This window comes from Carcharodon carcharias, chromosome 9, assembly GCF_017639515.1.
Source record: "Carcharodon carcharias isolate sCarCar2 chromosome 9, sCarCar2.pri, whole genome shotgun sequence".
In the NCBI taxonomy this organism is placed as follows: domain Eukaryota; kingdom Metazoa; phylum Chordata; class Chondrichthyes; order Lamniformes; family Lamnidae; genus Carcharodon; species Carcharodon carcharias.
This window is the reverse complement of record NC_054475.1, coordinates 4,895,636-4,967,724: the sequence shown is the minus strand read 5'-3', so window position 1 is coordinate 4,967,724 and position 72,089 is coordinate 4,895,636. Positions and strand designations below refer to the sequence as shown.

At 45.5% G+C, this 72,089-nt stretch overlaps 1 protein-coding gene across 2 annotated transcripts; it reads right to left on the bottom strand.

Moving 5' to 3' along the window:
* Positions 1–14,682: 14,682 nt before the first annotated feature.
* On the bottom strand, positions 14,683–67,268 carry LOC121281753 (ras-related protein Rab-7b-like). 2 transcript variants are annotated; one of them, XM_041194699.1, is made up of 6 exons: positions 67,033–67,263; positions 50,966–51,027; positions 44,572–44,698; positions 41,304–41,519; positions 29,906–30,031; positions 14,683–15,034 (listed from the first exon to the last, which is right to left on the bottom strand). In XM_041194699.1, the coding sequence occupies exons 2-6, from the start codon at positions 51,016–51,018 to the stop codon at positions 15,023–15,025; spliced, it is 534 nt and encodes a 177-aa protein (XP_041050633.1). In that variant the 5' UTR covers positions 51,019–51,027; positions 67,033–67,263; the 3' UTR covers positions 14,683–15,022. The 2 variants fall into 2 exon arrangements, with proteins under 2 accessions (XP_041050633.1, XP_041050632.1); XM_041194698.1 differs by lacking the exon at positions 14,683–15,034 and adding an exon at positions 21,298–21,459 and having other exon boundaries at positions 67,033–67,268.
* Between the last annotated feature and the right edge of the window lie 4,821 nt (positions 67,269–72,089).

Genomic DNA, 72,089 nt, shown 5'->3' with positions numbered 1-72,089 from the left:
GGGATGGGCTGTGTAAAATACTGGCCATGGTTACAAGGTGAAATAACTATTGCAGGTTACATTACATTTCAAAAAGATGGAGAGAATGGAAAAGCAGAAGTAGCCATGATAGTAAAGGAAAACATAAGGACAGTAGAAAGGATCTTGGCTCAGAAAGCCAGAAAGTAGAATCAGTGTGGGTGGAGATTAGGAATAGCAAGGGGCAAAGAAAGCTGGTGGGACTAGTTTATAGGCCCCCTAACGGTATTTATACCATTGGGCAGAGCATTAAGCATGAAATAATTGGGGCTTGTAACAAAAACAATGTAATTATTGTGGGGGGCTTTAATCTTCATAGACAACCAATCAAACTGGCAAAGGTGATCTGGAAGATAAGTTTGTAGAATGCTTCAGTAATAGTTCCCTGGAACAACTAGGGATAAAACTATTTTAGATCTAGTATTGTGCAATGAGGCAGAGTTGATTAATAATCTTGTAGTAAAAGATTCACTGGGACAAATTGATCATAATACAATTGAATTCCATATTACGTTTGAAAGTGGCATTCTCCAGTCCTGAAAAAGAATCTTAAACCTCAAATCAGTTACGTAGGTATGAGGGGAGAACTGGCTGAGGTTGATTGGGTAAATTGTCTAAAAACTTAGGCTGAATTTTACGGCACTCCTGCTGGGGTATTTGAAGGCTGGGGGGCTCGTAGAATAAAAAGAATGGCATGCTCACTGCCAATGAGCGTAAATTACGTGGACAGGATTCCCTCTGGAATCCTGCCCGCCGTGACATGGTCATGACTTTACACTGGGGTGGGCAGGGCCTCTGGTGGGAAGCCCACCCTCGCCCCATTTAAGGCCCTTAAGTGGCCATCAGAAGCCCCCTTCTGACTGGGGGGGCGCTCTCCCCTTAGAGCCCGGTGACGTCTGGACCTCCCTCTCCCCCGACCATTCCCACCCACCTTCGGCCTGTCTCCTATATTAGGGTGGGTGGATAAGGCACCAGACAGCCTGCCCACCCTTGGGTCTATCGAAGCGCTTAAGTGGTCAATTAGTTGCCACTTAAGGGCTTCATTCCTCCCCTGTCACTATAATACTTGTGGCAGGGGAAGATGGAAGCTGGAAGGATGCAAATTGTCCATATATTAAGAATAAGGAGCTCACTATATATGAAAGTACAAACTTATTTTCCATCACCCTGTGATATGGTACATTAGCACAGAACACTGCTTTACTGCTGCCAGTCAGGAACATTGAGGGCAATTTTAACCTAACTTGCCTTTCAGTAAGATGATTGGTTGCCACACTTCTACTCAAGCCAATAAGACTAATACTGGGTGTGGTGTAACACTAGCGTTCCATCATATCCTGTGGATTTCCTGCCTAATGGGAGTCAGATTAAAATAATCCCAGTGATGCATTGTGCAAACTTCAAAGTTACTGGTAATCAGAAATATATTAGTGCCAAAGTTTGCATTACTGTCAAAAAATACAGTGTAAAATTGATCCAATTTGGGACCTTCTTGTGTTATAATAGAAAAAGATGGAACTATTAAATTGTCCTGCCAATTAAAAAAAAATGTTGACATCCACATACAGGATCATAAGTATTTCTCTATTCACACACAATCATTTGATTTGTGTTTTCCCATCATCCACATGTTGCACTCACATCAATCCAACTTTCTAAAGAGGAACAGATTAATTCTGGACACCAATGGATCTTGAAGTCACTAAATCTGTGGGTCGATTGCTTCACTTTAAGTATCTGTTTTGATAGATGTTGGCCTGATAAAAGGGTGTGTTGACTGTAAACCTATTTCAAGCTCAGCATGTTTAAAGGTTGGGGCCATCTTATACTGAAATATAGCCACAAATTTTATCAATTAAGATAAGTAATCTTAACCGTTCTTGGCAATTCAAAACCACCAATTTAAGCATCATAGTATGATCTTGAAAAGTCTTTGATTATTAAAACTATATTCCAATTGTTTGCTTTCTTGTGTGAGGCTCTCTGTATTCAATTGAAAACGGAATCCTGGGGAGTGCTGTTCTCTTGGGTTCCACCCTTGTTGCCATGTACCTGATTCATTGGAAGTGAATGCGTGTGGAAGAAATTGGACTTGTTCATCCACCTTTTTCCTGCTTCAGGGGATCTGTTCTGTATTATCTCTGCTCTCTTGGGAATGACAGCAATGGAAGTCAGGGACTTGTTTGTAAAGCGTCTCTGAATCTGTTACTAATCTGTTTGTCCACAGGGCTTGAAAAATCTTAATTGGAAAAAAAAGTCATCAAAGCAATTCATGATTGCTGGGAAACAACTTATTAAAAATGATAATAATTTGGTGCTGGTTTCAAAGCTTAGGGTTTTCATTTTCTTTTATGTGACAGTCTCTTATATTGTTTTTGTGGTCTGCCAAGAAAATACTATCACTGATCTTAATCAAACTGACACCAAAGTTGGAGAGTTAAATAATAGTAAAACTATTGATGAAAAACACAAAAATAATATAACGCAAGTCATTTTGAAATGACGTTGATAGTGATACTTTAACACTTGAGGCTTTGTCAACTGTGGGAAAGGCTCCATAGGCTACTACTCAAAACAAGTTAGTTTAATCACACACTCATGGTTGCCCATTTGCCAATTGTCACTGACTGACTTTTCTTTATTGTTATATTAATATTACACCAGTGTCAAAATGTCTGGCACCATTCTTTGTGGCAGATACCCAGACAGTTCCATCTTTGGCTAAAGTTTCTCACCGTTATGGATGAACTATGAACGTCACATTCCTTAAATCGTTGCTTCTTCAGCTTCTCCTTGAAGCATTTCCTCTGAGCCCCCATAACCCTTTCTCCTAGTAACTGGCTGCCGAGTATGGTGTTTGCCTGATGCGTAGACACAGCATAGCTCGCCAGAGTTGCATTTGTATAATCATTACTTCTGTGCTGACCATGTTAATGAACACTTTACTGCTTGTTTCCCTCTATTGTCACTTAGTTTTCTTGAGATGTCATAATACTTTGGTGACGCCTTCCTGACTGCTCCACTTGTCAATGTTAAAGAGTTCAGTGTTCTTATTGTATAAAGCAAGCACGACAGCACTGCTTACCTGGAGCTTTGTTTTAACCTCAGACGGTGTTGGTCCTAAGGACAGATGGTTGCATGCAGTGTCGTCTCTTTCACCTGATTGAATACACTGTTTAACAATGTAGAACTATCCATGGCACTTAGCATTGTGTTCTGTATGATGATCTCGGGTTTATCCTAAGGCTGACCTGAGGTAAAATGTTACATAGTTTTGGTCTTAGTTAATTTTGGTCAATGAGTGACACAAGACGAACTCAGTAAATTGATTTATGAAAGACTGCACATTCTGAGTGAATATAGTACACTCAACAAAAAATAGCAGCTTAACCTGCTGAGATTGAAAATTCTGCCATTGGAAAGGAATTGTCTGAAACTATCTTCACTCACATCAATAACAACTTGCATTTATAAAGTGCCTTTAATATTCTATGGTTAAGAAGGAAAGCATTAGGACAGATGAACAAAGTCTTAGTCAAAGAGGTGGGTTTTAAGGATGACCCAGGAAGAGGAGTAGAAGGTGAAATGACAGAGAGATGTAGGAGGGTAATCCCAGATCATGATGCCTAGCCAGTTGAAGGCAGAGCTGCCAGTAGTGGACAAATAGAGAACACAGTCAGAAGAACTGCAAGTCTGGGGGGTGGTGAGGAAGGGTTTTATTGGTGGAGGACATTTTCGAAACAGGAGGCCAAGAGGGGGATTTAAATGTTGTCTAGAATTGCTGGGATAAGCAGAAAAGGTTGGAATGAGTATGCTTCACACCACCATCCATTACCGTCAATAATTTCCATACCCATCATGCCATTGTGGAGTTGCTTGATTATATTATTATAAAGAATTTACAGCACAGAAACAGACCATTTGGCCCACCTGCTCTATGCCAGCATTTATACTTCACACAAACATTCTCCCCACCACCCCCCCACCCCACCCCCAACCCCACTCTTCATCTTATCCTGTTGTATATCCTTCTATTCCTTTTTCCATAATGTGCTTATCTAGCTTCCCCTTAAATGTATCTACACCATTCACCTGAATAAACATTGTAGTAGAGAGTTTCACATTCTGACCCCTCTTTAGATAAAATAGCCCAAAGTACATAAAATAGACACAATGCTTCATAGGCTCAGGATTTTGTTACTGAATTTTCTTAATTTGGAAAAATGAGTGGGAAACTGGGAAATACAGTTATGATATTTTGGAGAGGTCCAAGGTTGTTCAGTATCTTCTCTGTTCAAAGACCCCCTGACGACATCCATGTAAAGGGACACTTAATATTCCAGATTCTTCTTCTGAACTGGCCTTGCTGATACCATTTGCAAGTGGTGAAAATTGCACTGCAATTTAGATTTGAAATCATCTGTAAAGTTTACAACAGTCACTCGTATATAATTTAGACTGAGCACATTCCTCCCAGTGATGGAAGAAACCTCAGTTGGATTTTTTTTTAATCTTTTTTTTTTGTTTTTTAACATGGCGACGATGAACAAGGCTTTGCGATTCCTTGGAATGGATTTGTTCTCAGTTCAGCTACAGCAGCTTTGATGCAAACAACATTCCACTGTGCTTATCCAGTCCTGCGGGTATCAGGTGGAGCCCTTGTGGATTATTGCTTTTCATTTCCATTTATTGCATAAGAACACAAAAATTAGGAGCAAGAGTAGACCATTCGGCCCCTCCAACCTGCTCTGCCATTGGATAAGATCTTCTGATTGTGGCCTGAACTCCACTTCCCTGTCCGCCGATCTCAGTCCTGAAAGCATCAATTGTCCCCAGCGTCTGCAGCCTTCTGGGGGGAAATACTTTGTGCACTCTCCTGAGAAAGGTTAAACCAACAATACAAGTAACTTGCAGAGGGCATGGCTGCTTGGGAAACAGAATGGATGAGATGGAATTTACAACTTGACTCGAAATCTTCTGTGCGGGATGATGCTGTTCTATTTTTAGGCCTCCTCTCCTAGTGCGTCTTGTTCCTATTCTGTGTAGGACACCTTGCACTAAGATAGCATTCTGCCCAGTAACTGGGGTGAGAACACAGGAAACTAGCGAAGCTGGACCTAGTAGACTTAGACAAAATGACAAATAGGAGCCATGTTAGTGAGAAATATGGAACCGGGAAAATAAGTCCTCCCCGCTTTATTTTAGGCATGGCTACATGTGATAAGACAGTGAATAGGAAATCAGAACCATTGCTAGGGAAACTGCTCTACTATTGCGGAATGAATAAAATATGTTGCCCAACCAGAGCCTCTAAATGCTCAAGAGCTGCACCCTAGATATTTACAGAACACAGTGTAACAAGTAGCTATCACTCATAGTATTAGAACAGTGAAAGACGATTGCCTTTAGTCAATTTGTATTAATGAAAGATTTTCACTGATAACTATTTCCAGTAGTATTTGGAACTATTTTGAGTGTTTTACCAGAAACAGTGAAAAGAATCTTCCTGCTACGTTTACAATGTTGCTGACGTTTGATCAGATAGTTATCCCCTGATATTCTTGAATGGTATAAGTAGGGGTTAATTTGGAAGTTGTGTTTCACAATCTATTTTTTCCAATAGTTTTATGGGAGTTAGAGAGTTTGGGTCAGTTGTAGGCTAAATGATCAAGATTGATTGTTCTCATTAAACATCAAACCCATTGTCACGCCATCTCATCCTATTACAGGAGCAGCCTTGTGGTAATGTTACTGGACTAGTAATCCAGAGGCCTGGCCTAATGTTCCAGAGACATAGGCCTGAATTTCACCCTGCCCCGCCGGCTAGTTTTTGGGGGGTGGGGTGGTGGGTGGGGGTGGGGGGGGTGGGCAGCAGCTATGAAATTGAAGGAACCGGACTCCCTCTGGGTTCCAGTCCAGCCCCAACATCATAGTAATTATTGGCCACTTAAGGGCCATTTCCTGCCCAGCCACAATTCTTAGGCTGGCGGGAGGAATTACCTGGCATGGGGGAGGCCTGAAAATGAACAGGGTTATATCTCGGGTGGGAAGGGGGGAGGGGTGCCTTCTGACTGGGCCCACCTCCCCCTGTCCCCCTTTAAGGCCTCCAGTGGCCGCTGGAACTCTCTCCCCTGCCCAGCTTCTCCTCCAACACCCTGATCGCCTACATTGCACTCACCCCGTCCTTAGGCCTTCTCTACCCTCCCCGTCCTGGGCTCCCTTAAACTTACCTTGACATCCATTCTTGGAACTTAGGCTCAGGCTAATCTTCCTGAAGTTCCTCTTCTGTCCACTGCGGCTCCAGGGATGAGAGAGCTGCAGGTCCTATCTAAGGCGGGACTTCCTCCCGAGTGAGGGGCAGAAGTCCTACCTGCAGCCAAGTGACACTCATTCGAGAGGGAAATGGCTGCGGGACAGTCAGAGTCAGTGGGGATGTGTTCCTCGCTAACATTTTGGATGGCGGGCAGGGAAACCCCACCTATATAGGTCATTGGTTCAAATGCCACCACAGCATCTGTTGGATGTTAAGTTCAATTAATTAATAAATCTGGAGTAAATGGTGACCATGAAACTAACTGATTGTTGTAAAAACTCTATCTGCTTCTCTAATGTCCTTAAGGGAAGTGAATCTGCTGTCCTGAACTGCTCTGGCCTACATGTGACTCTAGATCCACAGCAATGTGGTTGACTCTTAACTTGCAAACTACTAAAGAAAAGTTGAATAATAATAAAACCTGATGGGCTACCAGCATTGACTTAGGTACCAGAAACAACTGCACACCCAGTCCACTCTTCAAAGTCCTTCTCTGAGGATATATGTCACAGACTAATCAAGTGTCAGCCTGACATAATCAAACTCACTGAATCAAACTGTACAGCCAATATCTGAGATTCCTCCATCACCTTCCCTGGGCATGCCCAATCCCATCAGCAGGACAGATCCACCAAAGTTGGCAGCAGAGTGGTATATTGTCGTGAGGGAGTCACCCTAGGAGTTCTCAAAATTTACAAAATTGAAGTGTCATGGAACCAGGTCAAACATGGATATGAAAACCACTTGCTGACTATTACCTATCACCCTTGCTTGGCTGATGAATTAGTACTACTCCACGTTGAACACCACTTGGAAAAAACGTTGAGGGTAAAAAGGATGCAGATTGTGATTGGGGACTTCAATATCACCAGGAGTGGCTCAGTAGCACCAAAACCAAACAAGCTGACTGAGTCTATCAGATTAGGCCTGTGGCCGTTGGTAAGAGAACCAACAAGAGAACCAACTGACCTACTTGACCTCATCCTCATCAATCTACCAGTCACAGATATATATGTCCTTGACAGTATTAATAAGACTGACCCACACCCCTCCCTAATCTTCGAGGACATGCACCTTGCCAATACAATATTGACAGCTCAGCTCTGTTTAGCTTCATTGAGACCTCCTGTTTGGGACAGGAAGCTCATTTATCCTATTTAAATGAGATCCTGCTGTCAAAATGGAGGCAACCTCTTCAACCCGGTGCATTCTCCCTACCAACTGCTAGAAGGTTAAAAATTACCCCATCATTCTTGTGGTGTATTTCATGTTTGTAATGATGGTTTGCTCGATTCAATCATGTTACTACTTTTGCATAAACCTGTGGGAGTGATCAACCTTATATCATAAGACCACAAGACATAGGAGCAGAAGTAGGCCAATTGGCCCATCGAGTCTGCTCTGCCATTCAATGAGATCATGACTGACCTGATAATCCTCAACTCCATTTTCCTGCCTTTTCCCCACAAGCCTTGATTCCCTTACTGATTAAAAATCTTTCTATCTCAGCCTTGAATATAACCAAAGATCCAGCCTCTACAGCCCTCTCTAGTAAAGAATCCCACAGGTTAACCACCCTATGAAAGAAGAAATTCCTCCCCATCTCTGTTTTAAATATGTAGCCCCTTACTCTGAGATTATGCCCTCTGGTCCTAAACTGTCCCACAAGGGGAAACAACCTCTCAGCATATACCATGTTAAGCCCCCTAAGGATCTCATATGTTCCAATAGGTCACCTCTCATTCTTCTAAACTCCAATGAGTACAGACCTTCTTAATAATTTGTGCTTAGTCAGGCCACGCTAAAGCTTTACGTGACTATGATCACACTTACACTAGGTTGTTCTGTATGAATAGTTTTACAATAAATAATGACTCATCTAGTAAAGCACAGAAGTTTTCTTAAGGTTGACGTGAAGTAAGATCCTGTTCCATTAACAAGTATTGTGTGTATATGTTGTGATAATTATTGCTGCTGCAGTGGGAGCTTCGAATCAGATTTTACTTTAGAAGCAAAGTTGGCAAAGGAGCTCAGGAGAGAACTGCAAACATGTGCCATACAAAATGACGAGGAAGTGCTGATTGAGGTAATGACCAATCATGCTTTCTGACTAAACGCAAAGGAAAAGCTTGCTGTTGAGTTCTTCGGTCTTTCTTTGATTGTCCACGTGTTGATGTTGGAGGTCTCCAAGCTGTGGGGTTTGGACTGAGCTTCTTGGTGAAGTGCTTACAATTTAATTCTCTTCTTCATTTCACAGGAATGGCAGCTGTCTTCAGATATGACCAAGTTGGATGAAGTACTACGTTTATGGCACCCCAAACTCTGAGAAGTGGATCGTGCAACTTGCAAATATTATTTTTCAAAGTCTACAAAGTTGTATTGGCAAATATTGCATTCCTGCCAGTGTACAACAAAAAAACCCCCCAACAAGTACAGTATGGTGGAAAAAATTTGAGTGCTTATTTGTAGAATCCTGTGATTAAAGAGTGCTCCATGCTTCCGTCCTTTTCTGTTGTTTCATCCATTTCTTTAAAGCCTACAGGACACAGAATAGTTGAGTGGAAATTTGCCAAGGACATGGTTTCAAAGGATTATTAATCAAGAGCAAAGGTTGGAATTTTAACCCTTCACCTTCTTGCTGACAAAACATTTCTAATTGCAGTAAACAACGGGATATTTGTCTACAAAATAACAGATGAAAAGAAATGACAAACACAAAGGAGGAAATGAATACTAAGGACAGTGCGGGCCTATGAATAATTGGAATTTCTGCATAATTAGGAATGAGAAGATCGACAGCAATCTTTGCGTTTTTTTGCAATCGTTTTAGGTTTTGTGCTCATCCTCTCCCCAAGTGGAAACTAAGAAGTGGATGATTTGATTTGCACGACGCAGAAAATAAACCCATCTGCTGATGGAATGTTCTGGAGCCGAAATATTCATTGACAAGATTTGTGTTTGAGCCCTGAAATCAATTAATAATATATTCCTGTGAATACCATTTTTACACAATTCTTAACCCGATGTTTTATTTAAGCTATGTAAAAAATGCCTCAGACAGCAGTGTGATGCGACATGTTGTATCGAACTCTCAACGTTTGGAATTTCTACTTGTCTAACCGTGTATAAGTCAATTATAACCAATTGATCTTGTGGAGTTAAGAGGGGATTCTGAGCATCACTGCGGAGTTATGGCAAGGCAAGACTACTGCTCCACCCTCTATATCTGTCAGAGCTCTGGCCTATTTTCCTGTATTGAGTTCCTTTAAGTGTGCATGACATGCTATTGGTTGAATTTCCAATGCCAAGAGACAGTTCACTATTGCCAAAGAGCAAACTCTGATGGTGCAGCATCAGGTACACCACAGCAGCACCACAAGATGCATGGATGGTCCTCAAAGGGGTAGAAGTGCCCTGAAGACTTGAAAGAAAACTCTCATTGAAGACCTCCGCTGAGATCGAGGTCTTCAATGGGGTAAGTATCTGGGCTGACTGAAGGGAGAGGTGTCTGCTACCAGGCCCTCTCCCTCCATTTGGGGAACTCTATGTCCTTCCTTCTACTTTTTGGGGTCTATCACTGCCTTTCATATGGTAGTCCCAGGAAGTGGCAGTAAATGGCACAGAAAGATGTAAAATAGGCCAGAAGCCCCAAGCCCTGATCTTCACCCCCAATCCATCCCCTGTCCCAGTATTTGTGTGGAGGCAGTGAACATGTGGGCAGTGTTGGTCCTGGTGGGTGGTTGGGGAGGGAAGTCCTGGGAAGGTGGTGAGAATGATCGCCTCAGTTTCTGACATTATCGAACTGGTTTGTCCAACCAGACTCTTCCTATGTAGATACCGACCTCCAATTGACACGTGTTGCCTACAAATGAAGTATATCTTGGAGATAAGAACTGGGGAAGGAATATGTCAAATTAATTGTGGTTCATTGTTTTACAGTTATCTTGGGAAAATCTGATCACCAAAACGCTGGTGAAAATTGTAGAAAACTGTGCAATAAAAATGTAGATTGACAATTATTCATTCAGTAAAAAGCCATTCATAGTGGATAATACCTAATATAATATAATAGCTCAGCTTCTACTCCTCCTCGCCTTTGACCTACCCCATGGGAAAGTCATTGCTGGACAAAACATGTTGAGTCCGTCCCAGCACTTTACTTTCTAATTAAAGTTGAACCTGAACACGCTTCTAAAGTACACAAAAAGAAGGAGAGACTCAAAGCTTCGGGATGTGGCCAACAGCAACCGGCCTGCAGTGGTCCTGAGAATGCAGTGATTTGCTGCAGATAGTTCCTGTGGCCTTAAAAGAATAGGCAAGTGACACTGAGCAGTAACTCTGCTGGGAGTGAGGCAGGAACCCCACTTACCTGAAATTACGGCAGTAGAGTAGGAGCAACTCCGAAGAAAGCTGGAGCCTTTGTTTCCATTTACGGAATAATGCTTCTGCTATTGTATACCACAGTGTGTCCTCCACTTTAATGTGTTCAGGGTAACTGTCAGTTTATAATATACCTGTTAACGCTCTTACTTCCTTGGTCTTCCCTTTCCCACCAACACTTCCCCCCCCCCCACCAACCCCACACAGCCTACAGATTTTTAATAGCCCACCAAGCATAGTCACCATTCCTTTAATTATATTGCCTCTCCTCCCATTTGTTTGACTCTTGGCAATATCCTGCGTTGCAGAATTTGGCCTTTTACTTGCAGTGCTCAGTTAAAAAAGCAACTGGGAGAGAAATTGATGAGCGTGCAGTAAATTAATCTTTGCTATGTTAAATTGCATCATGCTTTGGGATAATTATTATGTGTGTAATAACACTAAGACTGAAGTTCCCCTCATCGTGATGCCTTTGCTCTTGTGAAATCAGTATCAGGATAGATAATGTAAATATTTAATAAGATGTAGAGTGTTACAAAAGGTTAATTATAGCAATTCCTGCATATCTGAGAACTCAGCAATAATGAGGCTACATCCTAAACTTTCACCAGTTGCTGATTGTAATCAATGTTTACTATAATTTAGGAAATTGGATGGTACCGTGAATAAGATTGTTCGCCCTTCCTCTCTGGGAACTGCTTTAGCCCAATCTCCTCTGTAAGAAGCTTACAGGTTTGGATAGGCTCAATCCAGTTCTTAATGGCCATGGACTGGCTGAACCAAACTGTCCTTAATTGAGTACGATTGGGCAAACTCACTTAGAATGGCTTCAGGATGGCTGTGAGCAGGAATATACCACACGGTTACAGTAGGGAGGGTGGGGGACGGGGAGGGGCGCTTTCCTGAAGTTAGGGCTGAGGAACCTTGTTAAAAGAGTGTCAAGGAAAATAAGGGGAAACAGGCATTTATGTAGCTTCTTTCATAATCTCAGGTTACGCCAAAACCTTTCACAGTCAATGAAGTACTTTTGAAATGTAATCACTGTTGCAATGTAGGAAAAGCAATTTTACACACAGCAAATTCCCACAAAACAACAAAGTGATAATGAGCAGATAAGATGTTTTGATTGAGGGATAAATATTGGCCAGGGCACTGGGGGTTAATGTCCCTATTCTTCTTTGAAATAGAGGCCATGGGATCTTTTACTTCCATCTTAGTGAGCTAATGCCACATCTGAAAAACAGCACCTCAGCCAGTGCAGCACTCTGTCGGCACTGCAGCGGAGGAAAGGAGCTTCGCCCTCCAACATGGAGTGACCTGCTTGAAGCTGACACAGGTTACCTGGAACGGGGAAGTGTTCCATTCACCATCAGTAAGATGTCACCCCTTGAAAAGTGCAAGACCCCCCAAAAAAAGAAGCATTATATATATTAATATCAAGATCATGAGGGGTGTGGGCCAAGTAGGTTGGGAGAAGCTGTTCCTGTTGGCAGAAGCGTTGAGAACCAGAGGTAACAGATTTAAGGGGGATGGCATTAGAAGCAATGGCACAATGAGGAAAAGCTTTTTTTGCGCATCGGGTGCTTAGGATCTGGAATGCACTGCCTGAGGGCAGATTCAATCATGACCTTCAAAAGAGAATTGAACATGAGCTAAAGAGAAGATTTTCAGGGCTATAGGGAAAAATTGGGGGTGGGGGGGCAGTGGAACTAGGTTAGTTGTTCTTGCAGGGAACCAACACAGGGATGATGGGCTGACTGACCTCCTTCTGTTTTGTGATTATATGATTGCTCCTTCAGTTTAATTGAATCATATGCTGTGGAGGAATTAAACACTTTACTTTTTCACTCAAATGGGACAACTTTATCCTTTGCTCCTGAAGGTGTGCTGGTCTAATTTTCCACATTGACATTTTTTTGTTTAGTTCCCTAAATCCATAGATGGCAAATGGTGGTTGAATTTGATTCAAGGGTCTGTGTTTGATAGAACTTATCTCAGCTGACAGGTGTTCATTTGCTTTTTATAAAGCAGGAGAGGGGCATGGGAAGAGGGGGGTGGAAGCAAAATAGCCAGGAGATAAGCTATAACTGTATCAACAGAAGCAATTTGAACAGATGGCCAGACTTCTGTTTTTCCCCAGGTGGCTTTATTATGAATGCTTGGCTGAACTCCAAGAATGGGTAATGGGCACAGCCCTGTAGGGAATATTGTAATCTCTTCCAGGGGATCAACATGTTCATGGTCTTGTAATGATTTTGACATTTCTTTAAAGAGTTTTTCAATATTTATATGTTTATTACACCAAGGTTAAGAGGTGTGAAGTAGACTAAGGCCGGGATTTTATGTGCCTGCCAGTGTCAGGCGTGTTCAGTGCCACGAGCTGACAATGTGGCGAGAAGTCCAAAAAATCAGTTTCACGATATAGTGAAACCAGTTTACAATTGTCTGCTCCACCCACCGATGGCAGCCTACGTTTCCCGCCATTGGATGTTGGAAGTCTCATTGTAATACATCAGCATATCATTATAAGGCCAGCCTGCCAGACTCATGCCCCCCGTACCGCCGCCCCCCCCCCCCCCCCACCACCCCCCCATCCCGCACCCCCCACCACCGGCTGGATTGTCCGCCCACGCCAGCAGGAAAACACACTGATGTGTTTCAAAACAGCACATAAGTGACATGCACGTAGCGCACTGCACTTTGCTCGGGACTTCAAGGTTTGTTTGCCGACCTTGCTTCGGTCAGCACTCGCAGTCATCAGCACCAGGCTTCACAGACAGCACCGCATCACCTTTAGGAGGCCTCACGGGTAGGTGTCTACCTACCAGATCAGCCATACATGGGAGGCTTTTTAATGGCTGTAGGGAAAGGTCTTGCTTAGGGAAGGGGGAGGAGTGGCCCAGGCAAGGGAAGAGGCTGCAGGATGAGAGCCAAACTGGGGATGGAGGTTATCCCAGGGTGTGTGAGGGGGCACATTATGATCTGTGCAAGTGGCTGCAAGATGTTGAGGCGTCTCCAGAAGAGATGAGGCCAGGTGGACATGTGAGGGTGTGTGTGAGAATGGGGTGGTAATGTCCCTTGAGCTGGCATTGAGTGAGATGCCAGTGAATGTGTGACGAGCTCGGGTGTGTGAGTTTAGAGCGATGAGGTGGTTGCCATGCCCAGGCTGCATGGCTGAGCTCATTCATCCTCTATCTGCATTGGATGACCAACCTCTTATGCGCAGCATTGGCACTGACCACCACTGCCACTGCCTGCCATGCTGGATTGGTGATGCTACTGCCCATCCTGCAGCCAGAGCGGGGGTAGAGGACAACACGGCAGGTCTCCAGAATGTCCAAATGGCATTCCAGTGATGTGTAATTTATCCTGGGGCCTGCAGTGTTTTTGCCTCTCGTGGACATCTTCCCTGCAGTAGCTGTGGGCTGGAAACACTGAGATGTGTGCGCATGGCTAGACTTTAAATACGGTGCCTGGCGTCATGAAGCAGTGAGGTGATGGCAGCCGGCGGGTGAATGAGAGCCTGCCCGCCATGGAAATGGCGTTTTTTTCGGGAATGCATAAATAATGTGGCAGGTTTTGGATGATACTGCGTGAAAACCCTCCCATCTCGGCCGACGGGTAGAACATCGTTTTACCTGCCCGCTACTACACTTAGTGCAAATCTGGGACGATTCCGCCCTGAGGTTTTTTTGTCGTTGATACTATGAATGGGTATGTATGGTTGTCACGTTTATGTGGTTGTTAGATTCAGCTGAGTCAGAGAGATGTCCAGGGCTGTTCCTGCACATGGGGTCTCAGAGAGCTGGTCGTTGGTCTTCACAGGGCTTTCACTTCTCAGTCAGAGGACAACTTTTGATTGGTGCTAAACAAAAAATCACAGTTTATTATTCATTCCTATTCAGTTAAAGAACATTGCAAAGAACAGAGACTTGAATCTTTGATTAGGAATAATGAAGGACACATGGGCACTTAGTCCACTGTGGGTTTTATTCGGGGCCTGATCAGCTGGAATCTCCTCTACAGCTCCTTCTTCACTTTGAAAATTGCAGCATTCCATTCAATACAGACCATTATTTTTTTTGAAACACATTGAATTCAAATGACACAATGGCTTCAGATATACGTTAATTGAGAAAGGAATGTTCTTGCCCATTTAGTTTCCAAGAGATTCTTCTTTGCAAGTTGCTGCTTGTGGGAGACCTGAGACATCTGTGAACTGGACAAGCAACTGTGTGTCTCCTGAACCCATCACATTGAAGGATTATGAAATGAAAGTTGCAGACTCTGAACCAGCAAGCGGAAGTTGCATTAATTAAGTGACTGTAAAATCAAGTATGGAAAGCAAAATAAACAGAGGGAATGAAAGATTGGATTAAAACAGAAAGATAGAAGAGACAAAAAGAAAACATTATAAAAATAACCTTTTTGCAACCGTAATTAAGCTGAAGCAATGAGCCTCCACATTTGTAAAAGTTAATTTTTAAGGCCAGAGAGAGGTTGTTTGGGAGTAGTTAAGACCTAGGCAGAAATGATGGAGGCCTAACTTTCTGTGTTGAACTTAAATTGCATTTGCTGTGCAGGTACAGGAACTTCACACCATTCCATGTGTTTGAATGATGACTGAGACAGTGAGACAGTGCCTTTTGGCACAGCAACTTCCAGATTTTTGTGTCTGACAGCTCTTGCTTTCTGTGTGATTTGTGCTTTAATATTCATCTTCACATGTTACCTTAGCGTGAAAATCTGGGCTATTAGTATTGCTGAAAGCATAGCCTCATTTATATAAAATTTCTTGCAAGTGTTAACCTATTTAACAAGCGTTAACCAAAACAACACTTTGCAACAACAAGTTGTATTTGTTTGGTGTCTTTAATTTAGTAAAATATCTCAGAGGGCTAAGTAAATGTCAGTTATAAACTTAGTGGGATTTAATGTACTTTGGTAACACACATTTGTTTAAAATTTCTGTGCTTAATATTTTAACCAGTTTCTTGGGAAGTGTTAATAATAACATTAAACTAACACGCAGAAGAACTTTATGCAAGTGAATTAACCATTAATAAAACAGAAAATGCTGGAAACATTCAGCAGACCAGGCATCACCTGCGGAGAGTGAAAAAGAGTTCTTTCTATGTCAGCAGGAGGATCAGTTGGTATCTCTCTGTCAGAGGTTGTGGCTTCATGTCCTGCTACAGAGACTTGAGCCACATGAATCTAGAGTGACAATTTACTGCGGTATTGTGGGAGTGCTATGCTGTTGGAGGTGCCATTTTTCTGATGAATTGTTAAATCAAAGCCTGGGTCTGCTCTCTTAAGTGTATGTAAAAGACCCCATGATATTTTGAAGAAAAATGTGTTGAAATGATTTCCTCTAACCGGCATTAAGCATTGCATTTCTTGTGGCACCTGAGGGCACAGCCTCAGAGTAAAGGGAAGACCTTTTAGAACAGAGATGATGAGGAGAAACTTCTTTAGCCAGAGAGTGGTGAATGTATGGAATTCAGGGGAGTTATTTTCTGGTGTCTGGCCAATATATATCCTTTAATCAACATCACAAAAGAAACTGGATTACCTGGTCATTATCACATTGCTGCTGCTCATGGGAGCTTGTTGTGCCTGAATAGGTTGGTATATTTCCTACATTACAGCACCGAGTATATTTCAAAAGGGTTTAATTGGCTGCACAGCACTTTGGGATGCCCAGAGGTCATGAATGGTGCCATCTAAATGCAGTTCTTTCTTTCCGCTTAGATGCTGCGTGTTCCCACTTTTTTTTTTACTTCAAGTTTGCAGCATCCACAGTATTTTGCTTTTGAAGTGGCCGGTGCATTGCCATAAGACCATAAGACATAGGAGCAGAAATTAGGCCATTCGGCCCATCGAGTCTGCCCTGCCATTCAATCATGGCTGATACGTTTCTCAATCCCATTCTCCTACCTTCTCCCCATAAGCTTTGATCCCCTTACCAATCAAGAACCTATCTATCTCGGTCTTAAATACACTCAATGACCTGGCCTCTACAGCCTTCTGTGGCAATGAATTCCATAGATTCTCTGGCTAAAGAAGTTTCTCCTCATCTCTGTTCTAAAAGGTCTTCCCTTTACTCTGAGGCTGTGCCGTCGGGTGCCACAAGAAACACAATGTTTAATGCCGGTTAGAAGCAATCATTTCAACACATTTTATTTGTTAATAGGATAAACGATGAAACAATTGTTACAATAAATTTTGCATGTTTTGGAATTTTTACTTTGTCAATTCTTGACTTTGGAAAATTAAAATCAAGTTAATCTGTGGTTAATTGAGATAGGCAGTGCTTTCCTTGTCCGTGACCAGCGTTTCATTTTTCACACTACATTACTGTGCCTGCACAGCCAAAGCAAACGCTGCATGCTTAGGGCATGCCGCATGTACCTTGATTTTCTGGAGAACTGAATATTTAGCTGAAATAATGACTGTGACAACAGTCATCATTATGTGGTATTGTTTAGGCAGCAACTTATCTTGTTTAAGTCAATTTAGGAGGAGCATAAGTCTCATGAACTGGACTATTATTCATTTATTTGCGAAAAAATATTTATAGTCAATAAATACAAATGAATATCAGAGTTCCTCAGTGTATCGGTCACCTATCTTTAAGCTGCCTGAGATTATGCAGTGGCTGGGTGCTACTCTGGTAAATGATCTGGGAAGAAAGTGATTGGCATAATACAATTGATACAATAGGCTTTTACAGAAAATCAGTTAATCCAAATTAAAAAACCAATCAGAATCAGGGACGGGAGGATAATTTTCACATTCACTGCTTGGACGATAACACTGAACAAATGGAGAATAAATCCCCTGCCACTTATTGAACCTGCCTCAATTCTTCAGCGAAATGAAAATCGGCCGGTTCTACGCTGGTTGATCCACTCTACCAATTGACCACTTATGTGATGAAGGTGAAAATAAACCTTGCCGTTCAACAGAAAAGCTGCAATTTCAGCCGATGTCCTCTCCCACATAAGGGAACAGGAGGAACCTTGCAAGGTACTGAGGAACCATCAATAATTATTTTAATCACAAGGTTAGCTTCAACTTGCTTCAGCTTGCACCAGTCATTTGTATGTAAACAATAATGTGTTTGGGAAGCGTTGCTCAATCTCAACCCCTGAAATACACGGTAACCTTTCTGAAAAGTATTGACAATCCTAGATGGTCACTTTTCCTTTTAGTTTTGTTCTCCTTATATCCTGTGTAAACTTATGGATGAAGATGAATTAGGTATGAAAAGCATCCATGTGATAATATTACATAAGGTAGCTTACGTTACAGCAACAACTTATGTTTTTATAGTGCCTTTCAGGTAATAAAACATCACAATGCGCTTTACAGGAGCATTATAAAACAACACAGAGCCACATTAGGAGGAATTAGCTCAGATGACCAAAAGCCTGATCATAAATATAGGTTTAAGGAGTGACTTAAAGGAGGAAAGCAAGATAGAGAGGCAGAGAGGTGTAGAGAGGGCATTCCAGAGTTTAGGGACTAAACAACTAATGTTTGAGGAATTAAAATCGGGGATGCCCATGAGGCCAGAGTTAGAGGAGTGTAGAAACCTCCAAGGGTTGTGGGGCTGGAGGAGGTTACAGAGATAGGAAGAGGTGAGGACATGGAGGGTTTTGAAATCAAGGATGTGAGTTTTGAAATCAAGACAGTGCTTGGCCAGGAGTCAATGTAGATCAGCAAACACGGAGGAGACAGGTGAATGGGACTTGTGCAAGTTAGGACACAAGTTTACAGAGGGTAGAATGTGGGACACCTGCCAGGAGTGGGTTGGAGGTAATGAAGACATGAGTGGGAGTTTCAGCAGCAGGTGAGTTGAGACAGGAGTGAAGTTGGAGCAAAGCAAAGACTTTGAAAAGTATTCATGCCTTGTCCAGCAACACCATGGAAGCTCTTCAACTTATGGTATTTACATTTGGTCTTGGAGCTGCTGGTGACTTTGATCTTTGATCAGTGGAAACGGTACACTTACAATGTTATATCAAGTAATGGGCCAGAGCTTCCGTGGAGTGGCGATAACCATTTGATTGCTATTCCATTCCTGGTTACTTACACTGAAATGTGGCCATACTTTTCTCGCTTGACCTTCCAGGCTGGATGAGAATAATGGAGTGCACGAGGTTCCAGAGGCCTGTGGTTGAGGGCAGCAGAATCGGGGGAGAGGAAGCTCCCATTTTTTACAGAACTAGCTGCCATAAAGCAGGTAAGTTTAAAGGTCCAGTCCTTTAAGGAAGCCAGGGAGAAGGTAAGTGTGTAAGGTAAGTGAGTAGGATGGTAGGGAGTGGCGGGGGGGAATATGGTCGGATGGGGATTGGGTGGTCACTGGGGGGATTTCAGGTGGTCAGTAGGAAGGGCTCGCTAGTCAGCACCAGGGGGTCAGGCAGTCAGTGGGGGGATTGGGTGATCAGTAGGGGCGGTGGGTTGGGTAGGTTCCAGGGGTTGGTTGATGGGGAGCTAGTCACATAGTCAGGCAGTGGTGGGTTTTCAGAGGTTTAGGAGAGAGTTGGGAGGGTAGTTGGTGGGTAGGAGAGGGTAATCTGGGGGATGGGGGTGTTAGTCAGGAATTGTGGGGGGGTAGTCAGTGGTCCTGTGGGAGGCGTTAGGGGGTCAGTACTATAGTTACCCAAGAGTTAAAAGTGGTTTTAATTCTTCTAACTTTTCCTGGGTAATTATTCCTGTAAGACAGTCAGAACCAAGTGAAGCCTGCGATTTAAATCGGACTATTGGATGGTTTCCAGTGCAGGGTAATTGCCCAACGGAGATTTGAACTTCCTGGGCAACTGCTGTGTAATCCTCACATGGGGACTTGCGGGAAGACGCCAGCCCATCTTTGGGGTTCCTCCTGGGTATGACCCCCCAGAGGTCGGAGGTTATGTGTCAATAACTCAGGGTTGTGCTATTTGCTTTTTAGAATGTTGTGGGTTAGGAGGGTGTTGACCGTGGCAGGGGAAGGGTTCGGGAGGTGGAGGGGTGTGGTAAACAATGTGTACCTAACTTACCCATTGGAAAAAGGAGAGGATTGGATCTGATGTCTACTCTACATCCCGGCCAAATTTACTATTTAATGACTTCAATCCAACAGAAATATATTATATTTTACTTAAATTAAAATAGGTTCAAATTGTTTATTTAAAATCTAGCCTATGCAGTTTGACAGGTGCTATAAATGCCAACATTTTCTTGAGTCATGGAATATATATTTATTACCTTAGCCTTTTGAAGCACATTTTCCAATGAATATTTGAAAATCTTGTAATTATAATAGCCAGAATGGGACAATGGTGCATCTCCCTTTGTCCCTAATTTACATTAACCTGTGTTAAAATATTCCTCATGTTAGATCCATCAATGTTAGAACAGCCCCAATAACATGTTGTGTTCATTACCACTAAATTAACTATCCACGTGCAGTACAGCTCTGCACTTAACCCTTTGTCGACTAACCATGTTATGTTGAATACCAACTCAAAATAAGTTGTTGCTCATTGATAAATCTATGCACCAAGGCATATACCCATGCCCGTAACACTTTTATCTGTATCAGCGTTAGCAGCAACCTTTGACATGGGGCAGGTAATTGCATCTGACAGTGGCACAAACCGATGCCAGTCTTTGTGCCTCTCTTGTAAGATTTTTTGACTGAAGAAGCACTGGTGTAGTTTCTCTGGACAAAATTATTTTGCTTAAACTGGACAATGAAAAGAAGGTGCCCACTGTCCAAAATTCAGCCAGTATAATTCTGCAGAACCAATGTTTTGCTTGTGGTGTTGACTCCATGAATCCTGAAATGCATGTTTAAGCGACATTGATTTACCGCACTTAAAATCACTGTTGGCAATCAAGTTTTGTGGAATTGTGCAGACAAAAATGTAGCCAAAGTTGTTCATCCGGCACCCAAAGCGTCTGCTGGCCACAAAGAGTGCAGATTTTGTGGTATAGCTGTGAGGTTACTTTCGAAATATAAAAATTAATTTCTTAATATAGACTCTGTTGTTACCATGGTGAAGGCTCCAACTAAAAACAACCCTTATCTTTGTTAAAAAACATATTTATTTTATTTTGCATTAAGACAGCTCCTTTCTCTGCAATCTGCTTTTAGGTCCCTTCTCTGCAGAATAACCTGTTGAACAGTGATAAGGCAGTGTAAAGTAGTGTAAAGTACTGCAAGCAGCATTACCAGGAACCTGGAAGGGATTTTACTCCACTGTTGTCCGCACAGGGAGATTCCACATTGATATCAGTTGAATTGCAAATTCCTGTTATGACCTGAGTCAGTTTACAAACGAGTGTTGTCCAAGTCAAATGAGCCCTGGCGCTGGTTAAATTTTCATAGTTCAAACATTAAGGCTCTGGATGGCTTTTCTATCTGACAATATCTGTCAAGATATCTCAAATTAAAAATTAGAAACGAGTCCCAATCCACAGCACTTTCTGAATGAAAAAAAAAACACGTCTCATTATGTCGGTTAAGAAACTGAAATCGATTTCACCGATCCTTAGAAAAATAAATCTTTGCACAAAACCACAGCCTGTAGGCGTAGCCAATACTCCAGTACATCATGAAAGTGGAAGTCACACAATGAATTTGTGGAATGGAATGGTCCAGTCACAAAGGGTCAGCAGCAATTCTGTCTCGTTGCTGTTCTGTTGTCTCCCAGGGAAATGGAGTTTGTCAAATAACAATCTTTCCATTCTGAATCCTTAGGAGAAAAAAAGGATGAAAAATGTTTATGGACTTAAATGTAAAAGGTTTGCCAAGAAACTCCATGTTAATGGATCATGAAGACTCACCTCAAGCGGAATATATTATAACCGATGAAAAAGGAAGAAATCAAATCAGGCAATAAGAGAAAGCCATTCAGGCAAGCAAACCTGGTTCTTTCACTGGGGATCATGAATGATCTGCTCCATCAGTGATTCTACTCAGCAAAGGTAATCTTTGGTCTTTTCCAGTTTGTCAGTTTTGTAGATTCGTACAAGATGAAGGAAGATGTAACAATGCAAATGTTTTTTTTTGAGTAATTCCAGAGTATTGGGGCCATAGCTGAATATTGGGCTAGTTGTTGGGCTGCACTTTATGGGGTTGGGTGGGGGAGGGTGGTGGGTGGTGGAGTAGGGAGGTGTGGTGGTGCAGATAGCTTGCACCCACCCACCCCCAGAAGGAAAGTTGGCTAGAAGCCGACTTGCTCCAAGCAAGCCCACCCCGCGGCCACAATGCACTCTGCGGGTGGGCTCAGTTGCCTGACAGTGGGACACCCACCCCTCACTGGGGAGGAATTCCCCCCCTCAGGAACTGCTGGCCAATCTGATTGGCCAGCACTCTAGCAGTCCCAGCAACACCAAGATCTCAGTGGTGGGCGCTGCCAGGACTGCAACCGATCCCAAGAGGAAGACCCAATGGATCCCGGAGTGAGGTAAGCCCAGGGTATTGGGTGCAGAAGGATTTGACCAGCTTAGCGGGTGTGGCCAAGGGGGTTGGGGTGTGGGCTTTTGAGAGGGAATAGGAGGGAAGGGGGAGTAGTCTCTTGGGGGTGTGCCCCAATGCGCAAGGGGCACCCATCAAAGATAGTAACCCTGTCTTCCTTACCGCCCTTTTGAAAACTTGTTAAAAAAACATACTGTCCTCCTGCCTCTGCCAACTGTATTGTGGCACGGGCAGCGTAACATTGGGCTCAACTGGCTTATTAACAAGCTCAGTTAGCCCTTAATTATATAGTTAAACATGGTGGGTGGGCTGCCGATTTCAGCACCTGCCCACCTACCATGCAATGGGGATGAGCTTGGGGGGTGGGTGGGGAGGTGGTGGGCTGTGCACCCACCCTATTTTACGTGTTCCCCCCCCACCCCCGCTGAAAACACGGCCGGCAAGGGCAGTCTGTTAAGTGTGCTAGGGTGTAGGGGTTGTGATTCGACTGGACAGGGCTCTTGGATTTCCCTTCCCCTTTAAGCAGGATTTCAAAAATTGTGTAACAATGGAATACCGTCAAATGAATACGACATAATCCAGGAAAAGGCGGCTAAGGAGATAGATCTGCTTTAGTTACAGGTTCCAAACATAACGGCTCCCACGCTTAGTAATGCAACATAACTGCTGATTAACTCTATAGCTCAGAAAACAGTGCAGCCAAATGTTCTGCCTCACTGATATCACGGTCAACTTGCAAGCCAAGGTTTATCAGTTGACGACAGAAAGCATTTCAAAGAGCATGAGAGATTCTGCTTCTTTCTTGCGCCACCCTTTCACTGGCAAGTTGGCTTCTCTCTCTAGTGCTCCATGCCCAGCACAAAACAGAGGATATGTTGCCTGCCAACTTGACTTCTTATCGACTGGGAGACAGTTTTACTGAATAGCATCTAATACATGACTGCGAGACTATGAGACTCAACAAAAATGAAAAAAAAAAAGCATGAGCAGTAGACCAGCTCTGCCATAAATTATCCAGTGCGATCTGTTAGAATCTTATTTCATCCTTTCAATAAAATGAAATAACTGGAACTTTTTGGCAATGCCATGGGAGTCAGGCAACAATCCCTGCGCTGTCTTGTTTCACAAGGCATCATTTTAAATGTTCACCAGGCCAGAATTTTACCCTCCCCCAGCCTCCCCCTGCTGCCCCCCTCACCACCCCACATCCCCTCCCCCCCCCACCCCAACCCTCCCTCCATGGGTTCTGAAGAGGGTTGGTGGGGGGGTGGGGGGGGTTGAAATTGAATGCACGGGAATACCTCTAGGTTCCCACCCTCCCCAACCTCGCAGCAGTTTTGCACTGGGACAGGCAGGGCCTAGAACAGGAAGCCCGCTCTTGCCCTAATTGAGGCCCTTTGAGGGAATGGAGGACAGGCCCACATCATCCTAAAAATTCAGGCCCAGATGTTTTGTGTAATGAGATCGGAGTAATTAATGATCTCATAGCAAAGGTGCCCCTAGGTAGCAGTGACCATAATATGATTGAATTTTACATTCAGATTGAGGGAGAGAAGAGTGTGTCTGAGACTAAGTTTTTAAACTTAAATAAGGGCAATTATGAGGGCATGAAAGCTGAGCTGGCTAAACTGAACTGGCAAATTAGGTTAAGGGATAGGTCAATAGAGATGCAGTGGCTCATATTTAAGGAGATATTTCAGAATGCACAAAATAGATACATTACAATGAGCAAGAAAAAGTCCAAGGGATGGACACACCATCCGTGGTTAACTAGAAAGGTTAAAGATAGTATCAAACTTAAAGCAAAAGCATATAATTGTGCAAAGGTAGGTGGAAGACCAGAAGATTGGACAGAACATAAGGAACGGCGAAGAATGACTAAAAGACTAATAAGGAGGGAAAACATTAGAGTATGAGAGAAATCTAGCCAGATATATAAAAACAGATTGTCAGAGTTTATACAAATGTTTTAAAAAGAAAAGAGTTAACAAGTGAGCGTTGGTCCTATAGAAAGTGAGTCAGGAAAATTTATAATGAAAAGCAAGGAGATGGCAGATGAATTGAATTTTGCATCAGTTTTCACTATGGACGATACTAAGTACATCTCAGAAGCAGCTATAAACCAGGAAATGAAAGTGGGGAAGGAAGTCAGGAAAATTATAGTCACCAGAGAAGTGACATTGAGTAAATGGTTGGAGCTGTGGGCTGACAAGAGTCCAGGTCCTGATGGACTTAATCCTAGGGTCATAAAGAAAGTGAGATAGTTGATGCATTGGCTTTAATTTTCCAAAACTCCCTAGATTCAGGGAAGATCCCATTAGATTGGAAGGTAGCAAATGTAGCTCCATTATTCAAAAAGGGAGGGAGACAGAAAGCAGGAAACCACAGGCCAAGTTAGCTTAACATCTGTCGTAGGGAAAATGTTATAAGCTGTTATTAAAGAAGTTATAGCAGGGCACTTGGATAAGCTCAAGGTCATCAGGCAGAGTCAGCATGGTTTTGTGAAATAGGAAATTTAACCCACTTATTGGAGTTCTTTGAGGAAGTAACATGTACTATGAATAAAGGGGAACTGATGGATGTACTGTACTTAGATTTCCAGAAGGCATTTAATAAAGTGCCACATCTAAGGTTATTGCGAAAGATAAAAGCCCATGGTATAGGGGGTAACATATTGGCGTAGATAGAAGATTGGCTGGCTAACAGGCATAAATAGATCTTTTTCAGGTTGGCAAGATGTAACAAATGGCATGCCGCAGGGATCAGTGCTGGGACCGCAACTGTTTACAATTTATATAAATGACTTGGATGAAGGGATTGAAAGGATGGTTGCCAAATTTGCTGATGACACAAAGATAGGTAGGAAAGTAAGTTGTGAAGAGGGCATGAAGAGGCTACAAACAGATATAGATAGGTTAAGTGAGTGAGCAAAGATCTGGCAAATGTAGTTTAAAGTGGGAAAATGTGAAATTGTCCATTTTGGCAGGAAGAATATAAGAGAAGCATATTATCTAAATGGTGAGAGATTGCAGAGCTCTGAGGCGCAGAGGGATCTGGGTGTCCTGGTGCACGAATCACAAAAGACTAGTGTGCAAATACAGCAAGTAATTAACAAAGCTAATAGAATGTTATCATTTAATGTGAGGGGAATTGAGTACAAAATTAGGGGGAGTTATGCTTCAGTTGCACAGGGCATGGTGAGACCACATGTGGAGTACTGTGTACAGTATTGGTCACATTATTTAAGGAAAGATGTAACTACATTGGAAGCAGTTCAGAGAAGGTTTACCAGACTAATACCTGGAATGGGTGGGTTGTCTTATGAGGAAAGGTTGGACAGACTAGGCTTGTATCCTCTAGAGTTTAGAAGAGTAAGAGGTGAGTTGATTGAAACATATAAGATCCTCAGGGGACTTGACAGGGTGAATGTGGAGAGGATGTTTCCTCTTGTGGAAGAATCTAGAACTGGGGTCACTGTTTAAAAATGAGATGAGGCAAAAGTTTTTAACTCAGAGGGTGGTGAGTCTTTGGAACTCTCTTCCTGAAAAGTCTTTGAATATTTTTAAGGTAAAGGTGAATAGATTCTTGGTAAACAAGGGGGTGATAGGTTATTGGGGGGTAGGCAGGATGCAGATTTCAGGTTACTATCAGATCAGCCATTATCTTATTAAATGGCAGATCAGGCTCGAGGGGCTGAATGGCCTACTCCAGCTCCTTGTTCATATGTTTGTATGTATATAGCTTTGCAGTATTGTTTAGTCCCATTTGTATTTAATAGAAAGAACGTGGCCAAGTGTAGTCCTTTATACCAATGCTGCCATTTATTATAAAAGAGTTATGAGGCTGAATTGTGTTAAGTTATACAATTGTGTCTGATGTTAGACTGAATTATGCTTTCCTTGATAAAGGTGTGACTATAAGACATTCAATTACATTGGTCATGAGTTGACTCTACTCTTCTGTGGGAATATCAAAGTACCTTCTTAAAAGTGATAATAATTTCATGTTCGAGCACTGGTTATCCTTAAACTATTGATTTAGGCTAATGGCTCGCAGTTTTACACACAATGGGAGGTAGGTAATAGGTGCCTAAGGTCACTATCCACTGTTTCCAATGTGTCAGGATTTTGGGTGAGGGAAAGATCATATCTATGATGTTCCTCATGATCAGACCAGCCATTGACTCACACAATCTAGGCTCACAACATTTGGGGAGGTACAGGAGGGCTCTTACTGCATCTGGAACTGAGTGGGACGAATAAGGAGGGACAAAATGTGCACAGAAACATAGGGGGAGTTTCACCTCCGCAAACTGGGTGGGTTTGGGTCAGATGGGAGGTTATAGGGTTAATAATTTTATTCCTGACCCAAACCTAGCCTTTAACCCACCCACGTCCACTTTTAATGGAGGCAGAATGGAGAGGGGAGGGGTTGACGGCAATTTACATATGATTGTGAGGCTATGTGCCTTGTATTCATCCACCATTTTAAACTTAACTCTGGCCAGGCAGGTTTCCCAAGTCACAGGAAGTCCAGGAGCTATAGGAAGATCGGGGACTGACGAATCCAGGATGTATTTACCTGCTTCTACTTACCTGCTTTATCCAGCAAATTCTGTGCCATAATGACTCGACACTTCTATGACTCTATGACATGTATGCTTGAATGTGGGAAGTTCCCAGTGCCCCTACGTTCCCAATAGGTTCGGGAAGTTAAAATTCGCTCCACAGCGTGGGTCAGAGGATCAGGCCTGTGTTTTTTTAGGCCTACCTCTGACCACAGTTGGCAACAGGCTCTGAATTAAAAATGGGGCCTCTCAAAATTACCACTGCGCACACACAAACACAAAGAAGGTACATTATATTATCCAAACTGAATGAGCTGCATTAACAAGGTAACATTTGAGAGGGCTGTGGTTTAATTGCCACATTAACCTGCTGCCTGATATGATAACAACGGCACTGAGATGCTGCATTCTTAATGGTTTATTCATCCAGAAAATGCTCTGTGCTGCCGGACGGTGAGAAAACACTGACATTCTCTCACTAGGTAGGACCATGGTCAGTGGCAGGAGTGTGTCGGTTAACAAGGAGCAAGTGAGTTGAGTTACTCATTGATTCCATTTATTTTAGAGTTGATCTACCTGGTAGAGCTCTTGAGGCATGAGTAAGGGAGTTGGTTTCAACTGATGCCTGATGCCCTTCCTCATTCACAGGGACACTGGAATGGAATGTGGGGCGTAAGGCTCCGTGTTATACTATTGCAACCCTATTACCAACTCCTGCTGTCTTCGAGCTGGGCTTCCTGCAGTGAGTGCGGGATCGGTGAATGGAGAGGAATATGAATTTTGTGAGTTTCACTGTCAGATATCTCAGTTTAGATGCACTGTGCTTTTTGTTTTAATCCAGATTATATGGAGCCCTAACAAAACCAACATAGGAAAAGAAGGAGGCCATTCAGCCCCTCAAGCTGGTTCCACCATTCAATGTGACCATGGCTGAACTGTGACCTAACTCCATATAGCTGCCTTTGCCCCATATCCCTTAATTTGATTAACAAAAACCTTATCAACCTCAGATTAAATTTAGCAATTGATCCACAACAATTGCCTTTTGCAGAAGACAGTTCCAAACTTTTACCACCCTTTGTGCGAAGATGTGTTTCCTAATTTCACTCAAAGGTCTGCTCTAACTTTTAGGCTATGCTGCACTAGTCCTAAGATCTCCTGATCGGGGAATAAATTAAAAAAATAAATTGAACTCCTTCGGGTGTCTCAGCAGTAAACACAAGAGTAGGGATGGATGGTCATGGACCAGGACAAAGCCAGGTTTGATCCCTCGCTAGCGCTGAGTTAGTTTTAGTTACAGTGGGTGCTAGAGTTGGTCTTAAGAGCTTTTGGAATAGGGAGTGAAAAAGTTTGGATTTCTGTTTCATGTTATTATCCCCCCCCACTGCCCACCCCTCTCCCCGTTAGAGAGTGAGCTGGGTGGAAGTCAGGAAGAGGAGAGGGTTGAATTTCCGAGTGACTTTTTCATGGTTGAGGCACCTCCTGACATTTAAAGACTGATTTTATGCGTCGCATTAATAGTGGTGAGCCATACCCCATCAACACCAGTAGCTCATACTGAAGCAGAGGAGGAGAGGGTTGGAAGGATGGGCAGATGTTAGCCATGAAATAAGGGGTCTCCCATTTCAAGTCGTTGGTCTGTAGAATGCTCTTCCCTCAAGAGCAGAGGAGACTGGGTCATTGATTATTTTTAAGACTGAGTTAGGCAGATTCCTGATTGACAGGGGAGTCAAAGTGTACAGAGGGTGGACAGAAAAGTGGGGTTGAGGCCACCATCTGACCAGCCGTAGTCTTATCAAATGACAGAGCAGGCTTAAGGGGCTGAATGGCCCACTCCTGCTCCTAATTCATATGCTCGCATCTTTGTATGACTTTCTGATAGTGGGCAGCGCACACTCAAGTTTCTGATATACACTGCCAGCCAAGTGGGTGTGGATAGGACAGGCAACACCCACTCACAGAGTAGTCCTCCTTTACCTTTTACACCAGCAATGTTAACGGTGCCACTTGGGTGAAATGCCAGAAAGTTAGCAGCAACCATGGGACGAAAAAAATAATTCAAACCAATGGCCGCTGATTCAGGAGTGGAGAAGGGGTTTGGGGGGATTGGGGGATTGGGAGGGGGAGGTGCGGTGGTGGGTGTGCAGATGGGGGTGGTAACCTATGACCAAGAAATAGAAAGTACTGCACATGGTGGAAATCTGAAACAAAATGGAAAACAATAGAGACTCTCAACAAGTCATCCCTGTCAAAACACAAAGCATGTTCTGAGAAAGATTAATATACCTGAAGCATCAACAGCCGCATGTTTCTCTGACAGATGCAGCCCAACAGCCCGAGGTATCTCCCAGTGTTTGATTCACCCGGTTTGTTATGGGGGGGGGTGAAGACGAAATGGCCTAGAAATGGCCATTGGAAGTCGACATTGGGATTCATGTACAGTTTGCTAAATTGTTCCCTCACAATTCAACTCAAAGTACCTGCATTGCAAGTTCCTGAGAGTGGATAATGGCACAATAAGGGCAACAAGGCACCTGGGACCTTGGAAAACAATGGGATCAACAGTCCATCTCCTTAACCAATGAGAAATAAATTGAGGAATAATGGAAAAGGAAAAAATGTGAATTCGTTGCCAAATTAGATACCTAAAAGTAAATAAAGATAGGAGAAGAAATATTTAAGAAAGAGAGAGCTGAAAAGAAAGAGACAGACAAAAAAACCCAGAAAAATATTTCAAATTAAACTCTCTAAGAGCAATTGACTACCTGAAGGAATGAGACTCCAAAGTTTCTGGAGAGGCTGACTGGCCTTGCAGGAACATAATTCTCCTTGTTAAAAAGGTGCTTGTTTTGTTAAATACCAGCCCCAACTTTGCGGCGAGTTTAATTAAGGTGAAAAAGCGGCAATTTCTTGAATTACACAGGGTAGGTTAGAGATGAGCTCCTCCCATTTTCTCAAGGGTAATGGAAAGGAGATGCAAATCATGGGCTATTATGTGGCTATTGGCATTTCATGGGCTAACTCTTGCTTGCTACAAATTGTTGGGTTATTCACACCTTAATAACGGCATGTGCATTAAACTCACCATTATTTACCCAGCAAATTCTGAGACCTTTATCTACTTTTATTTTTAAGTAACCGATGTAATTGTTACCTGCAATAATGCATTTCTGGTGATGTTCTCAAAGGCATGGTCCACATTGATATCCTCTTTTGCACTCACTTCAAAGTAAGAAACATTGTGAGCTGTGCACCAAGCTTCTGCCTCATCACTTGCAACCTGGAGGAGTGAAAAGAGAGGAGGAGTGATCATAACGTTAGCAAAACTACAGAATCATAGTTCACAAGGTTAACCACCTGTCTGCTGAAAAAATTTACAATTTATCCTATTTATTTGAAAACCCAAATTTGGCGTTAGTCCTTTGCCTTGCCTGGTTTGCACCCCATTCTGCAGTTTTTGATGCACGCTTCTTAAAGTCACTTTCTTAATTAGTTGAAAAAGAGCCACTGTTAGCCACTCAAGAGAGTGGACATTAGGTTTTAACCTGGTCATGTTACAGAAGGGTCACTTCAAATTTCCATGGCCAGGATTTTCCATTTGGGGGGGTGTGGGGGAGAGCGGGAGTGGGCGTGGGTGGGCGCGGACCTGAATGCCGCCTGTGATTGGGTACACTTCGCCATTTTATGTGGGTGAGCCAATTAAGACCCATCCAGCGTATTTGCCGACTCCCATGGATAGCGGGAGTGGGCGGGCGGTGGTGGGAATGCACGGACTACCGGGTCCAGTGGTGACCCCGCAGTCTGGTTAAAGGAAGGCCAGGCAGCCTCCTGTAGGCTGCTCACAACGGCCAGTTCCAGGCCTCCGCAGAGGGGTTCGGGTGAGCGGGGCAGGCTGCAGGGCAATGCACTCCTCGTGTTTCCGATGATTGCCTTGCTGCCCTCCCTGAGGAGGTGGCAGCATGGCCAGAGGTGTTGGTCCCCCAGGGTGGGAGGAGGAGGCTCCCCCACATGACGAAACATGACTGGGAGGAGGTGGTGGAGGTGGTGAGCTCCCACGATGAGGAGCACCTGGATCCAATGTCGCAAGCACTTCAACGATTTGTTGCGCTCTGGCAGGGTGAGTTCAATGTTGGCATTGGGCATTTAACCCAGCAGGCAGTGTTACCCCCTGTGGCTTCCCCCAGCCCAAGTGTTACTGTCGTGACAGCATTGAATCATTTAGGGTGTTTTTCCTTTGCTGGCTGGCCGAGCAGATATTGCCCCACCTGAGGTCAGCCTGAGTGGGTCATGAGGAGATGAATTCTCCTCCGCACCATGTGTTGGTCTTAGTCCCACATGACTGGTTTGGGGGCAACCTGGAGGAGCTGCACCTAGTCACAGACTCAGAGCTCCAGGACATGTCCTAGTCAGGGTGATGAGATGGTGGAAGTGGAGCCTCAAGGTGTCGGGGCAATGAACCATCTGCTGCCCTCTGTGCTGTATGTGGTTGCGCCTCCTTGCTATGGGAGAAAATACCGTGTAGTTCCTAATGTGATGTAGGCAGCATGTGGCCAAGGGGGTGTTGGGTGGGTGGGAGCAGGCCTTGCATCTTGGTCTGAATGATCAGCTGCAGCGAGGAGAGAAGACACTGGAGGCCTGATGTGCCCCACTCTGGTTGGGGTGGGCCGAGCGTGGACAGAGTCCGTGTGCAATTTGCACAAATCAATGCTCTTCTCTCATTTTCAGGAGAAGAATGTTCATAACGCGGCCGAGTGTGTGAGGACTGGAGGTGGCCAGGCCCAGCTCACCATACTAAGCTGCTTCGAGCAGGAGGCCCTGGATCTGGAGAGGCGCCATGCACCCAGGTCCACTGGTGTCGGTGAGGCTGGGGTGGCACGGCCAGGTATTTATGCCCAACAGTGAGGTCAGCATTGTCCTCCCAACAGCCAGAGCACTGCTGAATGTTAAATTAGTTAATTTAGCAACATTGCTGGACCGTTGGTTATGGAAGGATGGGCGCATAATGATCTGGGGGACGGGGATGAACTTTGTCATTGTCTCCCCGCGAAGTGATCCACTGTCCTTGTTCTTCCTTTCAGCATCATCAGAGCAGGGCCGGGAGGAGGAGCAGCAGAGACCCCCCCCCTCACCTGAGGGGCCTGAAGTCTCACCAGCGTCACACCATTTCTACGAGGCAGGCACCAGCACAGATACTAGCACCTCGACGGGGATTAGAGCAACGGCCAGTGTCCTGGGGCACAGCGGTGAGGGCACTTCACAGTCACTGGAGGAGCTGGCAGAGACAGAGAGTGCCCATGGAGGCAGCAGTTGGAGGACAGCAGGGGACCAGGCACATGCTCAGTCAGTACCTGATGATGGGCCTCTGGAGTTGTCCACGATGCAGCAGGTGCAGGAAATGTGGCCGAGTGTGTGGGAGCATCCGGGGGAGATACATGAGGCTATGCTTGGCTTGGTCTCGATGGTGGGGGAGTCTACGTGGATGATCGCTGCAACAATGAGCCTCATTTTCGAGTGCCATGAGTCCACCATGGAGAGAGTGGTGACTCTCATGGAGACCCTACTCCAGGAGACCCACCAGGGCGTCCTGGGGATGTGCTCTGACCAGCAAACCCTTACATCAGCATTGACCTCAGCTGGTCAGTGCCAGTGTGGGAGATGGTGTGGACATCAGGTGTCCCAGCTTGGTGCCCATCCATCCCCGGTGAGCAGGGAGGTGCGACATGATCTTACAGTAGCGCAGCAGCTGCCTGTCATCTCTGTGGGCACCCCCCAGGGCGCTCCGGGTCAGGGCACCTGCTCCTCCTCCCCTCTCCCAGTGAGGCTGCAGTGACTGGGGAGGTGCCACCTGTGGAACTGGCAGCTCCCTTCCAGGCTGGGCCCAGCACAGGCTCCACAGGCCAGAGGACGACCGCCAAGGTCATCGAGGCCAACAGGAAAGCAGGGTCAGCAGGCTGGCTCCGAGCGATGGGGCAGGACCAATCTGTAGCACCCGAAAACATAAGCATAAGGCACATTAAGCACACCACGGGTTTCTTACTGGTGCTTTTGTGTTGGCCCGAGATTAGGTTTTTATGGTTTCTCTTTGATTGTTTACACTATTGTTTAATGTTTGAGATAACTTCTGATTCACACTTTAAATGTTAGATGTGTCACCATGGCTGAGGGTGCCTCGTTTCTTCTGCATGTGTGTGTTTAGGAAAAGTGTCATGAGTGTTTCTTTGGACATTCAGCTTTATGTACCAGGCCTTTAGTTACTGCTGATCACCTGGCAGATTTTCCACTTAGGTGTCGAGGATCGAGGCACCAGCCTAGGCTTGTCCTGGTGATCCAGCTGTGCTAGCTGAATGTTCATTGGATTAAAGCTTCCCAGGTGTCCCTGCCTCCTTGGAGTAGCCCCGGGTCAGCGTTTACCCCCTCACCATTTCCCTGTGCATGTTCATCCTCGGAATCACTGCTGGACTCATCGTGTGCAGCTGCAAACACTGTGTCAATGGCTTCATCGTCCACCGCGTTCCCCCCCTTTCCAACACAAGGTTGTGGAGAGCACAGCATGCAACCATTATCAGCGATACACGACTGAAGGGTACTGGAGTGTGTCCCCTGCATGGTTTAGTCATTTGAAGCACAGCTTGAGAAGACCGATGGCTCTCTCCACCACAGCCCTTGTGGTGCTGTGGATCCTATTGTACCGCTGCTCAGCTTCTGTTTTTGGATGGTGGAGAGGCGTCATGAACCAACTTCTGAGGGGATAGCCCTTGTCACCCAGCAGCCATCCATCCAGCCGGGCTGGAGCACTGAAGAGCCCCGGCACCTGGGAATGTCTGAGGATGTAGGTGTCGTGGGAGCTGCCTGGGTACCTTGCACAGACTTGTAGAATCAGCATCCTGTGGTCACACACTATCTGCACATTCATGGAGTGGAAGCCCTTCCTGTTGACGAAGGCACCGGGCTCACCCGCTGGTGCCTTGATGGCCACATGTGTACAGTCTATAGCACCCTGGACACGGGGGAAGCCAGCAATGGCTGTGAAGCCTCTGGCTCGCTGTGTCTGACTTACCTGGTCTCAACGGAAGTGGATGAAGGTCAATGCCCATCTGAACAGAGCGTCTGTGACCTGCTTGACACAAGTGTGGACAGCTGATTGGGAGACACCACAAAGATCACCCACCGAGCCCTGGAAGGAGCCGGGACATAGAAGTTGAGGGCAGCTGTGACCTTCAGAGTCACTGGCATGGGGTGTCCACACACACAGTTCGGGGAGATCTCAGGCCCAATCATCTGCCAGATATAGTTGATTGTCTCCCTTGAGAGGCGGAGCCTCCTTCAGCACTGCACCTCAGTCCTATTGAGGTAACTGCTTCACTGGCTATATACCCTGGCAGCAGGATAGTGGCGTCTTCTGTGGCCCCTTCCACCTTGGACTATTTCTTGGCCCTGCGCCCCTTGTGCCTGCGTCTGTCCTCCCAAAGGTGGCTCCCCTGGAGGCTGAATGTGCAATCCTGACCACCTCCTTCTTCTAGCCTTCCCTTCCTCCTCAGAGGAGCTGCCTCCAGTGGACAGATCAGATCCCATTCCCAGGCTAAGGGAAGGCTTCCTGAAACCTGCAGGCCCGGAAAAGATTCCTCACTGCAGAGTGCTGACCTGAAGGTTCAGAGTCCAGAAAAAGCAGCTGAGATGTGTTCTGAAGTCCTGCAGATCACACTGGTAAGTTTCAAAAACTTTCAACAATAAATACTTCACAGAGCAGATTCACAACCCCACTGAGCCCTCTTATCCCGCCCGGGGATGTGGTTAATAGGAATGTCTCCTACCCGCTTGCCAGTTGTGCCCGAAAATTGACGTTGATTGAAGACTGAAGGGCGCTAAGTGGCCTGTTAATTAATGGCGGGTGCACGTGTTGGACTTCATCGTGCGCCCGCCCAGTGAAATATCGTGATGGCGCAGGGTGACTTCGGGACGCTCGCCCAATGTTACCGTGCGGACATGTGGGGTCCACCTCCTGCACGTCCAACGGACAATTCTGCCCCGTGCGTTTCTGAGCTGACATTCCAAAGCCTGACACAGTTGGCAAAGTGACTCATTGCATCCGTGTCAGTGATACAGGGAAGCTGATGGAACATAATCTCTGGCAAGTGTTCCATGCCTCACTTCACATCAATCTGTCAATGCACGCTCCAGTGTCAGAAGTTGTGTGTGGAAGGTTATTGTGACAAACCTGACACATGGCTCCTCTGGCAGCTTCGTTTGTCCAAGAAGATGGAATGAAAGAAAGACTTGCATTTCTAAAGTGTCTTTCACAATCCCAGAATGTCTCAAAGAGCTTTAATGACTCTTGAAGCGCAGGCACTGTCGTGGTGAAGTAAACCTGGCAGACGGTGTGCGCACAGCAAGTTCCCACAAACAGCGGTGTGATAACGACCAGATCATCCGTTTTTCTGATGTTAGCTGAGGGATAAATATTGTCCCTGACTCCTAATAGGGCCCTGGGTTTTTTTACAACCACCTTAGAGCTCTGACGGATTAGAGACTGACCCGAAAGACAGCATCCCTGACAGTGCAGCATTCCCTCAGTGCTGCCTTGAAGAGTGGGCCTAAAGAGACAACAATCCCTCTTTAGGTGTTTTTTTTTTTAATGCTGCACTGCAAAAATTTATAGTTGGTACCAAATCCGGAATCCAGAATTCCCAGACGGACCAACCCTTATGGGGAAAACTGCATCTCAAGAAGTCGAGAGCCACCTGCAGAAACTAAAATCACTCATGTTGAGCAGTGGTGTTGTGAAAATATAATAATTTTCATAATATTATTGTAATTTATTGTAAAAGTAGGTTAATAGTGGGGATTGGATTAATTTATCTGTGTATAGGTGTGTGTGTGTGTGTGTGTGTGTGTGTGTGGGGGGCTTTTAATTAAATTACAGACAGCTGGCCTGGGTGCTTTGATGTAACAGAAGGGGAACTAGGTTTGAAATGCTAAATATGTAAACATGGCTGAAGTTTTAGAGTGTGAGGTGTGAAGAATATTTGCATTTTTTGATAAACCAGAGTAGTGAATTTCAAAGAGATGGTAAGATGTTACACCTAGCCATAGGAGGCTAAGCCAAACAGTGTGTTTATTTTTCCCAAAGATTACTGATAATATGAGTGCTATGAAAGATTTATATTATGGAAAAAGTGAAGTTGCAAATACACATTGGGAAATGGAATTTACATTAAAAAGGGAGAAACCTGGATAAAGGAGATTAAACCTTTTGTGTAAGAGGGAGGAATTCTAAGATCTAACAAGTGTGAAAAGCCTCCAGCCTCTATGTACCAAGCTGCAGCCTATAGGAACTGAAGATAAGAGAATTAATTTTAAATATCACTGTCCAGGTTACTGTGTGCTTTGCCTGAGTCTGTTGAGATCTATTCTGTTTTACTGTGGCTTTAACGAAGGTGTAACTGGGAGTCAGATTAATTAGGGGAGCTAGGAGTTATCATGGTAGTAATCTGTAAACCTATGTATGTGCTTAAAATCATTTCTTTTATTAATAAATGTTTAATTTAGTTTTGTAAAAGACCTCTAAGACTCTGTGATCTATTATTATTGCATTCAAGGCTTGCATCTCAAAATAAAAATACAAATTGCAAAACAGCTGTGGCAGCTGTTTTGTTTCAAGTTTCCCTCTGGGATTTGAGCAGCTCATCATTTACAATCCACTGTGCCATAACAAGTCGATAAATGGCTAGGAATTAGTGTTGCTCATATTCAAAGTTGTATGACATCTCACTGCGATATTCATGCATATCTTTGCCTCTTTCTTTTGAATGGATTAACACCTTGTCTCAGTAATGAAATGGAAGCAGAGATGGAGAGTGGGACAAATACTTCAATTTGTTTTCACGCCCTATGACCATTCATGGAGAATGCACTAGTTGATGGTGACTGTCAGTTAACTGCCAAGCATTGTTTGAAATTTAAACCAGGCAGCTTGACTCTGACTGGTCAAGGAATTGCCGTGAAGAATGAACCAGTGAATGACTGTCACTTGTTTTGTTTAGCTGAACAGGTGCAACATGTTTACATGTTCTCTCTGTCCACAAAGAATAGGGTCCATGTATTAATGTATGTAGTCTCCTGTACATGCAAATGCGCCACACTCTGAGCCCGATGGACAATCTTAAATTGGTTGTCAATGCAATTCTTAGCACACTGAGGATTATTTAGCAAATGATGTCCAATCACAGAATCACATCTAATGTTGGACTCTGTGTTTTGAGTTTTGCTGCTTGTGTACTTTGTCCATTGTGAACAACGGGAGGGATGTGCTGTTTGATATGATCTGCCAGTCTTCGGGACGTACGGCCTTGTTCTGATGAGTGCAAGACAAAAAGCGTCGACAAAATGTCTCTTTTTTCAGTGGTACTCAAGTCCTGTTCTACCAAACGGCTACTTAAGAACAGGAGTGTAGCAAATAAAAGCAAAAATTAATTTAGAGGCCATGACTATAGGTTAGTCACTAAAAAATCCAATTGAAAATTCAGGAGAATGTTTTTAATCCAAGGAGTAAGAATGTGGAACTCGCTACAAGGCAAATAGCATTGGTGTTCAAGAAGAAACTAGTCGATGAGGCAGAAACTAGTCGATGAGACAGAAAGGACCAGAAGGATGTAATATTGATGGGGCCAGATGATGAAGAGTGGGAGGAGTCTCATGTGGAGCTCAAAAGCTAGCATAGTCAGCTGGGCTGAACGTCCTGTTTTTATGCTGAAGATTCGCTGTAAATTTATGTAAGTCAAAGAGAGCTGAAAGGCTAACATATTTAATGGTTTCTCACTCTGGTGGTGCATTCCACCCTTGTTCTTTCATGATGTAAGGGAATGTGACAGATTGTGGAGGCTAAATCTCTTCTTCAGTTCTCTGCACAGTAAACTCCTGCTATCTTTGAACCTGCCTGATGGAAACAATGTGCCCTCTATTCGAGGAAGGAATGCTAGCATCGGAAGGTGGGTCAAACAGTGTGGTCCTTCTCCACCACCTACTGGCTAGTTTAAGAACAGCAGAGCCTTAACTTTTTTCACGAGAAACTTGCTTGGTTCAAATAGAAGCCCTGCATTCTGTTTCTTCCTTTCCTTCCTCCACAGTCTTCCTCTTTCTCTCTGCCTCTTTCTCTCTCTCTCTCTAAATTATTTTGATTTCCTGTGAGGTGATTTCACTGAGTCACCCGCCACTACAATTATCAAATAGGTGGCTAGAAAATAGGCAGTTTTTTCAAAAAGTGTAAGTCCCGGATACTGAATGTGCTGATTTATAATTACAGGGGATCCGCTGTGACTCAGCTGGTGACACTCATGACTCTGAGTCAGAGTCTTGGCTTCAAGTCCCACTCCAGGAGTTGAACAGAAATATCCCGTGCAGTACTAGGGAGTGCTGCACTACCAGAGGTGCTGTCGTTTGGATGAGATGTTAACCTGAGACCCCATCTGTCCTGTCACATGGCACCACTTTGAAGAAGAGCAGGGGAGCTATCCCTGGTCTCCTGGCCAATATGTCTCCCTCAATCAGCGTCACACACACTGGTCATTATCACATTACTGTTTGTGGGAGCCTGCTGTGTACAGACTGGCTGCTGTGTTTCCTTCATCACAACAGTATCAGTACCTCAAAAGTATTTTCTTGGCTGTGAAGCACTTTTGAGACATGCTGTGGTTGTGAAAGGCATATTCCTTTCATGAACAAAGTGAACATAAATGATAATGACTTTCAGTGAAAGAGGTACATCCAGGCCTTTGTACTGGCAACGGGCAAATAAACAAAATTGTTCTATCAGGTTGGAGAGTGGGATTTTATAAGCAGAATAAAAAAAAACAATGTAAAAGGGGAGCTGGTGGCATAGTGGTATTGTCTCTCGACTGGTACTCCACAGACCCAGGGTAATGATCTAGGGACCTGGGTTTCAAACCCACCATGGCCGATGAAATTTGAATTCAATAAAAATCTGGAATTAAAAGACCATGAAATGGTTGTTGTAAAAGCCCATCTGGTTCACTAGGGAAGGAAATCTGCTGTCATTACCTGGTCTGGGGTCTGCTCTACATGTGACTCCATTACAGCAACGTGGTTGATTCTTAAAATGCTGCTGGGCAAGGGCAACGAGCAATAATCGGTGGCTAGGCCAGCGATGTTCATATCCCATGAAAGAATCAATTTTAAAATATAGTGGTATTGTCACTGGACTAGTACCCCAAAGACCCTGGGTTCGAATCCCACCATGGCAGATGGTGAAATTTGAATCCAATAAAAATCTGGAATTAAAAACCTGACCACAAACTCGTTGTTGTAAAAATTCACCTGGTTCATCAATGCCCTTTAGGGAAGATAACCTGCCAACCAGACCCACAGCAACGTGGGTTTTAAAAAAGGGCAATCAGGGATGGCCAATAAATGCTGGCCTGGCCTAGCCAGTGATGCCCATATTCCATGAATGAATAAATTAAAAAAAAATGAAACTCGCTTGTAACTTTCCTTTGTCAACAAGTACCTTGACAGCAGCACTTACTGTTCTTAAGCTCTGTCTGGCCTGCATTGGATAACTCTCGAATCCCACTCCCATATACTATCTCATGCCACAACCACACAAAAGTAAATATGTGATGGAATTAAGGAGAATAGACACCATTCCACAAACAAGTTATAGGACGAATAGACTACAAAATAGCCCAATCACCTACTTTATAAAGACTATGCAAATGATTGAGAATTTAATGAACTGACAATATATGCAACTGTGAACTTTAATACAAAATGCAGAGCGTATAGAAGAACTTATATTTCTATTCCGTCAATTAAGGAGACCTGCATTTTGCAACATACTGTAATTATTTCTATACAAAAATTTTCATAATTGAGCAATCCTTTATTATTTTATAGTTTTTTTTATTTTAATGATTGTCTATAACTATGTAATGAATTATGATTACTTGCTGAACTTGTGTTGTCACCATCATCATGATATTTCAATAACCCAATTATCTCTTTTGCCTATCTAAGGAACTCCTGTTTATATTACATGTGGAAGTTTACTGACTGACCGTATCCATCAGGACTTTAGGAGATTTCCCAGTTTGGTAGCAGGACTGAGGAACTTCAATTTTGTGGCAAGACTAGAGAAACTGGGATTATTCTTCTTAGGGTTGAGGAGGTTAAGGGGGGATCTGTTTGAGGTATTCAAAATTATGAGGGGCTTTTGAGAACAAAGGAACAAGAGGAGGGCTTTAGCTCTTTAAGCCCATTCTGCCATTCAATCAGATCATGGCTGACCTGGACCTGACCCCATGGGCTGAATTATATGGGGTGGAGTGGTCCAATGGCCAAAAAGTTAGGGCAGAGCCAGCCCAGGGGAAAAATGGCTGCCCCACAGCCATTTAACGGCCAACTGACTATTAATAGGTTGGAGGCAGGATTTCTGCCCCTCAGGAACAGGAAGTCCCACCTCAGATAGCTGTCAGCCAATCAGAGGCTGGCAACTTACGATGTACCCAAAGCGCCAGCGGGAATGGTGGCCACTGCCGGTACTGCACTCGGGCAATGAGGCTGCGGGCGGGGATAGATTGGAATTTCCTAAGTGATTGTGGGTCAGCAATGGGGTGTGGGGGGGTTGGGGGGCGGTGCAGGGGGTTTGAGAGGCCATGTGGAGAGGGCAATCTATGGGGTGGTTACAACTTGGTGGGGGTGGGGTGGGTGGGGTGAGGGGGGGTGCTGTGATGGGCACAGGGGACCAGTTAAGGAGGGGCGCCAGCGCCCCCTCCCACCCCCCACCACCCTGCCCACCACGGCAAAGGCAAACTTGCCGGGCTGGCTGATTGGAGTGGCCCTCTCCTGCTGCCAGTTAAATGCTTATGGTGATGGGATGAAGCCCTTAAGTGGACATTAATTGCCTACTTAAGGGCCCCAATTAGTCTAGTGACAGGCGGGCTACCCCTGTCACTGGTATAATTGCAATGGCGGCAAGGGATGGGTGGCAAGATGGTGGGCAGTCTGAATACCAGATTTAACATGGACCCCACCTTCAAACCTGTCTTCGGCAGAGTGTTAAATCGAGCCCAAATATCCATTCCCCCCACCTTCGCCACCCCCCCCCCCCCCCCCTGTTCCTCAATAACTTTGGCTAACAAAGATCCATCAACCTCGGTTTGACAATTAACAATTGACCTATTGATGTTTGCAGAGGAGAATTCAGAAGTTGACAAAGTCGATAGGGAGAAAACTGTTTCAACCGGCAGGAGGGTAACCAGAGGTCACAGATATAAAATAAATAACAAAACAATCAGGGCATGATGAAGAGTTTTTTTTTAGTACAGGAAATTGTTATGATCTGGAATCCACTGCCTGAAAGACCAGTGGGAGTAACTTTCAAAAGAATACTGGCTGTGTACTTAAAAGGGAAAAAAATGTAGGGTTATGGGGAATGCGAGTGTGCTGATTGGAATATCTGTCAATGAACCATGACGGAGGTGATGGGCCAAATGGCCTTCTTTCATACTGTATGATTGTACGGTTATATAATAACTTACCTGTCTAGCATCTACATCAATTTTGTTGCCTAAAACAGCAAAAGGATAATCCTTATATTCCAAAGGAATTTGCAGCAATATCTCCTCCCTCCAGCCTTCCAGGTCATAGAAGGAATCTTGGTCAGTCACGTCGAATACAAGCACACAGCCATCTGATCCTTTAAAGAAGGAGGGCACCAGTGACTTAAAACGTTCCTGACCTCCTGTGTCCCAGATCTGAGTAAGAGAACAAAGGGCAAGTCAGTCAATATTGGATTAAATGGCTGCCTCATGGGTGTCCCGTGGTCATTCAACAAACTTCCTTTTAGTTCATCCATGGGCCTGGGTGTCACTGGCAAGACCAGCATTTGTTGGCCATTTCTAATTGCCCCTGAGAGCAGTTATAACCATGGTGTTGAAGTTCTGGAGACACATTGTACACCAGAGCAGGTAAGGGTGGCATATTTCCTTCCCTAAAGGGCACCGATGGGTTTTTATATGGTCACCATTAGCAAGGTTAGATTTTAATTCCAGACTTTTTTTTGAAATTACTTGAATTTAAATTTTACCAATTGATGTGGTGGGTATTTGAACCCAGGCCCCCAGAGCATTAGCCTTGGGCCTACTGGAATAACTGGCCCAGTAATGTTACCACAACACCACCATCTCCTTTCAGAGCTACCACTCACAGGTCAGCCCTGCAAAGTAAGAGGATGGCTCAAGATTCTAACCTTTGTTGCCTTTGTTTTGGGTTTATCAGCATGTTTTACTTTTATTTATCCTTTCATGGGGTGTGGGTGTCGCTGCCAAGGCCAGCATTTGTTGCCCATTCCTAACGGCCCTTGAACCGAGTGTCTTGCTGGGCCATTTCAGAGGGCAGTTAAGAGTCAACCAGAGTCTGGGGTCACATGTAGGTCAGACCAGGTAAGGCTGGCAGATTTCCTTCCCTGATGGACATTAGTGGACCGGATGGGTTTTTACAACAATCGATGACAGTTTCATGGTCGCCATTACTAAGATTAGCTTTATATTCCCGATTCTGTTAATTGAATTTAAATTCCAACAACTGATATGGTGGTATTTGAGTCTGTATCCTCAGAGCGTCAGCCTGGGCCTCTGTCTGGGCCTCTAAGTCTAGTGACCTTACCACTACGGTAAGAAAAAAAAACTAAAGACTTGACATTTTAAAGCCACCGTGTAGAACTGAGTATATGAGTGACGAATCTTGCTGGTCGATTTTTGCCATTTGCTCCAATGACTTCAAACAAACAGCTTCTTGCCCTTAACCTTCCCCTTATTTTTAAGAACTTGCTGCACCTGCACATTAGTTGTCCACCAAACTAATAGCAGAAAGATAGGGCTAGTAGGTAATTGCATAAGTACATTTTTAAAATTGTAATAATTGTTATTTCAATGACAACCAACCTCTCTGACCTTGAGAATTAACAGTTTAAACTGTTCAGTACCATTCCAGGCATATTGCCAATTCCACTTAACCATTTTTAAAACTGTCAGATTTTATATTTTTTTTTAATTTCCCTCTATGCCTCTTTTCTGTGTCTTATTCCTTTTATCTCTCTCCTTGGGCAGAATCTTGTTGACGCATCGGGGGTCTCGTCTACCAGCTGAAGAGTTGGTGAGAGGCCCACTCTGCCTCCTCCTGAAGGCCCACGCTGAGCCACAAGCCAGTCAGGCAGTGGCAAGGCCGCCAGCAGGCCTTCTCCCGAAATCAAGACCCCGGGATGGGAGTCCCGCCTAGCGAGAGCTGCCGGCCAATCAGAGCCCAGTAGCTGTTGCACTCAGCAGCACCACAGAGGAGACAGTGGCTGCTGCCAGAAGAGCTCCCCTGGAGTTCCAGGATTGTGGAGCAACCCAGGCCACAAGTAAGTAATAAAGGGGGGAGGGGGGCTATGAAAAGAGAGGTTCAGATACAAGGACAAGGGGGTGACTCCCAGCCAGCAAACCCCCCCCCACCCCACCCCCCGGCTTTCCTGATATCCAGTCCTTCAATCTGGCACTGAGTGCCTTTGGTTGGGATCCACCCAGAGATGACAAGCTGGCTGAGTGGTTTTAGCTTTGGTGCATGTCAATGGCAACAGGCTGGCCTGCAGCTGGCTGTGGGGTGAGACCCTCAAGTGGTGGTAAATTGACCGTTGGCGATGGGGTGGGAAGGTCAACCCCGGGCCTTCCTGCCCAGAGCTTAATTTGAGCAGAGGTGGGAAGGTGATGGGGTTTGGTTGTGCCACCATCCAGCCTTATATACAATTCCTTCCCACCTCCAGCCCGTCACCAGTGAAAGCACGAGATTCTGTGCTTTATTTCTCTTCCTCTATCTAATTTGACTTTAGTTCACCCTTGCTCCTTTTTCATCATTCGTTGGTTTCATTCTCGACCCTTAAATCTCATTGGTTAAAGGAGACACCGTGTTGACCCACCATTCACCGAGGTCCTATGCTCCAATCACCCTCACTGCCCTGTTATCAGCTCATGTTTGCGGTAAATTAAAATGCAAACATTCTGATAAGCTGCAGAATTCATGGAAAGATCTAATTAGTGGTGTATACAGTGAAGTGCCTTGCTTCGGCAAACTTTGGCCCGATATTACTCATGTAATCCCCAGGGGAGCTCTTCCAACGATACATAAGTTCAGACGTATTTAACACTTGAAAAAAAGAAATAACTTGCATTCATACAGCATGTTTCCTGCCTCAGGACATCCCAAATCCACCACCACTGAAGTACTTTTGAAGTGTAGACACTGTTATAGTGCAAGAACCACAGCAGCCAAACAGCAATGAGATCTTGACAAGTTAATCCGCTCTTGTATTGTTGATTGAGGGATAAATATTTACTATGACACCCGGGACAACTCCCTGTTCTTCTGCAAGTTGGGCCTTGAGATGTATTACACCCACCCAAGAGGGTAGATAGGGCCTCAGGTTAACATCTTATTTGAAAGACAGCACCTCCAACAGTGTAACAAGCCCACAGTACTGCACTGGCTTGCCATCCTAGGTTATGTACTTAACTGTCTGGATTGGAACTTGAACTCACTACCTTCTGGCTCAGAGGAAAGAGAGCAACCTCTGAGCAACAGCTGAGCACAAGGGTTGTAAAACAAAGGCTGGGGAGGAATTAAAAGCATCACATCGTGTTGGTGACTTTCCTCAATAGAAGACCATTCCAGGGATTGTGTATCTATACAATGGCTGGACGCAGAGCAGTCAGGGCTTCAGTATGTTCTCAGATGTATAAGTGCACGTGATGAAGCAGGAGAAGCATTCCTCACCTGTAGCTTTACTAACGTATTGTCCACTCCGATCTCTTTTGTAAGGATGCTTGCTCCCAGCGTGGTGCGATACTCCTGAGTGAATCTCTTGTTGACATACCGGTTCAGAAGGGAGGTTTTACCGACCCTACATCAAAGGAATCAGGAAAAAAACAGTCACCCTCAACCTCACTTTTAGGATGTAACCTCAGTCTGCTCCAACTGAAATGACGCAAATATAATGAGATTCATATTTTTGTGGGAAGGAGTCACATGATTGTGAAGGCGCCGGGACTTTCTTTCTCAAAGCAGTTGTCCAGTGCTCAGCAATCCTTTGAATTCGTCGCCTGGACCAGCCTGAGAGTTGCTGTTGGCAGGTGCCAGTTGATGCCCCCAAGCTCTGGTGCTGTTAATAAGCCAATCATTCCAATATTTACAGAGAATTACACACAACCTCTGGCACAAAAATGAATGATTTCACCCAATTGCTCTGAGCTTTTGTTTATGCTTCACACAAGCCTCCTTGCTCCCTGTTTCACCTAACCCCAGCAGCATATCCTTCTATTTCTTTCTCCCTCGTGTATTTATCTAACTTCCCCTTAAATGCATCAATGCTGTACACCTTTCCTATTTCTTGTGGGAGCGAGCTCCACATTCCCAGCATGCTATGGGCGGAATCGTCCCACCCCATTGGCAGCAGGTGTCAGGCTTGTACTGGGGAGAAGGCCAGAAATCAGGTTTACTCCGTTGTGAAGCCAGTTTGCGATTGTCTGCTCTGCCTGTCGACGATGGCCTGTGTTTTCTGCTGCAGCATATCGGGAACCTAACTTCAATACTTTAGCATCTCGTTATAAGCCCAGCTCGCTGGAATCATCCCCTCACGCTGGATCATCGATGATGTTTTTTTTAACAACAGCAGGTAAGCGACCTGGTGCACCCGGTGACTGCACTCTGCTCGGGACTTCGAGGTTTGTTTGCCGACCTTGCTGTGGGCAACACTTGTGGTCGTCAACGCCAGGATTCACAGGCAGCGCCACATCACTTTTACCGGGGGCTCACGGGCAGGTGTCTACCTACCAGGCCAGCCGTAAGGTGGGGGAGGCTTTTTGATGGCTGCAGGGCTGGGGCTTGTTGGGGAAGGAGGAGAAGTGGCCTCAGGCAAAGGGAAGAGGCTGCAGGATGAGGGATCTACTGGAGAAGGGGGCTATCCCAGGGTGTGTGTGGGGGGCACATATTGATCTGTTGTGGTGGCCTCAAGATGGTGAGGGCTGGGGAGGCAGTCTCCAGAGGAGATGAGGCCAGATGGAGATGTGGGGTTGTGTGTGAGAGAGTGAGTGGTGATGTCCCTTGAGCTGGCAGTGAGTGAGATGCCAGTGAATGTGTGATGGGCTTGTGAGTGTGTTGCCTTACCCTGGTGGCACGGATGAGACCATTCATCCGTTTTCTGCACTAGATGGCCGACCTTGTGTGTGCAGCATTGTCACTGACCACCCCCGCCACCACCTCCTAAGCCGGAGCGGTCAGACTGATGGGCCTCCTGCGGCCAGAGTGGGGGGGTAGAGGACATCGTGGTGGGTCTCCACGGCATCCAGAAGGAATCCCAGGGATGTGTCACTGAATCGGAGGCCTGCAGTCTTCTTGGCTTTTGGGGCCACGTCTTCACCGGAGCAGTCCTGGGCTGCAAGCATTGAGAAGTGTATGCGCGTGGCTGCAGTTTGAATATGGTGCCCAGAGTGAGCAAGTGGCGAGGTAGCAGCATGGTGGGCAAATTGGGAAGCGGAATGCTTCCTGCGGCTGCACAATTAATGAGACGGGAGGGGGAACAATACCTGCCATTGTGGCCAACAGGTAATACATCTTTTTACATGCCCGCTACCACACTTAGTGCAAATCTGGGATGATTCCACTGTCTGGATAAAGAAATCTCTCATGAATTCTTTACTGGATTTATTAATGACTGTCATATATTTATGACCCTTAGTTTTGAAGTCCTCTGACCACAAGTGGAAAGAATTTCCTCTCTGTCTGCCCCATCAAACCCCTTCATAATTTTAAAGAACTCAGTCATCTCTTTTCTAGAGACAAGATCCCTAATTTTGTCAATAAAACAAAAACAGAAATACCTGGAAAAACTCAGCAGGTCTGGCAGCATCGACGGAGAAGGAAAGAGTTGACGTTTCGAGTCCTCATGACCCTTCAACAGAACTAGGTGAATCCAAGGAGAGGGGTGAAATATAAGCTGGTTTAAGGTGGCAGGTGGGGGGTGGTTGTGTGGGGGGAGAGAAGTGGAGGGGGGGTGTGGTTGTAGGGACAAACAAGCAGTGATAGGAGCAGATCATCAAAAGATGTCACAGACAAAAGGACAAAAGAACACAGAGGTGTTGAAGTTGGTGATATTATCTAAACGAATGTGCTAATTAAGAATGGATGGTAGGGCACTCAAGGTATAGCTCTAGTGGGGGTGGGGGAGCATAAAAGATTTCAAAATAATGGAAATAGGTGGGAAAAGAAAAATCTATATAAATTATTGGAAAAGAAAAAAAAATAAAAGGAAGGAGGAAGAAACAGAAAGGGGGTGGGAATGGAGGAGGGAGCTTAAGACCTAAAGTTGTTGAATTCAATATTCAGTCTGGAAGGCTGTAAAGTGCCTAGTCGGAAGATGAGGTGTTGTTCCTCCAGTTTGCGTTGGGCTTCACTGGAACAATGCAGCAAGCCAAGGACAGACATGTGGGCAAGAGAGCAGGGTGGAGTGTTGAAATGGCAAGCGACAGGGAGGTTTGGGTCATTCTTGCGGACAGACCGCAGGTGTTCTGCAAAGCGGTCGCCCAGTTTACGTTTGGTCTCTCCAATGTACAGGAGACCGCATTGGGAGCAACGAATACAGTAGATTAAGTTGGGGGAAATGCAAGTGAAATGCTGCCTCACTTGAAAGGAGCGTTTGGGCCCTTGGATGGTGAGGAGAGAGGAAGTAAAGGGGCAGGTGTTGCATCTTTTGCGTGGGCATGGGGTGGTGCCATAGGAGGGGGTTGAGTAGTATGGGGTGATGGAGGAGTGGACCAGGGTGTCCCGGAGGGAACGATCCCTACGGAATACCAACAGGGGGGCTGAAGAGAAGATGTGTTTGGTGGTGGCATCATGCTGGAGTTGGCGGAAATGGCGGAGGATGATCCTTTGAATGCGGAGGCTGGTGGGGTGATAAGTGAGGACAAGGGGGACCCTATCATGTTTCTGGGAGGGAGGAGAAGGCGTGAGGGCAGATGCGCGGGAGATGGGCCGGACACGGTTGAGGGCCCTGTCAACGACCGTGGGTGGAAAACCTCGGTTAAGGAAGAAGGAGGACATGTCAGATGAACTGTTTTTGAAGGTAGCATCATCGGAACAGATGCGACGGAGGCGAAGGAACTGAGAGAATGGGATGGAGTCCTTACAGGAAGCGGGGTGTGAGGAGCTGTAGTCGAGGTAGCTGTGGGAGTCGGTAGGCTTGTAATGGATATTGGTGGACAGTCTATCACCAGAGGTTGAGACAGGGAGGTCAAGGAAGGGAAAGGAAGTGTCAGAGATGGATCATGTGAAAACGATGGAGGGGTGGAGATTGGAAGCAAAATTAATAAATTTTTCCAAGTCCCGACAAGAGCATGAAGCAGCACCGAAGTAATGATCAATGTACCGGAGAAAGAGTTGTGGAAGGGGGCCGGAGTAGGACTGGAACAAGGAATGTTCCACATACCCCATAAAGAGACAGGCATAGCTGGGGCCCATGTGGGTACCCATAGCCACACCTTTTATCTGGAGGAAGTGAGAGGAGTTGAAGGAGAAATTGTTCAGTGTGAGAACAAGTTCAGCCAGACGGAGGAGAGTAGTGGTGGATGGGGATTGTTCGGGTCTCTGTTTGAGGAAGAAGCTAAGGGCCCTCAGACCATCCTGGTGGGGGATGGAGGTGTAGAGGGATTGGACGTCCATGGTGAAGAGTTGGGGGCAGGGAACTGGAAATTGTTGATGTGATGTAAAGTGTCAGAGGAATCACGGATGTAGGTGGGAAGGGACTGGACAAGGGAGAGAGAAGGGAGTCAAGATAACGAGAAATGAGTTCTGTGGGGCAGGAGCAAGCTGACACGATCGGTCTACCAGGACAGTTCTGTTTGTGGATTTTGGGTAGGAGATAGAAGCGGGACGTCCAAGGTTGGGCGACTATCGGGTTGGAAGCTGTGGGAGGAAGATCCCCAGAGGAGATGAGGTCAGTGACAGTCCTGGAAATAATGGCTTGATGTTCAGTGGTGGGGTCATGGTCCAGGGAGAGGTAGGAGGAAGTGTCTGCGAGTTGACGCTCAGCCTCTGCGAGGTAGAGGTCAGTGCCCCAGACAACAACAGCACCACCCTTGTCAGCTGGTTTGATGACAATGTCAGGGTTGGACCTGAGAGAATGGAGTGCAGTAAGTTCAGCGACAGAGAGATTAGAATGGGTGAGAGGAGCAGAGAAATTGAGACGACTAATGTCACGCCGACAGTTCTCAATGAAAAGTTCAAGAGCAGGTAAGAATCCAGAGGGAGGGGTCCAGGTGGAGGGAGAATATTGGAGGTGGGTGAAAGGATCCGTTGAATGGGGAGAGGACTCCTGCCCAAAGAAGTGAGCACGGAGACGAAGGCGGCGGAAGAAGAGTTCAGCATCGTGCCGAGCCCGAAATTCATTGAGATGAGGCCGTAAGGGTATGAAACTGAGTCCTTTGCTGAGCACTGAACGTTCAGCATCGGAGAGGGGAAGGTCAGGGGGTATAGTGAATACCCGGCCGGGGCTGGGATTGGAAGATGGGGTGGGGACGGAGGAACAGGCAGGGGTGGAGGGTCCTAGATGGGTGTTGGTGTCGATGAGTTGTTGGAGATTGTGTTCCTTAGCACTTGAGAGAAAGAGAAAAAGTTTCTTGTTGAGGCGTCGGATGAGACGAAGAATAAAATGAAACTGGGGGCACGCGCAGCTTTGAAAAAGGGTACGGCGATGCTGCTGGAGGGAGAGGTCGAGTGTGTTCATATGGCGGCGCATGGCACTGAGTGTGGATCTCAGAATGTGACGGGAACAGCAGTCCGAGAAACGTTTTATGTCCCGGAAATACCTGTAATCCTGGGTGGGTTCGAAACATGAGGGGTGGAATTTCAGTTGAAATCCACGTGAGGTAAGTCAGAGACGGAGACAGTCACTGAGAAAGGAGATATGGCTGTGAAAGTGGGTTTTAGTAAACAATTTTGTCTGATAGTTATAACTTCTCAGTTGTCGTATCATCCTTGCAAATCTTTTTACACATTCCCTAGCGCCTCTATATCCTTAATGCAATATGGAGACCACAATGCCATACACAACTCAGTGTTGGCTAAACACAATTCTATCTAGATTTAATCTAAACTTTTCAATTCTAATTATTGAGTGTGGCCAGCAGATGGTGCACTTGCTTGATGAACTGCACTGGGCAGTCAGTACGCTGGGGTGAGTTGCTTGGTACGAGGGTTTAAGAATGCAGTTTATCTTCAGCCTCCCTCAGGAAAACAGTGCAATTGTCTAGGTCTGGGCATTTACTGTAACACCATGTCCAGGGTGTCAGGTACGCCTCAGAGAGAGCCCCACTCGAGTAATTATCTTGAGCCCAAAGTTTAGGCTGACACACCTCCCGCAGGTTTACATGTCGTTCCTCCTGTGTGGTGACAGGCTGGCCCACCACTAATTAATTGCCCATGAGAAGGTGTTCATGAGTTACTCTCTTGAACCATTTGGTGTCTGTAGTGGTTTGGTGCAACCGAGTGGCTTCCTGGGCTGTTTCTGAGAGCAGTTAAGAGTCAGCTGTGGGTCTGGAGTCACATGAAAGGTCAGACCAGGTAAGGACAGCAGATTTCCTCCTTGAAAGGACATGGGTGAACCAGCTGGGTTTTTACCACAATCAATGATAGCTTCACGGTCACCATCACTAAGATTAGCTTTCAATACCAGATTTATAAATTAATTGGAATTTTTAATTCCTTGAGCAGCCACAGTGGGATTTGAACCTGCCTTCCCGAAATATTAGGCTGGGCCTCTGAATTATTGGTGCAGTGTTATTACCACTACGCCACTATGACCAAGGAAGGAAGGAAGGATTCCCGATTAATGTTCCCACTAAGTTGTGCAGATGCACAGCCGGGAACAAACAGGCTTCCCAGCAATCTTAAAGGGACTGTGCAGTGGAACAAACAGGTTGTGCATCGCAAAGAGAAACAGTAGAGAACATTGTTCCTGAGGTACAGAAATATTATCAGTCAGCTACTCGCTGTACTTTGTTTTCAATTGTTCATGTTTTAAAATTATTTTGTTTCTTCCCCCCCACTCTTTTCCTGAATGTCTGGATGCTATTAAACATTTGTGATGCATATTTTTAAAAGTTATTTTGCTGCTTACCCAATGGAACCGAGGATAATTATTTTCAAGTCTACTCTCTTGCTGGTGTTCATCTACGGTACCTGGGGAATAAATGTAGGGAAACACTTGTCAACGCTGAACTGACAGAACTTGTCTGCAATGATTGTGGACTGATGCTCTTGAATGGTGCAACTCCCAAAAGGCTATGATTCTAACGTGGTCTGTCTGACCTTGTTAAGATAAAAACTCGCTATTTTTCATCAGAATCAAAATCCTGGAACTCCCTTCCTAACAGCACTGCAGCTGTTCCTTTTTTTTATTCATTTATGGGATGTAGGCCTCGTGGCTAGGCCAGCATTTATTGCCATCCCTAATTGCCCTTGAGAAGGTGGTGGTGAGCTGCCTTCTTGAGCCGCTGCAGTCCCTGTGGTGTAGGTACACCCACAGTGCTGTTAGGGAGGGAGTGCCAGGATTTTAACCCAGCGACAGTGAAGGAACGGTGATATATTTCCAAGTCAGGATGGTGGGTGGCTTGGACAGAAACTTCTGGGTGGTGGTGTTGTCCCCATGTGTCTGCTGCCCTTGTCCTTCTAGGTGGTAGCAGTTGTGGGTTTGGAAGGTGCTGCCTATGGAGCCTACACCCCATGGATTGCAGCGGTTCAAGAAGGCAGCTCACCACCACCTTCTCAAGGGCAATTAGGGATGGGCAATAAATGCTGGCCCAGCCAGCGACATCCACATTCCATGAACTGATGAAAAAAAGATAGCTCTATTCCAAAATGAAAAATGAAATGCTGGAAACACTCAGGTCAGGGAGCGAGAATTACCTACAATTGTACAGCACCGTAACAGGTCTGTGCTACTGTTTCTGCTTCACTCAAGCCTTGTCCCATTCCAGTTCATTTCACATTAACAATGTAACCAGCCATTCTCTTCTCCTTCATGTACTTGCTTAACTTTCCCTTAAAGGCATCTGTATTATTCACATGCTAGCGAGTGCCACATTCTCCCCACTCTCTTAGTAAAGAAATTTCTCTCGAATTCCATTTCAGGATTTATTAGCAATTTATTAGCGAGAAATGGAGTTTACTTTTCAGGTCGATAACCTTTCACTCAAACTCCAGTTTGCTTTAGCTTTAATAAAAATGTTGTTTGCTGCCCAGCAATGTGTCAACATCGAACTGTTTCAACTTTCGCACCAAGGGAAATGTTATTGTAATTTGGGAATGATATTAACTGGATTTTACATAGTCTCCATATTAATGAAAAGATATAGAGGCATTTGAGAATGTGTAGAGAAGATTTACAAGGACGATGTCAGAATTGAGAGGTTATGAGTATCAAGAATAAGCTTTGGCTATTTTCTCTGGAAAGGAGAATATTGTGGGGTGACTGTTAAAGAGGTTATTAAAGTTATGAAGGGGTTTGATGAGGTAGCTCTGGAGGAAGTGTTTCCCCTTGTGGGGAGTCCAAAGCTAGCAGCCATAAATCTAAGAGAGGATGGATAAATCCCAAGAACAATTTAGGAGAAACGTTGGGCAGAATCGTCCTAAATTTGTGCCATAGTGGGCATGAGAAACGTTTTACCTGCTGGACGCAATGGCAGATTTTCACTGTATCGGCCCCCTCCCTGCCTCATTAATTATGCAGCCACAGGAAACACGCCTTCTCACTGGCAGGCGGCCACCGATTTGCCCGCCACACTGTCACTTCATTGCTTCCCCACTCCGGGTGCCATATTTAAACTGCAGCTGCACGCACAGTTCTCAATGCTTGCAGCCCAGGACTGGTCCGGTAAAGACATGGCCCTAAAAACCAAGGAGAGTGCAGCCCCCACCCCACTCCCAATTCAGTGACTCATCCCTGGCCTGCTTTATAGTCGCTGTGGTGGCCCGCCATGCTGTCCTCTACCCCTGCACTCGCCACAGGAGGCCCATCAGTCTCACCACTCCGGCTTGGGAGGTGGTGCCAGTGCTGGTCAGTGCCAATGCTGCACAGAAGAGGTCGGCCATCCATTGCACGAAAAGGATGAATGATATCTCATCTGTGCCGCCAGTGCAAGTCAACCGTCTCGTCAATCTCAAAAGCCCACCACACATTCACTGGCATCTCACTCACTGCCAGCTCAAGGGGACATCACCACCCATTCTCACACCCACCCTCGCATCTCCACCTGGCCTCATCTCCACTGGAGATCGCCTTCTTATCTTGTCCATGGCTCCCCTCGACACACACACACACATGCCTGGCATCCTTCTCATTTGGCCTGGCACGCATCTTGCTCACACTCAACCCATCTGTCTTTATACAGGACAAGATCACACACAATCAACGGAAAAGGTGCCAGACATCAAGGTCCTCACTCCGTTTGAGAGTTGAGTGTTGGAGCTGGCCGGAAAGGATGTAGACCATTGCTGCACCAACAGTTAGATCAGCTGCAAGCATTCATGTGAGGATCCTGCACCAGCTCATCCCTCTGTCAACATTGCTCTGGGTCCGCTGTTCTGTGTTCAACGTGGTTGCCAAGCGCTAATAATCTCTGCTTTATCTCCTAGGCACGTCTGACACATTGCCCTCAGGTAACTTTGACCCCGACTCCAGCGCCTAGAGCACGTTGGATGAGGACCCTGAGGGCAGTATCGTTGAAGACTCATCATGGCACTCACCCCCACCCTCCACCAGCGCAGCGACACACACCTCGGTGGGACCTAGATGTAGAGCAACCTGGGGATCACAATCTGGTCAGGACAGCCCACAATCTGCTCCACAGCTGGCGGAGACAGGGACACCCTTGGTCGCCAGCATTCAGAGGACTGCTGGAGGCCAGGAATCTGCTGAGTCCGACTCAGACGATGAGCCTCTGGACTCGGTCCTCAATCAGTTGGTGGAGCTGCAAAGACCATCGCGGGGACATCAGGAAGGGATGTCTGGTGCCCTCCTCAGCCAGGGACGATGGAGGAGTCCGCCTGCCTTCAGTCTGAGGTGATAGCACCGACATGCTGACGTACTGAGGTCAACCCTGGCGGGATGACGGTTACCATAGAGACCTTGGTCCAGGACTTCGATCCTGCATTGCTGCGCAGGCTGAACTCCATTGATGATGCCATAGTTGGCCGCCAACAGTGTGTCTGTGAGAGGGGTATGGGGCAGCTCGGTCTCACTCCAGCTTCTCCTCCTCCTCAAGACGTCAGCCAGGGATCCCCGGGCACCCACAGGGAGGAGGACACGCAGCTCGACACCCCAGGGCCATCCACCCAGGTGACTTGAAAAACGTCCAGCTGATCCAAATCCCCTCTTCCTGTGACCCCATCGTCTCCAATTCCACAGGCCGAGGAGGGTGTCATTGGCCCACAGCAGAATGACAAAAGCACAGGTCTCGACCCTCCAGAGGGTGCCAGCCAAGGTCATCACAGACTGGGTGCAGCAGTCAGCAGGCAGCCTCCACGTACGCTGTGGATGTCGGGAGCACCAAGACTTAGCGGCAAGGTTAGGAAGGTTAAGGAGATGTAATTGCATGGCCTGGGCACGGGAGTTAATCACTTGTACTTAATGTTCACAAGTGTACATAATCTCCCAAGAATGTCTCTTTGTCTATGGCTTCTTGTTATGATGAGAAGTGTTCACTCAAATGTGAAACCTTGGTTCCTGCACAAGATAAAGGCAGGTGTCTCAGTCCAGGGTCTCTTCCCTGTGCGGTGTGTAACCTTCAGATCAAAGTGATGGTCCAGCTTCACACTCACTGGACACATTAGTGATGCCAGCGCCACAATGTGGCTTGTCATTACTGACAGAATGTCGTGGGCAGGCGTCACAGAGTTCCATCGTTCTCCCCGTGTGCTCTCAGCACCTTTGAGGTGGGGCTGGTCCCCCATCTCTTCAGCATCTGTGATGAAAGCAAAAACTGCGGATGCTGGAAATCTGAAACAAAAACAAAAAAATGCTGGAAAATCTCAGCAGGTCTGACAGCGTCTGTGGTCTGACAGCACCACAGCTCTGGAGAAGAGTCACACAGACTCGAAACGTTAACTCTGTCTTCAGCATCTGTGTCCAGTGACAGTGTGATCCTGAAGGGTCACACACAAGGGGATGAAGACTGCCAAAGGATCAGGTGCACTTAAAGTTTCACGGCTGCGTCTCCATGATATGACCATGATCACAGAGCGCAAGCGAACTGCCATCAGCCAGACAGGAGTCAGACGTTCACAAAGGCTGTGTGAAGATCCATGGAGTGTCCTCACTGCATGTCAGCATCATCCTCTATCAATCTAGAAGCTAACAGGGTCTCACGATCGCACCAGCCTCGTCTGGTCAGTGCGATTGCCTCATCACTGGCATGCCGGCCTTCAAGGACCTTAACATCCTCATCCCCTTCGATGTCCTCCTCATCGTAGGAGACGCACAACTCTCCCATCTCCTCCTCAGCCAGGTGCTCCCCTCTGTGTAGCGCCAGCTTGTGTAGTGCACAGGGAGCTACAGTGACATCCTCTGCAGACTGTATTGCAGGGGCTCCACCAGACTAGTCCAGGCCCTGGGACCACATCTTCAGCATCCCGATGGTTTGCTCCATCAAGTTGTGAGCTGCAGCGTGAGCCTCATTATACTGTCGCTCTGCTGCAGTCTGAGGCTGCCACACATGTGTCATCAGCCATGTCATCCGTGGGTAACCCTTGTCCCCAAGGAGCCAACCCCGCAGCCTCTGTGGACCCTGGAAGATGTCAGGGGTCTGAGACACACTGAGGATGTAGGAGTCACGGACGCTTCCTAGAAATGATGCATATATCTGTAGGACACAAATTGTGGTGGTTACAGACCAGCTGAACATTCAGCGAGTGGAAGCCCTTGCGGTTGAAGTAGTTGACTGCTTGTTGCCGTGGAGATCTAAGTGAGTGTATTTGATGGCAACCTGCACCTATGGAAAATCGGAGATCTGCGCAAATCCCAGTGCTCTTGCTTCTTGGCTTTCCTGATCCCAGGCAAAATGCACACAGTTCTGCGCCTTTGTGAAGATGGCATCCATGGCCGCCTGGATGCACTTGTGGGTGGAGACTTGCGAGATCCGGCACAGGTCACCTGTGGGTCCTGGAAGGAGCCATTGGTGTAAATATTGAGCGTTGTGGTCACTTTAACGGCCAAGGGCAGTGGATGCCCTCTGTGTCTACATGGCGGAAAATCCTGCTGCAGTGGCGCATGTGACCGACCAGTCCCCTAGACATGCGCAGTCTTCGGCTGCACTGGTTCTCAGTCACCTGCGGAATAACAAGCACCATCTATAGACCCTGGGACTAGTGAGGCACCTACGAGTAACGGCTCGCTGTGGATCTTCAGCTGGGTGTACATGGGGTCCTGCGCACCTTCATCTGGAGGGTGGTCCTCCTCCCTTGGGTGAGCTGGGCACTTCTGTCACACTCTTCTCCTTCTCTGCTCCCTGTGAGCCATGAGGCATACCGCTACATCACCAGGCTCCATGACCCTGATGTTCTCCTCTGTAGGATTAAAGAGAGAAAAGCATGGGTTGGCACATGCCCTAAGGAACCCTCTTGGTTAAGTCTCCGGCTCAGGCTGCATCTCAAGGCGCCTTCATGCATACAGGAGAGCGCTGGTCACCACTTGGATGGCCAGTGTGTTGTGCACTTCATGGCTGTCCGAAACGCCATCCACTCTGCCCCACTCCACCCGACCGATTGGGAGCAGCTTTGCCCATTGGACTGCAGGCTGTGCTCTCAGCTCAGGCGCAGGCATTCTCCTAACCCGCACTGCAAGGCTGCACTGTTAGCTTGAACCATGGGGGAGACTGGTCCAAACTGGAATAAAGACATTGCAAGGGGCTGTGAGCACCTCCACCAGTGACTGCACCATGACCACCTTTCGCAAGGGGATTGTACAACTTACCCAGTCGTCCAATTACCCCTAAAACTCACATTAATTATCAGTCTGCATCTGAACGGTGAAATGTTCTGCAGCATCTGGTGGCACTTTCATGCTTTTGCGTCGCTTGAGTGGGCAGAAAAACCTCAGAGGCCCGACTCCAAGCGAATCAATGGAGCTACTGCTGATCGGTCTCGGCTGTGGAAGAATGCTCACTTTGACAAGCTTTTCCAAGTGTGTGGCCGCTTCCCTCACCCTCCCCTCCTTCATGCCCTCCCCTCCCCTCCCCTCCCCTTCCCTCCTCTCCCCTTCCCTCCTCTCCCCTTCCCACCTCTCCCCTTCCCTCCCCTGGCATGTGCTTATGTACTTCCATCAGTCTGTGCTGCCTCCCCCAATCCCCACACCCACTCCCACCCCCCCAGCCCCACCCACACTGGAATTCCTTACCCCGGCACCAAACTGAAAGCCAGCCGGGACAAAGCGACTTGCCTGTGCCCCCCCACTGACTGCACGGAGCCTCTTCCTTGATGTCCTACGCGCGATTCTCCCGAACGCTGCTCCAGGTTGTGTGCACTCACATCCGAGTTCCCCTGGGTGTTCAGCTCGCCGTAAATCACGTCGTTCTGAAGTCACGCCGATGTGGGAATTAAATTTGACGTGGCGATGGTGGGGGGATGATTCGGCTTGAGGACACAATAATGAGATGCACAATAATAAGTTCCCGCTGTTGGACGGTGGGAAACGCGGGCGGTCACTGACAGGTGGAGTGGATGATCACAAACTGGTTTCACAACGGCCGTAAAGCCAATTTTCGGCCTACTCACCATACTGTCCACTCACACCGCCAACCACACTCAACGCCAAGGAGAGCAGACGATTCCGGCCTTCTTCACTTAGGTAGTGGTGAGGACGTGGAAGCTACTGTTATGTAGAGTAGTGAGGTCGGTAGCATAGATGGATTTAAGCGGATAAGTACATGAAGAAGAAAGGAATAGAAAGGTATGTTGATGAGGTTCGGGTAGGGCAGGGGGAAGCTCTGACATGTGACATATTTCTCTGCTGTAAATTCTATGCAATGTAGATTGTAAAGACGTATAAAGTCATATATATCTTTAATATATCTGAGGTCCTACATCTGCACATTTCTGTCTATAAAAGTTCACTTCCTGTTTCCATAGTTTTGTTACTCTTTTATGTCAACTGTTCCCGTTGCATGTCTACTTTCCTGTTGATAATGATATCTGCCTATGTAAAGCTGTCAGGCTGTAACTGTGCCCTCCAGCCAGTGGTAGAGCGCTAGTACCTCCATTTCTCATTTGTCAGCTCCTCAGCCTGACCTGCAGAGAAGCTCCGATACTCTGACCAACTCCACTGCCCTGCTTCCCAAGCTGTGGTAAATTCTGGTATTTAATTATAAATAAAATAAAATTAAATCAAAGTGCTATATAAAAATATATAGACTTTAAAACAGGACTTTTCTTTTTATTCATACATAGGATATGAGCTTTGCTGGCTGGGCCAGCATTTATTGCGCATTCCTAGTTGCCCTTGAGAAGGTGGTGGTGAGCTGCCTTCTTGAACCGCTGCAGCCCATGTGGTGTAGGTACACCCACAGTGCTGTTAGGGAGGGAGTTCCAGGATTTTGACCCAGCAACAGTGAAGTAACAGCGATATATTTCCAAATCAGGATGGTGAGTGACTTGGGTGGGAACTTTTAGGTGGTGAGGTTCCCATCTATCTGCTGCCCTTGTCCTTCTAGATGGTAGTGGTCATTGGTTTGGAAGGTGCTGTCTAAGGAGCCTTGGTGAATTCCTTCAGTGCATCTTGTAGATGGTACACACTGCTGCTGCTGTGCGTCAGTGGTGGAGTGTTTGCAGATGGGATGCCAATCAAGCAGGCTGCTTTGTCCTGGATGGTGTCAAGCTTCTTGAGTATTGTTGGAGCTGCACTCATCCAGGCAAGTGGGGAGTATTCCATCACACTCCTGACTTGTGCCTTGTAGATGGTGCACAGGCTTTGGGGAGTCAGGAGGTGGGTTACTCGTTGCACCTGCTCTACTATTTATATGGCTAGTCCAGTTCAGTTTCTGGTCAATGGTAACCTCCAGGATGTTGATAGTGGGGGATTCAGTGATGGTAATGCCATTGAACATCAAGGGGCTATGGTTGGATTCTCTCTTGTAGAAGATGGTCATTGCCCTCACGTATGTAGTGTGAATGTTACTTGCCACTTGTCAGGATATTGTTTGGATATTATCCAGGTCTTGCTGCATTTGGACATGGACTGCTTCAATATCTGAGGAGTTGCGAATGGTGCTGAACATTGTGCAATCATCAGCGAACATCCCCACTTCTGACCTTATGATGGAAGGAAGGTCATTGATGAAGCATCTGAAGATGGTTGCATTATATCTGTGCAGCCTGGTGCTGTAATTCCATGTCGTCTACTCCATTTCACCTGGGGATTGCACTTAAGGGATTCACAATGAATTTTGAGTGTTAACAAATTCTCCATTATTCTGTGCACCTCGATATTGAATTTTCCAGGATTCCGCTGCAGATGATTACCCAAAGAAAACGTGGGAATTTTACCATCATTCATTCTTCCCACCTGAACAATGTGAATTTTACAAAAGTGTCGCTCTGCTGCCTTTGCCATTTTGTGACCAAACCTCCGGCACCAAAGTATGTGCCCAATACCCAATAAAACCCTCCAGAAAAGCTACACCAGTGGTTTGTTACTGATGCAGTCGGCACTTGGGCTGGTGCTTGACAGCCCTCAGTGTTTGTAGAACTGCAACTCAGTTTGGGACAGTGCTTCTCGGAGAGAATCCGAGCAAAAAGAAAGCTGGGGGATTTTCTGGCCCCGCCATGATGGGACTTGCCGCGGGCGATGAGGCAACCCAGGCAAAAATCAATGACTTTTGTGGGACTGGACGATGCCGGTGGCAGGTGGGGCCGGAAAATCCCATCTTTTCATTAAGAAACGCAAACAATTTAAATGTTCTCGTGGCATTAACCTAATCACAGAAGTGAAAGGGCAGCTATTACTTTCACATTTTCTAACTTAAACGCAACTCAAATTAGATTGCAGCCTTCCGAACGTGTATAGGCACCACAAGCCTGCTGCGTTCAGAGCCTTACTGCATTAGGTTAGGTCAATGTTCCTGCTCAGCTGAGCTCGGCCCTGCAGCAATCCCAGAATGTAGCAAGCAGTGCAACAAGCACAGCCAAGCACAACCAACGTACCCTTTTAAGATGCCTGATGGCAAGGCTACGCAACAATCTTAAAGGGACGACACACCTCTCTCCCTCCGCCATGATTGAAAACATGCCCCTCCTCCAAGCACTGATCTCCAGCCACCCCCACCATTCCGATTGCCACTTCACCAAGCCCTATAGGAAAAGGAAGTTGAGCCTGTTGAGTGAACCCTGTGGAATGGGCTCAGATTATTCTGAGCTTCTTCCTGCCTTGCCATCAATGACTGTTCCTTCAAACCACATTAATCAAAAGATTTATTTTACTGATCTCACATTCATTGCACCAGATGATGAGATAACCAACAAGCTAATTGTTCTAAATGTGCACGACCTGCTTCAATTTTGGTCATGTTTGCTTAAACTTTGCTTAACTTACGATCATATTTCCTCATTCGCCTTTGCTTCAGCGAAATTTCCTCATCAATTCCCTCAATTTTGGAATTCTCATCCTTGTTTTCAAATCTCACCCTGGCCTCATAACACCCTAACTCTAATCTCCTCCAGCCCTACAAGCCTTTGAGATCTCTGCACTCCTCCAATTCTGGTCTCTTGCGGGTCCCTGATTCTAACTGCTCCACCATTGACGTTTATTCTTAGCCACCAAGCTCGAGAATATTCTCTCTGCATCTCTAGCTCTCTCCCCTCATATGGAGATATTTTCCATAACCTACCTCTTTGACCAAACTTTTGGTCACCTAACCTCAAGTCTCCTTATGTGACCCAGGGTCAAATTTTGTTTTGTGATGCTCCTGTGAATCACCTTGGGATGTTTAACTATGTTAAAGGCACAGATAAATGCAACTTGTTGTTGTCTACTCATTTTCCAGAGAATGACAAATTTACCTCTATGAGCTGTCTATTATCATCATTGTGGGCCTTAGATGGGGTTGTTCCATAGGAACCTAGGTCTTCGGAGCAGGACTAGGCTATTCAGCCCTTCAAGCCTTCTCCAACATTCAATGATTTGGTTGTGGTCTCAATTCCACTTTCTTGTCTGCCCTCCATAATTGCTTGACTTCCTTTACTATCAAAAAATTTTTCTAACTTTGCCTTGAATAAATTCAATGTCTCAGCCTCCACTGTTTTCTGGAGGACAGAATTCCACAGACTAATGACTCTTTGAGAGAAAAAGTTTCTCCTCATCTCCAAATTAAACAGTTGCCCTCTTATTCTTAAACAGTGTCCCCTGACTCTAGTCTCTCCCAATATCTACCCTATCAAATCCCCTCAAGATGTTATGTTTCAATAAGATCATCTCTCATTCGCCTAAACTCCAATGGGTATAGGCCCAACCTGTTCAACATTTCTTCATAAGATAAGCTCCTCAAGACAGGAATGAGGCAAGTGAATCTTCTTTGTAGTGCTTCTAATGCAATTATATCTTTTTGTTAAGTAAGGAGACCAAAGCTGTACACAGTATTCCAGATGTGGCCTCACCAAGGCCTTATACGGCTTCAGCAAAATGTTCCTACATTTATATTCCATTCCCTTGCAATAAAGGCCAACATTCCTAATCACTTGTTGTACCTGCATACTAAGCTTTTGTGATTCATGTACCAGGACACCAAGATCCCTCTGTATCACCAAATTCTGCAATCTCTCTCCATTTAAATAACATACTGCTTTTCTATTCTTCCTGCCAAGTGAACGAGTTCATATTTTCCCACATTATGCCACATCTGCCAAATTTTTCCCACTCACTTAACTTTTGTAAATCCCTCTACCTACTCTTGACAACTTGCTTTCCTACCTATCTTGGTGTCAATGACAAATTTAGCTACCATACATTTGGTTCCTTCATCCAAATCATTGATGTAGATTGTAAATGGTTGTGGCCCCAGCACTGATCCCTGTGGCACTCCACTAATTCCAGCTTGCCAAGCTGAAAAAGACACATTTATCCCTAATCTCTGCTCCCTGTTAGCAAACCAATCCTTTATCCATGTTAATATGTTACCTCCTTCACCATGTAACCTTAACTTGTGCTGTAAAGTTTGAGGAGGCACCTTATCAAATGCCATCTGGAAATCCAAGTACATCACACTTACAGGTTTTCATTTATCTCCCTTGCTTGTTACTTCCTCAAAAAAAATCTAATAAATTAGTTAAACACCATTTTCCTTTCACAAACCCATGTTGACTCTGCCTGATTCAGTTAGAATTTTCTAAGTATCCTGCTATAAACTCCTTAATAATGGATTCAAGCAATTTCACTCTGATAGATGTTATGCTAACTGGTCTGTAGTTTCCTGCTTTCTGTCTCCTTCCTTTCTAATGTGTTACATTATCCACTGGGACCCTTCCAGAATCTACTATCTCTGCAACCATTTCCTTTAAGGTCCTAGGATGCAGGCCGTATGGTCCTGGGGCCTTGTCAGCCTTTAGGTCTAATAGTTTTCCCAATACCTTTTCCCTAGTGATGGTGATTGTTTTAAGTTGCTCCCTTCCGTTCACCTCTTGATTTTCCAGTATCTTTGGGAAGTTTTCTAAGTCTTCTATAGTGAAGCCATCACAAAAGGCAGAATTGTCCCAGAATTGTACTAAGCGCAGTAGTGGGTGTGAAAAACAACATTTTACCCACCGGCTGCAATGGTTTTCGCACCTTATTGTTTACTTCCTGCCTCATTAATTATGCAGCCACAGGAAATACGCTGTCTCACTGGCAGCAGCCTCTAAATCACCCATCACGCTGTTACCTCACTGCTTCCTCACCCTATCTAAACAGCATTCACCCACACAGTTCTCAATGATGCAGCCCAGGACTGCTCCAGTGGAGACATGGCCCTGAAAGCCATGAAGAGTTCAGTGACCTGTCACTGGAATGCCTTTACAGACCCACCATAATGTCCTCCACCCACCCCTGCTCTGACTGCAGGAGATCCAGCAATCTCAACGCCCCGGTTTGGGAGGTGGTGGCAGTGGTGGTCAGTGCCAACACTGCACAGAAGACATTGGCCATCCAGTGCAGAAAGAGGACGAATAATCTCGTCTGTGCCACCAGGGTAAGGCAACCATCTCATCACTCTAAACTCACACACTCACAAGCCCATCACATATTCACCTGCATCTCACTCATTGCCAACTCAAGGGACATCATCACTCACTCTCACATCTCCATCTGGCTTCATCTCCTCTGAAGACTGCTTCTTCAGCCCTCACCATCTTGAGGCCACTTACACAGATTAACATGTGCCCCACCACCACCGCCCCCCCCCACCCACCCACACACAGACATCCTGGGATACCCCACTTCCCCAGTACAGCCCTTGCTCTGCAGCCTCTTCCCTTTCCTTCAGCAACTTCTCCCCTTTCCCCAAGCAAGCCTTAGCCCTGCAGCCATTGAAAAGTCACCCTGGCCTACGGCTGGGTCTGGTAGGTAGAGACCTGCCTGTGAGCTCCTCTAAAAGTGGTGGTGCTCTCCGTGAAGCCTGGTGCTGATGACTGCGAGTGCTGCCTGAAGCAAGGTAGGCAAACAGAACTCTAAGTCCCGAGCGAAGTGCAGCTAGCCAGGTGCATGTTGCTTATGTACAGTTGTGAAACACGTCAACGTGAGTGCCCCGATGATCCAGCGAGGTGGGAACATTCCGGCGAGCTGGGCTTATAATGAGATGCTGAAGTATTGAAATTAGGTTTCCGACGTGTAGCGGTGGGAAACGCAGCCGGCCATTGATGGGTGGAGCGGACAATCTCAAACTGGTTTCACGATGGGGTAAAACCGATTTTTGGCCTTCTCACCATATTGTCCACTCGTGCCGCCAAACATGCCCAAAGCCAACGGGGAGCGGATAACTTTGCCGAAAATACCTGCTCAATATCTCTGCCATTTCCTTGTTTTCCATCATTAATTCCCGTGACTCACTCTCTGGAGGACCAACACTAGACTTGGTTGCTCTTTTCTAATTTAAATGCTTGTTGAAACTCTTACTATCTGTTTTTGTATTACTAGCCAGCTTCCTCTCATACTTTTCTTTCTCCCTTTCTTTTTTAGTCATTCCTCGCTGGTTCTTAAAATTTGACCAATCTTCTGACTTACCATTAATCTTTGCAGCTTTGTACAATGTTTCTTTCAATTTGAAGTTATCCTTAACTTCCTTATTCAACCATAGAGGGTGCATCCTTCTCAAAGGGCCTTTCTTTCTCACTGGGATAAATCTTTGCTGAGAGTTATTAAATATCTCCTTAAAAGTCTGTCACTGCATCTCTACTGTGCTACCTTTTGACCTAGTTTCCCAATTCACTTTAGCTAGATCTGCTTTCATACCCTTATAATTACCTTTATTCAGGTTTAAAACATGAATCTTAGGCCCACACTTCTCCCCTTCAAACTGAACATGAAATTCTACAATGTTATGACCACTGTCATCTGGAGGTTCCTTTACTATTAGATTATTGATTAATCCTGTCTCATTGCTCATTACCAGGTCCAGAATAGCTTGATTGGCTCTAGAACATGTTGCTCTAAGAAATTGGCTTGAATACACTCCATCAACTCATGTTCCAGGCCACTTTTGCCAATCTGATTCACCCAATCTATATGTAGATTAAAGTCACCCATGATTATTGTGTACCTTTCTAAACACGTCCCATTTATTTCTTCCTGTATACCCTATCCTATCAAGTCACTACTGTTAGGGGGCCTATAAACTACTCCCACAAGTGACATCTTATCTTTCCTATTTCTTATCTCTATCCAAACTGATTCTACATTTTGCTCTTTCGAGCCAAGGTGCTGTACTAATGACATCCTTAATTAGCTGGGCTACGCCATCAGCTTTTCTCAGCTTCCTATCCTTTCAAAATGTCAAATACCTTTCAATATTTAAATCCCAGCCTTGGTTACCATGCAACCATATCTCTATAATGGCCATTAAGTTGTACATACTTTTTCTATCTGTGCTAAGAATTCATCTGTTTTGTTACGAATGCTGTATGCATTCAGAAACAGAGTCTTTTTACCATTTTTGCACTCTCCAGCCTTATCTGCTGGTGCACTCTTAAGTTTGTACTCTCTGTCCCTTGCTGCCACACTCTGTTTATTATTACTCAAATAGCTACCCCACTCTATAACCTCTTTGTTTCCCTTTGACTTACCGTATCTCCTTTCACATGATCCCTTCCCTCCACTCCACTCTTTAGTTCAAATCCCTCTCTACCATCCTCGTTATTTGACTGGGCAGAACACTGTTCCCAGCACGGTTCAGGTGAAGCCTTTCCCTATGGTACAGCTCCCACTTTCCCCAGTCCTGATACCAGTTCCCTATCAATCAAAACCCATTTCTCCCGCATTCGTTTTTGAGCTACGCATTCATCTCTTTAATCTCATCTCCAGATTTGCCCTGAGACAGTCAGCACCAGTACTGGTTGCATTCAGGGGAACAAAGTTTACATGCAGCCTAAAAAGTGGTCCTGAAAGGGACCACTGCAGACCACAACCAACAAGGGAAGATGTATATATATCTCCCTGAATGGGAAGCTGGGAGCAGCAGGATTGGTCTACCCGACCCTCGCCCCAGTCAACACTACTTCCTAAAACAATTGCCGCCATCCATCCTGGCAATTCTCGGTCACCTCCCTTCCTCATTTGCTTGACTGTGCTGCCAGTGGTGGCTGGATCTTCCTTTGCTTTCTACATGGTGCTCGATGTAAATGGAACATGAGGCCCAATATTGGAGGCACGAGGGATCGATTCATGAAGTCAGCAGGAGCCACCCCGCCAACTACCACCCACCCTCCCCATAAATGTCCAGAAATGAGTGTGGCTGAATTTCTAGGGCCATGATGCTGTACTGCAGAATTTTCATAATAGTATCCAGCACAATATTATTCTCCATCAGCCCAAACTTCTCACTATTCTTAAGTCCTCCATTTGTGACTAACCTGATTCAAAATTACTGAACCTTTTTTTCTGAAAAACTAATTGGTTTCTTAGTAAATTAAATAGGTTTTGATTTGAAAATCTTTTCATGAAAATCTTGGATTTGTAACGTGCCTTCCACAGCCTCAGGATATACTAAAGGATTTTTGAAACCTTGTCACTGTTGTAGTATGGGAAATGCAGCGGCGTTTTTCTGCTGTTTCTGGCACCTTGCTGTGCAATATGATAATGAATATTATCTGTTTAAGAGGTGTTGATTGAAGAATAAATATTGACCAGGACACTGGGGATAACGCCCCTACTCTTCTTCAAATAATGCCATGGGAGCTTTTACATCCACCTTCGAGAGCAGACAAGGCCTCAGTTTAACCCCTCGTCCAAAAGATGACAGTGCAGCACACCCTCAGCACCGCCCTGCAGAGCCAGCATAGATTTTTGTAGCCAAGGCTCTGAAGTGGTTTCTTGAACCTACAACCACTTGACACAGAGGCGAAAGTAATACCCGCTGAGTCTGTGTGCCTGAGAAAACGAACACAGTTTGAAAGGCCTTCCCCAACCAGCACTATCAGTGATGTTTCACAATTTCAACCTGAAGGCATGACCAGCCCTGTGGGAGTTGCCTGAATGGGGATAATTGAATTTGGGCCAGTTTAATAGATCCCAGAAAACATGATTGCAAGTGCTTTAATGTGTAACTCACTGAAGTTTACAACTCCCTGATCTTTTAGTGCTGATTTGGCCCATTCTGCCCAAATTGCCCTGATGTTACCAAAGGGAACTTCACTCCAAAAACTTTAACATGACTGGCTGATATTGAGGGCGACTGTCTGGGAGTTGTCAGATCATGGTCATATCAGTGAAATTAGACAGAGACAGCCCAGTGACACAGACACTGACATGAAGAGTTTCAGAAATCAATGACACACTCTATATAGATTGTTGGGCATAAAGTGACAGGTAAATCTCTTTCATGACAGACACCAGCGTCTAAAAAGGAAATATAAATGGGAACAAATGAACCTTGATAAAACATTGCTATCTATTCACAAACACAGCCTATAATGGTGAAAGCTGCAATTTGTTAAAGTTAATCTCCAGTTACTTACAGTTTGGCACACTTCACAATGTGGCTGTTGGCAGGATATTAGGAGGCTGAGCCCACAACAGATATCTACAACAGCACTTTGCGCTCCAATACCTTCAGGCCCATTTTATTTTCTGTTCATCTCCCCGGGTGTAGGGGGAATAAACACTCCACAGCTCGCACCCAGGTTGCAGACAAACTCTCCGTCAAAGCAACTTCTCAAACTGACTGCAAAGCCGGTTTGTTCAGATACAGATGACTCTCCCTGACGTTGCGACAGGGGTGTTTCCCACCCAACAGCTGCAGGAACAGTCACTGGCTTGCTTACTGCATTAAAGGAAAAAAGCTTTTGAGGTTAGATTAATATCCTGATTGCGCAACCACTGTCAGAACGTCCACTGTAGAAATAAAGGCAATATTATGCCTTCTTTGCAAGTAGAATAGGATCAGGCCAAGCATGTTATTTATATGAGAGTTGATACAGGGCTCTGCACAGGTTGGGTCATCGCAAACTGCTGAACCCACGTTCTTCCATGCCATAGACATCCGCAGAGGGCAGATACAACGAGGCCCAAACTGGGGCTGCCAACCCTCCAGGATTGGCCTGGAGTCTCCAGGAATTGAAAATCAATCTCCAGGACACTGCTGTGTACAACCCTGGAGAAAAATCATCGGGACATTGAAGAAGATTTTTTTTTTTGTCATTTCCTTCGAATATTTCCCTTTACCAGGTATAAAAATATTGAAAATGGGGAAAAATGCTTTTTCGATTGACAGCCAAGCATCATCCAACTGGGTAATGAGTCATTTTGCTTTCCAATTTGTGTAGGAGAGCCGTGTGTCACAAGGCTGGATGTGTTGGCAGACAAGGCTGGAGCATGGGAGCGAGTCATGAGATAAAGCCTCCAGGAATAGGTTTAATCACAGGTGGCAACCCCAGCAGGGACGTCATCAGGATAAGAAAATGTCTCCAAAACTATCTGTCCATAGCTGTGCTCAACACACCTTGTTGGATTGTAAACACCCCTGCCTCACACCTCCATTAGTTGAGTCAACAGTCGGCAAATAGCTAATGATGAAGCAGCAAGGGCGGAGGACGAGGGCTAGAATAGAACCATTGGGCGGAATTTTATGGCCCTGTGGCAGCCGATTGGGTGGGTGGGGGGGGGTGCAGGGGGGGCAAATGCGGCAAGTCGTTCAAATTACCATTGACTTCGGCGGGACTGGAAAATCCCATCGGCGGGAAAGGCCATAAAATTCCCCCCATTGAAACTTATAGCACCCAAAGCAGCCTTTCAACCCACAATGCCTGTTGCAGCTTTTAGAAAAAGCCGTCCAACTTAGCCCCACAGCCGGTGAAATGATAGAAAGTAGATTCTGAGCACTCTCCTTTGGAAGAGCTGCTAAACCACTCTCTCAGGTGGAGGTAAAAGATCCCATGGCATCATTTTGAAGAAGGCCAGGGGAGTTCTCCCAATATTTATCCCTTAACTAACATCACTTAAAAAAGCAGATTATTTGATCATTATTGCACTGCTGTTTGTGGGAGCTTGCTGTGCACAAATTGGTTGCCGCATTTCCTACATTACAATAGTGACTACTCTTCAAAAGTACTTCATTGGTAGTGAAGTGCTTTGGGACATCACGAAAGGCCCTTTTTATAGGGCCCCATCTTGTTCATGCAGTAGCCCGAGGACTGGGGACAAGGGGCTGAATTCTCCCCCCTTCGGCGGGGAGGGGGGTGTTGTCCGGGGGCAGGAGGGAGTGAGAGCGAACCCGATCGGGACCGCACCACCATTTTATGTTGGGGGTGGTGTGGGGGGGGGTGGGGGTGAAGATTCCCTGAGTCGGGGCCTGTGCGCTTTTGTGCATGTGCGTGAAAGAACGCAGAAATCTCCCTGAGGCACGGAGGTGCTTTGGGGGGATATCGGTTTAAGGATTTAAAATTTAAATAAAGGAAAAAAAAACTTTTAAAACATGTCCTCTCATGTGAGAGTGTCACATGAGCTGGGACAAGTCGATGAATTTTTAAAATAATTTTTATTGAATTTCAAAACACTTCGTGGATGAGGTTGCATGAGAAATACAAAGGCCACCTGGCCTATTCACCTACCCTGCCAACCGTAATGTTGGACAAGCAGCTCAGGTAACTGTTTTAATTCGTTTTTAACAGGATGCAGGGACACCTGCCCGACGTCACCACGCGTCATTTTACTTGTCGGTGAGCAGGACCCCCCGCACCCCCCCCCCTCCCAATCACCGACCGGAAAATTCTTCCAGGTTTGCCACGAAAACTAAAGAATCAGAACAAAATCATTAACACGTGCTTCTTCCGTACTTGAACTCTGTCCCATAACTGCAAGCATTCTCTCTCTTTCAGCTCTCTGACCTTTGCGTTCATGACCACCCAAAGATACCCATAATTATCCCCGTGTCAGGTAAGCGGGAAGCAGGCGACTCCCAGAATGCACCAGTCTTGCTCTGCCATTTCCCAGAATGCAACATAAGGGCTAACATTAGTCTTAATGGGTGGGGAATTGTGTCAAACATCAATCTGGCATGTTGATACCCACATTCTTTGTTACAGAAAGTTTCTCTCTGGGAGCAATTCATTGTACAGTTCATCAAAGGATCGTAGTCAAGGAAGAGAAATCGCTCTGAAGCTCACTAGGGTTCATCTATTAAATAGGCTGATTCTTTCAGCCTAGTATCCAATTGCATTGTTGAATATCCCAATGTCACCGTGTTTACTACAATGTCCTGTGAATAATTGCAAACGTTCATCACCCTTCAGGTAGAGAAATAGTGGACCAAAAATCCACAAACATAAAACCCTTGCAAATATCGGCATGTTTCAAGTCATGACTTCCTGTGCTGATCTCACCAAAGTGTAAGGATGAACAGGGAAGGCTCTGACTGCTGGGCACTTATGCCACTAGAGGCACAGCCTACCAGATAGGGAGGTAGAAGGATATAATGATGAGAACTTTCCCTGGTGGAACCTCGCCCAGAGGTTCCCTTTAAGTAGAAGCTGGGAAGCTTTAAAAACTTTTACATTTTCAGGGATTTAGGCCAAGCCCCAAGCTCAGACCCCCAGGGCAGACCCCACACCTGATTGCCAGGCTACACCTGAATTCATTCAGCTCTGCTAGACCAGAGGTGAAGAAACATCTGATCTGAGGACCCCGACCCTGATAATGCCCACCCCATCCCCAATGCCACCACCCTCACCTGGGGTAAGTTGTAATTTCCAACCCCTCTGCCATTGTCCTGTTGGAGTTATAATGGAGGAAGACCTGCTGAATTTTTCGAAAGTCTATGTTGAAATTGGCTCAAAAACACAGATTGCTGGAAAAACTCTGCAGGTCTGACAGCATCTGCGGAGAGAAAGACAGAGTTAACGTTTCAAGTCTGTATACTCTTCTTCAGAGCCAAAGGGAAGTAGAAATGTAGTGAAATATATACTGTTTATGGGGCTGAAATTGGCTGCTGCATCTCTTATATTACAACAATGACTACACTCCAAATGTATTTAATTGCTTGTAATGCTTTTTGGGATGTTCTATGGTCATGAAAGGTGCTGTATTAATGTAGGTGTCCCTTTATATAAAATTCACAAATTTCAATTTATATCCTTCCTGCATAATTTACTTCAAATAATGCCCTGGGTTTATTTGATCCATAACGTTTATTTTACTTCAGTGAAGTTTCTATTTAAGCTCTCCTTTCTAAACTGTACAGCCTGATCTTCTTTAAAGCTTTCCTCATAAATCATTCTCTTTGAATTGTGGCAAGTGGCAACTTAAAAACCCGCAAATAAATTATCTACCTGAAAAGATACCGCTTTATGAAAAGCAGGTAAAAGCCTGGAGATCTCCCATTATCCCTGAAGGGTTTTACTGCTGAACACAGGCACAACTCGGAATTTGAAAATCGATCCACTTCCGGGAAAAAAAAATAGCTTTACCGAGCAGTCACATTCATGTTTCTGAAGAAGATGGTCATAGGTTCAAAACCCATTGCAGGAGTTGAGCACATGATCCCTAGGCCCCGGCAGGGCTGTAAAATATGACGAGGCATTCTAAACTCCGTTGACTTTGGCGGGAAGGTAAAATCCTGCTGAAACCCCAGTGCATTCCAGAGAGACTACTGTATTTTCAGGTTTTTAGTCATCTGCGAGATTCAATGGGGGCCCCGGTTCACCTCTTCAGATGGATGCCAAAGATCCTGTGGCACTAAATTTCATGACAGTTAGAGCCGTGGGCAACATTTACCCCTTAAACGGGTTATGCCAGAAGAGGTTAACTGGGTATTTAGCGCACTGCCCTTTGCAAAGGATCTCCTGACATAACAGCCGACGCCTTTGAAAACAAACTGAATGGCTAAAAAATTCTCTGGGATTTCCTGAGGATGTGAGATGTGCTGCACAGAGGCAAGTTATTTCTTTTTTTTTTCAAGTGAACTTCTGCAAATCTCAGGGACTTGGAATTTACCAAAACTGTGATTTGTTTGGCTTCCTAGAAGATTCCACGGAGCAATCGGATGAGGATCATCTTTATCCAACTGCAAGCAAAATGCATCAGGAGTTGTTATAAAACCTACAGCTAAGGACTCCACTATTGGATGCTTTTTGGTTTGTTTTCAAATGAGAAGTTTGCTGTAGATTAATTTTATCCCTCTCGCATGCTCTACATTTCTAAGAAAATGTCAGAATTCCTTTAAGAGTTAGTCCACATCGCAAAATATTGGATTGGTTGGTCAGCTGATGCTTCCTTACAAACTCTGAAATAATCATGGATTCAAACATTATAAATCCTAATAATTTTATTTATAAATGTAGCAAAAAGTATGTGCTCTCTCTTCTGCTTATTCTTCTACCATCACACGGTAAGCAATGGGATAAAGAAGAAATTAAAGGCTTTTTATCTGAGCATATGCAGCAGTTTTGAGACATGGGCATCGTTGGCTAGGCCAGCATTTATTGCTTCTCCCTAAATGCCCTTGAGGAGGTGGTGGTGAGCTGCCTTCTTGAGCCGCTGCAGTCCATGTGGTGTGTGTACACCCACAGCGCTGTTAGGG

What these genes read in the sequence shown, in the direction of transcription:
- LOC121281753 (XM_041194698.1), bottom strand. Translation starts at nt 51,018, where the DNA reads ATGAACACCAGCAAGAGAGTAGACTTGAAAATAATTATCCTCGGTTCC. An exon ending in ATTATCCTCGGTTCCATTGG is followed by an intron (nt 44,699 to 50,965) that starts GTAAGCAGCAAA and finishes CCTTTGATGTAG; the next exon opens with GGTCGGTAAAACCTCCCTTC. An exon ending in TTGATGTAGATGCTAGACAG is followed by an intron (nt 30,032 to 41,303) that starts GTAAGTTATTAT and finishes TCACTCCTCCAG; the next exon opens with GTTGCAAGTGATGAGGCAGA.